Source organism: Vicia villosa, linkage group LG3 (assembly GCF_029867415.1).
Source record: "Vicia villosa cultivar HV-30 ecotype Madison, WI linkage group LG3, Vvil1.0, whole genome shotgun sequence".
Taxonomy (NCBI): domain Eukaryota; kingdom Viridiplantae; phylum Streptophyta; class Magnoliopsida; order Fabales; family Fabaceae; genus Vicia; species Vicia villosa.
Window position 1 is genome coordinate 50,510,108 of NC_081182.1, and position 72,089 is coordinate 50,582,196.

Consider the following 72,089-nt stretch of genomic DNA (forward strand, 5'->3'; position numbering starts at 1 on the left):
ATTAGATCCTTAAACCGATACCGTTGAATTCGTATGGAAAAATCGAGCGGAATAGCGGTCTTGTTTTTCATTTTTCATGCGCGTACGAAGTTTTGATGAATAGCAGGTGTAAAAGGTAAGGTTTTTTACAGCTTGTCTGCAACTAGCGCTGTAAAAAAACATGTTGCAGAAATCTAGTGAAGAAGATGATGAGGTGGCCACGCGCAATTGGTCCATTCAAATCAAGAGGGCGCGCGTCCAGTCTGGGATCTGGTGCGTCACGATCCACCATTGTACCATGTGCATCCCCCATCGCAACCGTCTGATCATCTTCTCGTTTGATCCAACGCACGCGAAGCTGCAGGTGCATCATAGTCCACACTCGCCAACCGCACCTGATCGCAAGCTAAGTTTTTTATAATTTTTTTTATTTTTTATTACACAATTCCTTTTAATTATATTTATATTTATATATATACTTATTTCTTTTGTACTTTCTTTTAACAAACTTTTTACTTAATAATAATAATTATTTTACTTATAATATTTATTATTTATTTATTTTACATAATATTTAAAATATGTATTATGTATAAAATAAATTTAAATTGATTTAAAAACCTCTAAAAATTCGTATTTATTTTATTTAAACTTCAAAAATTCACAAAAATTATTTTTATACTCGACTTTATTTTCTTATCCCGATTTAATTAATTAGGTCGTGAGACCAATAATTAATTAAATCGATTTATCATTATATTCTATTTGAATTTGAATCAGGATTTATTCTACACTGAATATTTTCTTTCTGTGCCTTGTTTTTCAGGGTTATCTTTTCAAACGCCTTCCGACTACGCGCCTGACTCAAAAGCCAAAAGTTAAGTGCTCAGTTTAATTTAATTTAAATTATATTTGATTTATATTTTAAATTAGGGTTTGTTTCGCCTTCATCTCCTTCTGCCTTGTCTCTCTTCAGGGTTAACCTTAAAGGCACCTTAGCAACCATATCAAATCAAATTCAAAAGCTAAGTATTATCTCGTATCTAATTCAAATAATCGTTCTTTTTGTCATTTTATTTTGTTTCCTTAATAAATTAGGGATAAAATTAAATATCAATGAACTGCCTATACACTCACGCCTTATTTGTTTCTTTGCTCATTCTTAATGGTCAGAGTCGATGCTTCTGGCAAACCCTTGCCCTCAACCCTGTCAGGCAAATGCCAAGCTAAGTACCTTCTCCCTATTCTATTTTTTAATTTATTATCCTATTTTCTTCTGTAGTTAATAAGGTTTGCCCTTGAATTTGATAATGCACTCACTATATGTTTTCTGTCTTGTCTCTTTCCTTTTCAGGGTTTATCAACCGCCAAAGCTCTACCGTCGGTAACCCTAGAAACTCATCTTTTAATTTTCCTATTTTTATTATTACTTATGTCAAACCCTATTAAGGGATCCGCTGGTTACAATTCCCCTCTCCTCCGCTGGTTTCATTTTCCCCCTTCCCTTTATTGTTTTATATACTGCGTGGTTAGTAAAATAGGGAGTGGCAACCTTTAACTGACTAGCATAATTAATTAAAAGATAAATATCCGAATTGAATCACGTGATTGATGCACACACGCACGCTTTTTGGGTAACCCTCTCTGTTGCCTGTTGCCTGTTGCCTGTTGCCTTGTTGCCTGTTGCCTTTGTGTTTTTTGCAGAATAAGCCACGTCCCTTCGAATTCGAAGATACCTCAGCCATGTTGCCTCGATAAAAAGGTCACGACCCTAATGATGCTGCCTTCGATACACAAATGACCTCGACCCTCAGATGTTGCCTATGAAAAAGGCTGAGGTATCTTCTGGTTGCCTACGAAAAGGCTTGTTCTGATCCTTGCCTCAGACTACCTGCCCTTCTATGGCATGGGACAGTCTTATGGCAAAGGATATTTCGATGACCCTTAAACCTCCAAATGAAAGGCTTCCTGCCCTCTTATGGCAAGGATAGACCCTTTCGCTCTGAAAGGCTGAAAGAACAGATTTCTCAAATATAAGGTAAATTGCTCTTAAATTGCTTTGCCTTGCTCTAAACATTTTCAAATATTCTTTCTCAAAATTCTTCAATATGGCTACGCTCATTTACGAGCTAAAGTCCATATCCTCTTCTTCTACCTTTCTGAAACAAAAAGAGCAAAGCAAGTTAAGAGCCCATGGATAACCATGGATGCAAAGGGTGCCTTACACCTTCCCTTTGCATAATTACCCCCCGAACCCTATTTTATTTAAAAGGTTTTTCCTGTTCTTTTAGCCTTTCTAATTAAATTTGGATAAAATAAAAGTCGGTGGCGACTCATGCTTAACCGCGACATTTCGATCAATAAAAAGTCAGTTCACCGTATTACAGAACTGGCGACTCTGCTGGGGATATTTCGATTAAGAGGGGTTACCTTAAAAGTTTAGGATTCAATTAAATGTTTTCTATTGCTTGTTTTGCTTGCTTTACTTTTGCAGGGCTGTTTTGGGTATTCTGTTGTGTGAAAGATCCTAACCCGGATCTGAGTACCTTAGGTATGTGGCATGAGACCAGGGAGGCTGTACGACATGTATCGTTACGGTTGAACTGGTGGCCACCGTTAGTGCGACGCTTTGGTTTGTCCTGATGGCCCTTGAATCTGATCGAGGAGACATTTGGCTACCGCGTGGTGTCATGAGCACTAATTCGCCCTTAGAACCTTAGTCGAACTTGACTTTGGCTTATAAGAAGTAGCGAGATGGCTGGCTTCGGATTCCTGACTGAAGCCGGTTGATACTCGATGCTACACTCATTGAGATTGGACTCAAGGGATGCTTTTGGCTGGCCGATTGAGTGCTATGTTGAGACAATGCCCACGAGAAAGATCAGGGATATGAGCACCATAGAACCTGGTTACTTTTTAGGACAGGTTGAACCAACTAAACGAAAGGAAGAAGGGTATATACCTATGAACTTCATGCAAGCCTACCCTTAAGGCAATTGTGTGACTTGTTTGTGTTTGTTAATTACTTGGCATCATAACATCATAACATCATGACATATCATATCCACTAACAAATTTCAAGGACCGAGAAATTTATATTTACACTGTTTTGTAGGACATGGCTTTCTCTACCAGAGATTATGTACGACTCAACTTTGTAGGGATACCTTCTGAACTTAAGGAGCTCGCCTTGGAAGTCCCTGGAGACTCTAAGTTTGCTGAAAGACATGGTTATCTTCTTCGACTGGTCACCTCTCAATTTGAAGAAGATATGATGAGAGTCTTATGCCAATTCTTTGATCCCGAACATCATTGCTTCACTTTTCCGGATTATCAGTTGGTACCTACTTTGGAGGAGTTCTCAAACTTACTTGGTGTACCTATATCTAAGCATCTGCCCTTTACGGGATTGGAAAGCACTCCGAAACTCGAGACTATTGCTGCTGCACTTCACCTAAAGAGATCAGACATCGCCTCCAACTGGGACACCAAGAATGGAGTAGAAGGTCTCTCAGCCAAATTCTTATTTGGAAAAGCTCGACAATTTCTGAAGGCCATGAGCTACCATGCTTTTGGAGATGTTTTGGCTTTATTAATATATAGTTTGGTTTTGTTTCCTAATCCTGACCAATTTATTGATGTGCACGCAATCAAGATTTTTCTGACTCACAACCCCGTGCCTACAATACTTGGAGATATTCTACATTCCCTTCACTCTCGTATCATGAAGAAGCGAGGGACTCTTATGTGTTGCACACCCTTGCTGGCTAGGTGGTTTATTTCGCACCTTCCACGCTCAGTAGTCAGAAACGATCAAAAGATGCAATGGTCTCGAAGAATCATGTCACTTTCTCACTCAGATATCCGTTGGCACGTTATGTCTCAAGAGTATGTCACTATCATCGATCATTGTGGGAAATTCCCTAATGTGCCTCTCCTTGGCATTAGAGGAGGAATCACCTACAATCCTTCATTAGCCCTACGACAATTTGGTTATGCTCGAAGGGATGGTCCTCATCACTTGCTCATTGAAGGGGTTGTTTTCAACTATGAAGAAGATGTTCGTAATCAACGCCAAGAGTTCATACGCGCTTGGAACAAGGTGTACAGGGTGGATAGCAAAAGTTGGGGGCAAAAGAACTCCCTTCCCTCGGAACCTTATCTTAGATGGGTACGCACTCGCGCTCAACGTTTTGTCATGCCATACCCTTATGTTAGACCTGTGATTGTTGAACCTGAATGTGAAGAAAAGGTTCCTTTGGTTGTTCTCCATCCAGACATGCCCACTGATCTAGAAGAACTACAAAAGTCATGGGTTCAATTGAAAGAAGAAAGGGATACTTTTGAAGCTCAATTCCGCGCCAAAGAGAAACAAGTATTAGAACTCACAAGGCTACTTCAAGCAGAACAGAACGTCAACAACTTCATCGGATCAAAGAGGAAGCGTCCATGGGAAGCTTGAAGAAATTCTAGTTTATTGTTATTATTATTCCTAGTTGTTTACATATTTACTTTTGTAAGCCAAAATGGCAAAGAACTATAAAATAAAGTACAATTTTATTATTATTATTATTATTATTAACAAAACTTTTTCTTTCTTTCTTGTTTAAAGTGAATTTAAATTTTAAGGTCCTTGAAAACATTGCATATGCATAATCATATCATTCATCGCATCACAGGTTTCATAAAATCAAATGCCTCATCTTTCCGCTGTTTATTTCAGTAAGAAAGATGGATCTCGAACAATCTGTCAAAAATCTTCAGGCTCAGAATAACCAGTTCCAAAAAGTAATCTTTCACTTGGCCAAGGGACAAGAAGAATTGAAGGCACTTCTGATCGAGAAGGAGAAGAATCAATATAAGTATCAAGGTGGTCAAGATAATCAGAGATCCAAGCCTAAGCGGTCATTTACTCCATTACATATGCCGCTGTCTCAAGCTCTGCAACAACTGCTCAATCAGAACTTGATAACTCTATTGCCTCCATATTCACTTCCTACTAATCCCACTCCTGGGTACAAGTACCATGCAAGATGTGCTTATCATTCAAACAGTCCTGGTCACGATACAGAGGATTGTGGACCGTTGAAACACAAGATCCAAGACCTCATTGATTGCAAGATCATTGACTTAATTCACCTGAGAAACCTCATATGGCCAATACTGGGTACAATCGGAAAGGTCGCAATGAACCTAACCAATCTGTGGGGACAATTCTAATCTCTACACCAGTTCAACAACAAAGACACAAGTCAGATACACCTAAGCGCCAATTCGCAAAGATCAATATGACTCTGGCCGAAGCGTTGCAACAATTGCTGAAGAAAGGGCTAATCACTTTGAAGGATCCTCCGAGGAACCCTAGTACTTCCTCTTCTCGTTATAATCCTAATGCAAGGTGTGCGTATCACTCTGATAGTCCTGGACATGACACTAATAACTGTTGGACACTGAAGAATAAGATCCAAGACTTAATCGATGACAAGACCATTGACTGCCACTCTCCGGAGAAACCTCACACTGTGTACGACCAGAAAGATCACAATGAACATAACCAATCTATGGGGACAGTTCTGACTTCTACACTAGCTCCGCAACAAAGACGCAAGTCAGATACATCTAAACGTCAGTTTACAAAGATCAACATGTCACTGGCTCAAGCATTACAACATTTGCTGAGAGAGAACTTGATTACTTTAAGGGATCCTCCTGTAAAGCCTAACACTTCCGCCCCTAGCTACAAGCCCAATGCGAGGTGCGCATATCACTCCGATAGCCCTGGGCATGATACGAATGATTGTTGGCCATTGAAGAACAAGATTCAAGACATGATCGATGCGGGTGAAATTGAATTCTATCATCCCAAGACCCCTGTGGTGATCACTGCTCCCATGCCTAATCACAAAAAGATTGATTAATACCTAGAAGGATGAACTTTTTAGATCATTAGATTTACTTTCATTTGCAATTTCTATTCTGTTTGTTTAAACACTCCAATTATGATAGACATTATTTGTTTTAATAATCATCATCAGTGCATTGCATATGTTTGTCTTGAATAAATTATCTCGCTATCACCCTTTTTTAAATTATGTCGTTACTCTGCATATGTTTTGTGATACTCAACTCCGGCTAAGCTGTAAGCTTTTTAAGGGAGGATGACGAAAACGATACCGCAACCTCATACAGTATGCTTTTGAGCGGACTATGCTGACGATGTACAGGCATTGTTTCAATTCCTAAACAGTGGAGATATAAGGATGTTAATCCCTCGTCAACCCCTTTGAGCCTAAGCAGTAGAAGTTTCTTTCTTGTACTAATTAAAACCCTTGATCATAACCTGGGGCAGGTTAGTTTTCAGTTAATTTGGCTGCGCATTCTATTTTAAGAGAATCATTCAGTACACCTTTCAACAAAGGTTTCAATCACAAGCGTTCATCCGCACACATCAAAGAAGTGTTGGAGATGTCAATCAAAAGCCAATGATGGTTCATCAATCATTAAGCAAGGCAGTCAATATCTTTCAAAAAAAAAATGGATGAAACATATATACAAAGAAAAGCCTGCTAAGTCAAAAAAGACTTAGGCAAAAATCAATGCGTCCCGCTGACTGTAAGCTCAAAATAGACAGTTCAGGCAAAAGTTAGGGATATAAAAAAGATGAAAGAAGAGAAGTTAATAAATTCCTGAACAACACAATATTGTGACTACCAAAAGGAAGAAGTGACCGCCATCTCAAAAAGTTCTCTCTGCTTGTGAACCATCATCATTATCAAAGGTGCAAATCCAAAAGTCTCTTGGAAATTGAATGCATAAGTTGAAATAACTGAGCTTAGGATTGAAGATCATCACGAAGAGGGGTGGGTACAATTAAATTTTGAGCCTTTATCTTTTGTTTCTTAAAACCGTGAACCAAGCCACGTTACAACCCTCGAAAGTCCTAACTGAAGCATGGTTAGTTCGAAAGCATACTGTCACAACAAAGGTATCCTGACTCCTTAAGGTTTACCAAAAATGCTGAGTTGATGTTCCGTTTTTACAAACATCACGTTTTTACAAACATCATGTTTTTATAAATATCAGTGATTTTACATCTCCAGTCCTAATGTATTTCAAAAACTCAAGACAAACATATACATTGCGTCTCATGAATTCATTATTAAACAAATCCTGCTACATAATTTCAAATGTTAGCAACAGGACGAACTTGCACAGGGTACAACTAATGACTAACAGTTATCCCGACAGACATGATCACTCCAGAAGCAATGTCTCCTGCGTATACAAGGGGCACGACATGTTCCAAGAAACTCTCAAATACTTATATCAACGATCAATCTGGGGCAATCAAGTCAAGATTCCGAGAATCTCTCAAAGATGCCAAAAACAATCAGGGGCATGCATCCAAGTAAATCTGAATCTATTTTTGACCAACATGGGGCATTGTCCTGGACCAATAATTACTAGGGGCATGCCGCCCATAGTTCATATCTCATAAAGTCCTCGCGAGGCGAATCTTTCCAAAGGTCCCTGCTAACTGGGGGCAAATCTGGGCAAGTCCAATTTGACATCTTGACCAATACTCAGTGACGTGTCCTAATCAAGTCCAGGAATGGTAGGTACTATAATACTGGGGGCAACATTCAAGATATCCACGTCTTCCCACAGAGCCGGGTTCACGAGATCATATCCCCACAGAGTAATCATTAAGAAGATATCTTCAAATGCTCTCGTCCCGACAAAGACATGGCTCCCCAACAGAGTTTACATCTTCGACACTATCAGTTCTCCAACACTTTGTTCTTCTCCAACACGGTTTATTAATATCTCTAAATCCCCCAATCTGGGTACATCAAGTTACTGATCACCCCCAAGCAAGAAATCCTAAATCCACAGCTGAGCCTCTCCAAGAAAAGATCAAAACATCAAACTCACAATGACACAGAGATTTATCTTCTCAATCAAGATGCTTCGAGAAACATAAATCATATCCATACATCATATGCATCACATGCATATTCATACCTTGCATGCATTTATAATTCATACATAACATATAAAGCGCCCTATTTATTTGTAAGAACTCCATCTCATTCATTACATACATCATGAACATTGCATGAAACTGACATTATTACCAAGTGAATATTATCTGACAGGTACATTACAAAGATTCGAATCATATTCAAAGCCTAACGCACGGCACTCCAGACATCTACGGATGCAATCGGGATTAGTCTAACGCACGACTCATTCCTTCAACCTGACGCACGGTTTTCCAGACATCTGAGGACGCAATTGAGAATAGTCTAACGCACGATTCATTCTTCGACCTAACGCACGGTCTTCCAGACATCTACGGATGCAATCGGGATTAGTCTAACGCACGACTCATTCCTTCAACCTGACGCACGGTTTTCCAGACATCTGAGGATGCAATTGAGAATAGTCTAACGCACGATTCATTCTTCGACCTAACGCACGGTCTTCCAGACATCTACGGATGCAATTTGGATTAGTCTAACGCATGACTCATCCATCAACCTAACGCACGGTTTTCCATACATCTGAGGATGCAATCAAGATTAGTCTAACGTACGACTTATCTTCAACCTAACGCACGGTTTTCCAGACATCTACGAATGCAAACAGGCTAGCATACGACACATTCTAACTCTCAATCTTATCAAGTCAGATGGCATCTTTAAGCCCATCTAAATCATACATCTTTTCCAAACACCTGGGTGGCATCTTCAAGCCCATCTCCGACAAAAGTCCCTACTCCAGCTAGGGCAAATTTCTCGGTATTCTAGTGTTCAATCATCTTCCACCTTCAGATACCGACTGGCATGCAGACCACTCTACATCTTCAGGTTTAAGATAATTGAACAGGGGCAGCTGTCATACCCCAAAATTTGCCCATGCTAATCAATACACAAAGCTCCAAAATACAGTCTCCTATACAGAAACTCTAAACTAGGGTTTGACTAATTCAAGGGAAAAACACTGAATCAATGGCTCAAGGTGGTTCAATAAGTTCCCTAATATCCCAAAGTATCTCCATATGAAATTTCAAGTCAGACAGAACAAGTTTGGTCCTTCAAATCATGTTTAGGTCAACAGTCGACCCTCAAGGACAAAACAGTCATTTCAAGTCAAAGATACAGTCAAAGTTCAAGATACTTGGCCAACAACATCCTCATAACCCTAAAATCATCATTTGATCAAGGGTTGATCATGATGATGCAAGGAAAGATCAGAGAAGTCAAAAGTCAAGAGTTACCGTTTTGGGCATGAACTGAAAAAGTCAACCAAACTTTGAAAATTCGCCAAATATTCATACTTCATCAGAAAAATTCCCACCAAAGCTCATTTTGAAGGAAATTCATTCCTCTATCCAATGGTCCAAGAATCAAAGCCCATAGGTCAATGGTGTAAGAGATATGGCTTCATACATTATAGGTCCTTTTCAAAAGTCAACAAAAGGGCATGTTTTTCAAAAGGTCATAAAATAAAAATGGAAAATGATTTTGATATGAGACCAAAGGCATTGGATAAAGGACTCTCTAAGGTTTCTAAAAAGTCCTAGAACACTTCCATACCTCAAAAATTGAGGGAGATAGGCCTTGCTAAAGCTGGACTATTTTTGAGAAAAAATGTGAAGGAAAAAGGCTGAAAAATTCAAAACTTTTCAAATGGGCTTGCATCCTTTTTGTTCTATCTTCATTATAGGCCCACCCACGTGATAAAAACAAAGACCTCCTATTTTTATATTTTTTACCAATTATTTTATGATTTTAATCCATTTTAAATCATGATTTAATTATAAAATATGGAAATAATGGAAGATTTGATTTTTTCTCAAATTTCAATCATCATTAACCATAACCATATCTCAATATTACAACCAAATTCGTGCAAGACCAATTGGTGGGAAAAAGATTGAGTTTAGGCCAAAATTGGAAACTTTAAAAACAAATTTTCAATCAAATTTTCAACAATTTTCAATCTTTGATTTCATGAGATTCTCTCCAAAATAACTGACCTAATCTCTCCTCCTATAAGTAACAAACATAATCTGAGTGCAAGGGTTACGAAATTTTTGCAGTAAAGAGCTCTAACCAAACTTGCAAAAGTTCAAGAAAAACTCAATTCGGTTTTTGATTTGCAGGGCGATTCAAAGAATTTCAGGGTTTCAAACGCACTCCAGAGACTTCATTGAACGTTTCCAGATTGGTACCAAGACTCCTCACACCAAGAACACGTCAATAGAGACCACGGTTTGCGTCTTTTTCCAAATTCTTCGATTACTATAATTTACGATGCATAAACATATTTCAATGGCATAATCTTGTTTATAATGATGCATGCAATATTTCTGGATGTTTAATTGCGTTTTCGTGTGTGTTTGCCATGGTTCCCGATTCTAGGGTTTATAATTTTTGATTTAGGGCTAATTGATTTAGAAAGAATTAGATCCTTAAACCGATACCGTTGAATTCGTATGGAAAAATCGAGCGGAATAGCGGTCTTGTTTTTCATTTTTCATGCGCGTACGAAGTTTTGATGAATAGCAGGTGTAAAAGGTAAGGTTTTTTACAGCTTGTCTGCAACTAGCGCTGTAAAAAAACATGTTGCAGAAATCTAGTGAAGAAGATGATGAGGTGGCCACGCGCAATTGGTCCATTCAAATCAAGAGGGCGCGCGTCCAGTCTGGGATCTGGTGCGTCACGATCCACCATTGTACCATGTGCATCCCCCATCGCAACCGTCTGATCATCTTCTCGTTTGATCCAACGCACGCGAAGCTGCAGGTGCATCATAGTCCACACTCGCCAACCGCACCTGATCGCAAGCTAAGTTTTTTATAATTTTTTTTATTTTTTATTACACAATTCCTTTTAATTATATTTATATTTATATATATACTTATTTCTTTTGTACTTTCTTTTAACAAACTTTTTACTTAATAATAATAATTATTTTACTTATAATATTTATTATTTATTTATTTTACATAATATTTAAAATATGTATTATGTATAAAATAAATTTAAATTGATTTAAAAACCTCTAAAAATTCGTATTTATTTTATTTAAACTTCAAAAATTCACAAAAATTATTTTTATACTCGACTTTATTTTCTTATCCCGATTTAATTAATTAGGTCGTGAGACCAATAATTAATTAAATCGATTTATCATTATATTCTATTTGAATTTGAATCAGGATTTATTCTACACTGAATATTTTCTTTCTGTGCCTTGTTTTTCAGGGTTATCTTTTCAAACGCCTTCCGACTACGCGCCTGACTCAAAAGCCAAAAGTTAAGTGCTCAGTTTAATTTAATTTAAATTATATTTGATTTATATTTTAAATTAGGGTTTGTTTCGCCTTCATCTCCTTCTGCCTTGTCTCTCTTCAGGGTTAACCTTAAAGGCACCTTAGCAACCATATCAAATCAAATTCAAAAGCTAAGTATTATCTCGTATCTAATTCAAATAATCGTTCTTTTTGTCATTTTATTTTGTTTCCTTAATAAATTAGGGATAAAATTAAATATCAATGAACTGCCTATACACTCACGCCTTATTTGTTTCTTTGCTCATTCTTAATGGTCAGAGTCGATGCTTCTGGCAAACCCTTGCCCTCAACCCTGTCAGGCAAATGCCAAGCTAAGTACCTTCTCCCTATTCTATTTTTTAATTTATTATCCTATTTTCTTCTGTAGTTAATAAGGTTTGCCCTTGAATTTGATAATGCACTCACTATATGTTTTCTGTCTTGTCTCTTTCCTTTTCAGGGTTTATCAACCGCCAAAGCTCTACCGTCGGTAACCCTAGAAACTCATCTTTTAATTTTCCTATTTTTATTATTACTTATGTCAAACCCTATTAAGGGATCCGCTGGTTACAATTCCCCTCTCCTCCGCTGGTTTCATTTTCCCCCTTCCCTTTATTGTTTTATATACTGCGTGGTTAGTAAAATAGGGAGTGGCAACCTTTAACTGACTAGCATAATTAATTAAAAGATAAATATCCGAATTGAATCACGTGATTGATGCACACACGCACGCTTTTTGGGTAACCCTCTCTGTTGCCTGTTGCCTGTTGCCTGTTGCCTTGTTGCCTGTTGCCTTTGTGTTTTTTGCAGAATAAGCCACGTCCCTTCGAATTCGAAGATACCTCAGCCATGTTGCCTCGATAAAAAGGTCACGACCCTAATGATGCTGCCTTCGATACACAAATGACCTCGACCCTCAGATGTTGCCTATGAAAAAGGCTGAGGTATCTTCTGGTTGCCTACGAAAAGGCTTGTTCTGATCCTTGCCTCAGACTACCTGCCCTTCTATGGCATGGGACAGTCTTATGGCAAAGGATATTTCGATGACCCTTAAACCTCCAAATGAAAGGCTTCCTGCCCTCTTATGGCAAGGATAGACCCTTTCGCTCTGAAAGGCTGAAAGAACAGATTTCTCAAATATAAGGTAAATTGCTCTTAAATTGCTTTGCCTTGCTCTAAACATTTTCAAATATTCTTTCTCAAAATTCTTCAATATGGCTACGCTCATTTACGAGCTAAAGTCCATATCCTCTTCTTCTACCTTTCTGAAACAAAAAGAGCAAAGCAAGTTAAGAGCCCATGGATAACCATGGATGCAAAGGGTGCCTTACACCTTCCCTTTGCATAATTACCCCCCGAACCCTATTTTATTTAAAAGGTTTTTCCTGTTCTTTTAGCCTTTCTAATTAAATTTGGATAAAATAAAAGTCGGTGGCGACTCATGCTTAACCGCGACATTTCGATCAATAAAAAGTCAGTTCACCGTATTACACCTGGTGCTTAAGTCTGGAGGAGAAGTCAAGTTTGGAGGAGATCAGAAGGGCAAGATAATTGGCTCTGGAACTATAAAGTCTGGTAACTCTCCTTCCATTTCTAATGTACTTCTTGTAGAAGGATTAACACATAACCTCTTATCTATCAGTCAATTGAGTGACAATGGTTATGATATAATCTTTAATCAAAAGTCTTGCAAGGCTGTAAATCAGAAGGATGGCTCAATCCTATTTACAGGCAAGAGGAAGAACAACATTTATAAGACAGATCTGCAAGATCTTATGAGTCAGAAGGTTACTTGTCTTATGTCTGTTTCTGAAGAGCAGTGGGTCTGGCACAGAAGATTAGGTCATGCTAGTTTGAGAAAGATTTCTCAGATTAACAAACTGGATCTTGTCAGAGGACTCCCTAATATGAAATTCAAATCAGATGCTCTTTGTGAAGCATGTCAGAAGGGCAAGTTCTCCAAACCTGCATTCAAGTCCAAGAATGTTGTTTCTACCTCAAGGCCATTAGAACTCTTGCACATTGATCTGTTTGGCCCAGTCAAAACAGCATCTGTCAGAGGGAAGAAATATGGATTAGTCATCGTAGATGATTATAGCCGCTGGACGTGGGTAAAATTCTTGAAACACAAGGATGAGTCTCATTCAGTGTTCTTTGATTTCTGCATTCAGATTCAATCTGAAAAAGAGTGTAAAATCATAAAGGTCAGAAGTGATCATGGTGGTGAATTTGAGAACAGATCCTTATAAGAATTCTTCAAAGAAAATGGTATTGCCCATGAATTCTCTTGTCCTAGAACTCCACAGCAAAATGGAGTTGTAGAACGAAAGAATAGGACTCTGCAAGAAATGGCCAGAACCATGATCAATGAAACCAATATGGCTAAGCATTTCTGGGCAGAAGCAATAAACACTGCATGCTATATTCAGAATAGAATCTCTATCAGACCTATTCTAAATAAGACTCCTTATGAATTGTGGAGGAATAAAAAGCCCAACATTTCATATTTCCATCCTTTTGGATGTGTATGCTTTATTCTGAACACTAAAGATCATCTTGGTAAGTTTGATTCCAAAGCACAAAAATGTTTCCTTCTTGGATATTCTGAACGCTCAAAAGGCTACAGAGTATACAATACTGAAACATTGATTGTGGAAGAATCAATCAATATCAGGTTTGATGATAAGCTTGGTTCTGAAAAACCAAAGCAGTTTGATAATTTTGCAGATTGTGATATTGATATATCAGAAGTTGTTGAGCCAAGAAGCAACGCATCAGAAGCAGAGCTTCTCAGAAGCAAAGAATCTGAAGATCAAGTATCAGCTTCTCTGGAGAATCTAAGCATTTCTGAAGAACCATCTGTCAGAAGATCATCCAGACTCATCTCTGGTCATTCAGAAGATGTCATTCTTGGAAAGAAGGATGATCCAATCAGAACAAGAGCATTCCTTAAGAACAATGCAGACTGTCAATTAGGCCTTGTATCTTTGATCGAGCCAACTTCTGTTGATCATGCTCTAGAAGATCCAGACTGGATAATTGCTATGCAAGAAGAACTGAATCAGTTTACAAGGAATGATGTTTGGGATCTAGTTCCTAGACCAGATGGATTCAATATAATCGGTACAAAATGGGTCTTCAGAAACAAGCTCAGTGAGAAAGGTGAAGTGGTAAGGAACAAAGCCAGACTGGTGGCTCAGGGTTATAGTCAGCAAGAAGGGATTGACTATACAGAAACCTTTGCACCAGTGGCCAGGTTAGAATCTATTCGTCTATTAATTTCATTTGCCACTCAACATAACATCACTCTCTATCAGATGGATGTTAAGAGTGCCTTCTTAAATGGTTATATAGATGAAGAAGTTTATGTCCATCAACCTCCTGGTTTTGAAGACTCTATGTCTCCTAATCATGTATTTAAACTAAAGAAATCGTTGTATGGATTGAAACAAGCTCCCAGAGCTTGGTATGAACGCTTAAGTTCTTTCCTTCTGGATACTGGTTTCACTAGAGGAAAAGTGGACACTACTCTCTTTTGTAAAACCTTTAAAAGGGATATTTTAATTTGTCAAATATATGTAGATGATATTATTTTTGGAACATCTAATGCTACACTTGGAAAGGAGTTTGCTGAGTCTATGCAGGCTGAGTTTGAAATGAGCATGATGGGAGAACTCAAGTATTTCCTTGGAATACAAATAAATCAAACATCAGAAGGAACGTATGTTCACCAAACCAAGTATGTGAAGGAAATTCTGAAGAAGTTTAATCTTCTAGACTGCAAAGAAGCCAAAACTCCTATGCATCCAACATGCATCCTAGGTAAGGATGAGGTAAGTAAGAAGGTAGATCAGAAGTTATACAGAGGTATGATTGGATCTCTTCTATATTTGACTGCTTCTAGACCTGACATTCTGTTCAGTGTTTGTTTGTGTGCTAGATTCCAATCAGATCCTAGAGAATCTCATTTAACTGCTGTTAAGAGAATTCTAAGGTATCTGAAAGGTACTACTAATGTTGGCTTAGTTTACAGAAAATCTAAAGAATACAACTTAGTAGGATTCTCTATACCTGCAAAACACTTAAACCATATAGAACTTGCAGTTCTTGTTAGTAAATGTGTGGGAGCTTTACCCAGCAACTGATAGATTAATCAAATCATTTATCATTTATCTTCTCCCCCTTTTTGTCATATCATCAAAAAGAATATTTCAAAAGATTCAGATGAATAAAACGACAAATAAAATCACTGGAATGTAAAAACAAAGAAACTTTTCATTGATAATCAAAAGATATTACATGAGAAGATGTTTGACAAGCAGATGCAACAAGGAAAGAAAACTACTAAGACCAAAGACTAAGACCCTAGCTAAGACAAAATCTGTGCCAGCATGTCTTGAACCCTGTCATTAGTTGCAGTTTTCCTTGCCATGAAGGAGTGAAACGCATCATTGACTGCTTCTTGGGCTTCCGGGCGAGGGGTCAGGGAGACTTGATTCTGATGCAGATCTTCCACAATCTTTATCAGAGACAACATTCTCAGCAGGTGAAAATGAAGAGATTTCTTTGGAATGGGTTGAGGGAGAGGAAAGGTTAGATGAGGAGGAAGTTGAGTCTTGAAAGTAAAAAGATGAGGAAGAAGATGGAGATGATGGAGGGCTTTCACCAGGGGGTTGAAACACACGTCTAGAATAGTTTCCAGATAACTTTGCTTCGAATGGATTCACCTTGAGAGGGTCATAGGTGATCTTTATCTTTTTGGGTTTGGAAGAAGAAGTTTCAACAGCTTTTCTCTTTTTGTTTTGATCATTTTCATGGTTTCCTGGGCTTGATGAAGAGTTCATGATGGATTTGCAGATAATGAACAGCTAGGGTTTGATATGAATGCAAAAAGATAGAGAAGGAAAACAAAGACAGAGTGTAATAGAGAAAATATAAGAGGGAAGGAGAAGCGTTTGAAGAGAATTTAAAAGAAAATAAAATGAAACAAATGATGGATAGCATTTAATGTTACGTGACATGAGGAGAGATAATAAAGACAAATGAGGTGACTAGCACAGTTACCTATGGTCGGCGTCCCTTCAACTGCACGCGCGCTTATCCATGAACAGTAACGACAGGTTTACCATCCCGAGATAAAACGTTACAGCTGTTTTGCTTTAAAAGAGGTTCTGAATCAACTTAGACAATGAAACGTTAGTAATAACCGAATCATAATTTCTAAAAGATTTCAATCAGAACTTCTGATTAAAAAAAAATCCACATTCATTTCAGAAGATACTCATACGTAAGAACTTCTCATCTTCTCATTCTGGGCATAAATCCATACTGATGTTCTTCAGAATGAACTTAAACCTATCTTCAGCCAGGGGTTTTGTAAAGATATCAGCCCATTGATGGTCTGTATCCACAAAGTTTAAAGATATAACACCCTTCTGAACATAGTCCCTTATGAAATGATGTTTAATCTCAATATGTTTAGCCTTTGAATGAAGAATAGGATAGCTCCCACACATTTACTAACAAGAACTGCAAGTTCTATATGGTTTAAGTGTTTTGCAGGTATAAAGAAGTGAAGAGAATCTTCAAAGCAAACACAAGAAGCAAAACCATAAGAAGTGTTATTCTGTAAAAAGAATAAGCTCATGGAAACTGAAGCAAGCTAAGTGCTGTCAAGCTTCAGAAATCAGAAGCAAGAAAGAAGAATGAATCAGAAGCACTGATAATAGAATTTGATCCATATTTGTCTATTTGCTCTGACAAAATTCTATTTGCTCTGATACATTATTTTAGCCTATATGGCTCTGATACATATCATGTGTTCTAATATACATTTTATGTTCTGACTCGTTCATGCTGACTTTTGTCGTTTAGTTTTTGTTCTGTAACATTTCAGGATGTAGAGATGCTCTGATGATGCTCTGGTACATTCAACAATGTTCTGATACAAATCTAGCATGAAGTGATGTTGGTAGAAATTCAAAGCTCTGAAGCTATTCGAGGGAAGCAGAAATCAGAAGCTGTGAATGTTCTAAAGATCCAGAAAATTCAAGTTCTGAAGCTGTCCTAGATGGAAGCAGGAATCAGAAGCTGTGAGTGTTCTAGGGATCTAAAGAAATTCTAGTTCTGAAGCTGTCCAATGGAAGCAGAAGTCAGAAGCTATGAATTCTCTGAAGACAGAAGCTTATGTGATCGTCTCTACCGAAATAATCAGGGAAGTCTTTTATTAAAGTTCTTCGAGTATTTATTTCAGGGGGAGATTATTTATCTCAGGGGGAGATTGTTAATCTCAGGGGGAGACATATTCATATGCTTATGCTATAGCTGTGTAATTTGTCTTTTGCCGTCTGCTCTTTCTGATCGCAAATTCATATCATTTATATATGTTTTTGTCATCATCAAAAAGGGGGAGATTGTTAGAACAAGATTTGTTCTGATCAATTATCTTAGTTTTGATGATAACAATAATATGAATTTTGCTTAAGATAATATGGTACTCTAATCCAATGCAATTTCCTTTTCAGGAAATATATAAAGAGTATGCATAATTCAGCGCTCAGAAGCTTTGTCTCAAGGGTTCAGCATGCAACATCAGAACATGGTCTGGCAAGACATCAGAAGATGGTCGAAGCAGAATCAGAACATGGGTCTATGGAAGCATCAGAAGAACATGAGATCAGAAGCACTGAAGTTCTGATGGTATCACGCACAGAAGCACTTCAAGGTCAGAAGATCAGAAGATGCTTTGCACCAAGCTGTTTGACTCTGATGATATTCAAACGTTGTATTCACAAACATCAGATCAGAAGGAAGTACAAGTGGCAAGCTACGCTGACTGACAAAAGGAACGTTAAAAGCTATTAAAGGCAACGTCAGTAGACACAGCGTGAACAAGGCTCGAGGTAGTTGACAAAAGCGTATAACATTAAATGCGATGCTGTACGGAACACGCAAAGCATTAAATGCACTCAACGGTCATCTTCTCCAACGCCTATAAATATGAAGTTCTGATGAGAAGCAAGGTTAACGATTCTGAACAAAACAACTCATATTAACTTGCTGAAACTCTGTTCTATTCAAAGCTCAGAATCTTCATCTTCATCAAAGCTCACTACATTGCTGTTGTAATATATTAGTGAGATTAAGCTTAAACGTTAAGAGAAATATCACAGTTTGTGATTATAGCTTTTAAGAAGCAAATTGTAATACTCTTAGAATTGATTACATTAAGTTGTAAGGAACTAGAGTGATCGTGTGGATCAGAATACTCTAGGAAGTCTTAGAGGGTATCTAAGCAGGTTGTAACTAGAGTGATCGTGTGGATCAGAATACTCTAGAAAGTCTTAGAGGGTATCTAAGCAGTTGTTCCTGGAGTGATCAGTGTGTGATCAGAAGACTCTGGAAGACTTAGTTGCTGACTAAGTGGAGAACCATTGTAATCCGTGCGATTAGTGGATTAAATCCTCAGTTGAGGTAAATCATCTCTGCGGGGGTGGACTGGAGTAGTTTAGTTAACAACGAACCAGGATAAAAATAACTGTGCAATTTATTTTTTATCTGTCAAGTTTTTAAAGCTACACTTATTCAAACCCCCCCTTTCTAAGTGTTTTTCTATCCTTCACACACAACCTTTTAACATTCCCTTTTTCACACGACTTTCCTTTACCCAAACTCCACAACCTCATCACTTGCCCCCTTTCTGAACCCCTAAATTGAAACTTGCAATGTTTGATGGTTCAAACCGTTTAGAGTAGTTATTTCAAGCTGATAATTTTTTCAATTTTTACCAATTACCCACTGAAAGTAGATTAGCTATGATGTCATTCTACATGAAAGGAGATGCATTAGGTTAATTTAAGTGGATGTATTAAAACCAGTTATTGTTGGATTGGCCCTCTTTCACTAAAGCTTTGGAAAGCCAAATGAAAGACAATAAAGTTAAGAGATAAGGGATAGAGAGAAATACATGATATTTATTCAGATTCGACCTTATTTACACTCTCGTTCTAAAAAATTATTCACGAGAGTATCTAATAAATTTGAAAGCTTTTAGAAAGGAATGCCCATAAACCTCCTTATATAAGGAAATCAAGTTTTAAGGCTAACTTCCAACCAAACAACAAACAAGACTAAACTCTCCTTTACATGAGTTGAGAGTATACTATACTCTCCTTAAGGGTATACTTCTCTCTCTTTAACATAATCAAAATGCGGGAAAAAGACGCTAGAGCATAATGATAAACAAGCACATAATTCACATAGATCAAACATGATTTAATAATCAAAGGAAAACTTTACTTTGTTAAAAGATAATTTGAAGTATACAAAGCGGGAAAATGCAGAAGTTTACACACTTAATTGCTAAAACTAAACACTTAAGTGAGACTACTCATTGTCAGTAGTATCATTTCTAGCTATGACTTTTCCCTTTAAATTCTTTGTGAGGTAAGCAACTTGAATATCTTTTCAACGGCAAAAATAGTTTACTGAGATAACACAAGGATGGCATTCAATAACTCCTTCATGAATGTTTATAATTTCCTCTTCCTCTATGAAGCCATTCTTTAATTCTCCTAAAAAAACTTGAACCTTCATCTTGCTGAGGTGTGATGATTTGATCTGATAGTGGGTCAAGTTAACATATTTTTCTGCAACATCCACTCATGCTCTAGCCAGAATCTTGGTAATAAAACTTTCATATGGTAGTCCAACTGAGTGATTCTGCTTGCAAAATGACATGTGGTTGAACATTTATTCTGTCCACTTTGTTAGGCGATGTCATGTTAACAAACATAGGGTGAAAATATCTTTTCTACCCGAACTTCAAGATTTCCTTGTTTGGGAAGAAGAATTCTAGTAAGTATATAGTGGGAACTCGGCACTTAGCCTTCAAGAATTTTGTTTTAAGAGGAATTTTTTTCCACCATTGGATATTCTATGAACCCTACTATATCAGTATTTAGGCTTAACCTCTTGAACTCTGAAGGTACATCATAGCCGCGGGACTCACCATATAAGGGTTGCTTAAAATGTTTCCCAAGCTCTCTTGTGTCAATACAAACTTCAAATCCTTTTACATGAGTTGTGAGAGTTGGGCCTTAAATTTTGGGATTTGAGTAGAACTTTCTAACAAGCCTTGAAAACACTCCATGTTGGAGCGGTATAGCGGCAAGCAACAAAAGTTTTGGAAGTATTTATCCGGGAATTTATCGTGTCCACAAAGATTAGTGCTACTGAATCGCCGTTTGACGGATTCTTAAATCTTGAGTTTGGGTTAAATGGGTTTTAAGTAAAAACGGAAAAGTAAACATATGAACAAAAAATAAATTCATTCTTGATAGAGAATAGCTTATCTGGTTTGAATCTAAACTACTCCTCACAAACTTAGATTTATCACTCCGTCGTACTCAATCTACAATACTCATCAGAATCACCACATATCCCTCACATCAATGTCCATTTCTGCAACACCGACGGGAATTCAACTATATTGCTCTTTCGACGATGTCTCAACCGATCGAACAACACAGAGACATTTAAATCAGATATTATGCGGATGTTAACCCCAATCCTATGTCTATAATCAAAAGCTAATAGATATCCCCCTAATCAAGATTTGTGATGTCTATTTCTACAACAACACAAATCCAAAACATTTAAGCAAAAAGATCAAGGAAACACCGATTAAGATTTGTAAAGCAAACTTTATACAACAAGTAAAAAGAGTAACAAACATCCATGGGTTTAGAGTATTTACATACAAACTCACCAAAAGAGAAATACAAAGAGAAGAGAAGAAGAGGAACCAAACATTTCTTGGTTTGTCAACACCAATCGATGAGAAATTCGACCTCCGATCATCCGATTACAAGCTCCAATGGTGTTTCCAAGCTAAATCTACCCAAAAATGACCTAAGATGAGTTGGAGTTCAAAAATACCCAAAACATAACCTAAAAAATCTAATTTTCGCCTATTTATGCAATTTTGGATCTGTACAGCGCGCGTCGCGCGCAGGAGCGCGCATCGCGCCCAACCTGCTGAATTGAAAAAACAGCTTTTAGTAAAAATGGCGCAACTTGAGAACCGTAACTCCGATTTGCGCCCGGTTCGAAGCGTTGGAAAGCTTATTCAATTTCCTATCTAACAATGACAACATATCAACCAAATTGGTGATTTATTATTCTTTGGTTTGGAGCTTTATTCGTTGACGAGTTGGTTTCGATGCTCAAAGACGCGCGTTTGAAGCCGTGTCTTCGACACGTTATTGCTCATGCTCCAAATACGCCTCAATACCTACAAAATGAATAGAAAACTATCAAAAAGTATAAAAGTATATGAAAATATATCTATTCACAAAGTATACGTATTTATACACAAAACGGGGTATTATTCAAACGTTATTAACAAAAAGTATCGATAAGTGCCACTATTTATAAACACAAAATAACTACATTTTGGCACTTAACAACTCTCCCCAACTTGAATTTGTTTGTCCTCAAACAAGGCCAAACACTCAAAGAATCAAAAGTAAAAATCCAAAGAATCAAGAATCAACAAGATTTGGAAAAACGAAACAATTGTACGGTTCAAACAAAAACGTACGAACAAAGTAAATACTTACCACAATCCTACAACAACAACATGAGAACGAAACGAATCCTAAGTACAAAAATCATACAAAATATTCTAAAACAAAACAAGCTCAATCACGAATCACGCCTAGCAAAAACTCATCGGTAGATGAAAAACACCGAAAGGTGAGGACTTTGAACACTCATCCAACAATCTTGCAAACAAAAGACAAAATTATGCGTTCATCTAAAAATAGTATTGAAAATGCAACGACTCGAATCACAAGGGCTTTCAAGGTTGTAATGTGGCTCGGTTAACAAACAAGTGATAAGTCCTAAAGCTAATCGAAACAAAAACTTGCCTAAACCTAAGGGAGTAATTACTTCCACAAAGTTTCAAACAATATAATTTCAATCCAACTCTCTTCTTCATCACAAGTTTCACACCAAACACAAAATTTATTAACACAAATCTTTATTCCAAACTCTTTTTTGTTATGTTCTTTTTCAAACTTTTTCTCTTTTTTCTTTCTTTTTCTTTTCTTTCTTTTTCACATTTTTTTCTTTTCTTTTCACAACCTCATAATCAATCAACCAAAAAGTAAGTAAACATTCTCTCCCCAACTTGAATTCAACCATATTATCAAAGTGTGAATACTCCCTACTTTCTAAGGCAAGGTAAAAATTCAAACCAAAAATCATGGTTGAGAGTTCAAGAAAACAAAGAATCAACATCCATACAAAAATGAGAACCAAACACTCATAAACAAGCATTTAGCAAAAACAACATGGACATTAACAAAAAGGCTCAAAAGGGATACTAATGATCACACACTCACAAGGTGAATTGAATATTTGGCTATGGTAGTTGTGCTCAAAATCAAACAAGTGTCTTGATCACTTTCGTGCATTCACAAAAACAATACAAACGAAAGATTAAACATAATAATATCCAGTTAAAACAAGAATTGTCGGTCTCTCGCATATATATACAATGGAAAGCCACCTCACGTTTATGGTAAAAAGGGGAAACTAATTGTGATTCAAGTCATGAGCAAGTTATGCAAAAAGAATGAGTAATATGAAATTTGTACAAATGAAAAGTCTCATAAACATGTTATGCTATAGAAAGCGATAAACGAGTACCTTGCTACGTACAAATTTGAACAATCATTACCGCACAACCGGCATGTTGAATCAATCAAAATCAGAGAATTACCAGATGAGACTCCAAGTAATCGGGCCAAAATTTGAGTCTAAACAACAACAAAAGAATTAAAAAAATAAAACTATAAAATACTATACTATAAAGCCTTGGTGTAAGTGGGAAAAAGACTAGCCAAGTGAACCATTAAAAAGAATTCACAGGCCAAAAGTTATAGGGCGCGCGACGCGCCCTCAAGACCGCGCGACGCGCCCTATGTTATGCCAAACCAAGCTTTTCAGCTCCCAGACCGCGCGACGCGCCCTCTTTGCGCGCGACGCGCGCTACACCAGAAAAGCAAAAACCAGTCCAGAAGACTGCACAACTGGTGTAGCCTCCACTTAACACCTACACATCTCATTTTACACAACTAACAGAATTTACAAAAGTCAAAACCGTTGGGGTGCCTCCCAACAAGCGCTTGTTTTACGTCGTAAGCTCGACGCCTTTATTATGCTCGGGTAGTAGCTTTCTCCACGACACGCCAACGCTTTTACCCCAACGCGAACCTAAAGAAAGTATCCTAACCACACACGAACAAACATTACGAAACAAGAGAATATACAACAATACGTAAACAACACGTATTAACAAACATATAACGATAAGCAAAAACACAATTTTTACAAAAGTTTGGTGAAATTAACTAAACAAGTTGAAAAGTGAAGATTTGAAATTAAAGAACTATCCGAGTTCAACTTGTTTAATAAATCCACCAAACAAAATTAAAACATGTATCTATACAATCAACTATACAAAAGTATACAAGTATAAGGAAATTCACAAATATACGATATTCACAAAACTCAAAAACAAAGAAACTATCGCAATGCGAATTCAATAAAAACACCAATCCCCGGCAACGGCGCCATTTTGTTGGAGCAGTATAGCGGCAAGCAACAAAAGTTTTGGAAGTATTTATCCGGGAATTTATCGTGTCCACAGAGATTAGTGCTACTGAATCGCCGTTCGACGAATTCTTAAATCTTTAGTTTGGGTTAAATGGGTTTTAAGTAAAAACGGAAAAGTAAACATATGAACAAAAAATAAATTCATTCTTGATAGAGAATAGCTTATCTGGTTTGAATCTAAACTACTCCTCACAAACTTAGATTTATCACTCCGCCGTACTCAATCTACAATACTCATCAGAATCACCACATATCCCTCACATCAATGTCCATTTCTGCAACACCGACGGGAATTCAACTATATTGCTCTTTCGACGATGTCTCAACCGATCGAACAACACAGAGACATTAAAATCAGATATTATGCGGATGTTAACCCCAATTCTATGTCTAGAATCAAAAGCTAATAGATATCCCCCTAAACAAGATTTGTGATGTCTATTTCTACAACAACACAAATCCAAAACATTTAAGCAAAAAGATCAAGGAAACACCGATTAAGATTTGTAAAGCAAACTTTATACAACAAGTAAAAAGAGTAACAAACATCCATGGGGTTAGAGTATTTACATACAAACTCACCAAAAGAGAAATACAAAGAGAAGAGAAGAAGAGGAACCAAACATTTCTTGGTTTGTCAACACCAATCGATGAGAAATTCGACCTCTGATCATCCGATTACAAGCTCCAATGGTGTTTCCAAGCTAAATCTACCCAAAAAATGACCTAAGATGAGTTGGGGTTCAAAAATACCCAAAACATAACCTAAAAAATCTAATTTTCGCCTATTTATGCAATTTTGGATCTGGTACAGCGCGCGTCGCGCGCAGGAGCGCGCATCGCGCCCAACCTGCTGAATTGAAAAAACAGCTTTTAGTAAAAATGGCGCAACTTGAGAACCGTAACTCCGATTTGCGCCCGGTTCGAAGTGTTGGAAAGCTTATTCAATTTCCTATCTAAAAATGACAACATATCAACCAAATTGGTGATTGATTATTCTTTGGTTTTGAGCTTTATTCGTTGACGAGTTGGTTTCGATGCTCAAAGACGCACGTTTGAAGCCGTGTCTTCGACACGTTATTGCTCATGCTCCAAATACGCCTCAATGCCTACAAAATAAATAGAAAACTATCAAAAAGTATAAAAGTATATGAAAATATATCTATTCACAAAGTATACGTATTTATACATAAAACGGGGTATTATTCAAACGTTATTAACAAAAAGTATCGATAAGTGCCACTATTTATAAACACAAAATAACTACATTTTGGCACTTAACACTCCATCAGGGATCTTGGTAAATGTTTCTCTGAGAAATCCTCTGCTAAGATTCTCATAGGGTCAGTATTCTCTTAGGAACATTGGATCCATTCAGGTTGGCCGAATCACCTTGCGATTGGATAAATATTTTTTGTTCTTTGAAAAGGATCCTTTTAAGGAAGACATTATTGAAGATGGGTTTCTAGAAGACATATTCCTTGATGGAGCCAAAGAGAGATAATAGTAGTAACAACAAATGAACACTCACGTCGAACCCTAATTTGGTTTTATCGATATTTTTCCTTTTCTTTTGGAATAAATAAAGTTCGGTGGCGACTCTGTTGTATTCTGAGTGTGTGATGCACTTGAGTATTTTCACGCCGCGACACAAACCTCTTAGAAAAGATACCATTAAAAATATTTTCAATGAAAAATTTATAAAGACTCCGGTTGGTATTCTAGTTGTAGAAACCTTTATTGATGATATTTAGTGAACACTTTAGTGATGGAGAACCTAGCGATAAGCCAAGAAAATATGGTGAAAATGTTGTTACTGTTAATAATCACAACCCTTAGAATGACTAAAAAAAATCCGTGGAAACAAATTGTGATGATGAAAATGGTAGTGAAGAAACTAGTGATGAGGAAGTCACTAAAGAAGTTAAGGAGATCCACTGGAAGAAGTGAATGGAATAGAAATTTAAACCCTCATTGAAAAAGAAGTTCAAGAGGATGATGCTAATGTAACCTAGGATCTAGATCTGGGAAATCAATATGTTAATTACCAAACTACCAGTTTGATATGTCGGAGACAAAGTCTCCAATTCAGAAGGAGGATGAACTTCTAACCCCTTAGAATGCTAAGGAAAATAATGCTGAGAACAATGTGAGTAACAACATTGATGAAAAAGTTGGTCACTCTGAATATTAATAAAGACCTTGTTCATTATAATGTTGAAGTTCATATTGATGATGCCCCTATTGATCTTATTAATAATCTTATATATCATGATTTGAGACGGTAAGACGGAAAGAGTATATATATATATATATATATATATATATATATATATATATATATATATATATATATATATATATATATATATATATATATATATATATATATATATATATATATATATATATATATATATATATATTAGAAAGCCCTCTCCAATATGTGTTATTTAACAATATATGTATAGTTTGGATATCATTAATGACAAAAGTGCATGACATGGTAAGCCATTGTATGTTTGTTTGGCATTAAGAAATATAGAAACATGTCATATGAACGAAACGAAACTATATCTAATTTCATAGTTTTTATTTTATTGAAATCAATGTCATGATGATGAATAGTACTATCATAGTTTTTAGAAAAATGTTATTCTTACGCCACTTCCATACACCTACACCGTATTTTACTGTTCACCAATACGGTGAATAGTGAAATATTATAAAAATATATTTTTTTTAATTAAAAAAATAATTTTTTATTATTTTATTATTTTTATTGAGGAGTACAAAAAACAAAATTATGTGATTAACCAAGTTCATAACTTCATTAATCAACATTTTAAACTTCATTAACAAACTTCATACCTACTAAAAATCTGGGCAGTCTATTAACCAACCTCATAACTTCATTAACCAACTTTTTACATTTTATTAACCAACTTTGTTTTACTACTAAATTATTTTTAATACGTGAGTGTCTATTAACCAACTTCATCACTCGTTAACCAATTTTTTATACTTCATTAACCAACTTTATTTTACAATTAAATATACTATTCACGGGAGTACTGTTCACCGACACTGTTCATAAAATATATATTTTTATTTTTAAAAAAACACTGTTCACCATATAAATACGGTGAACAATGTTTTGTGTAAGTATTTGGTGTAAATATTGGTGTATGAATAGCACACCTGTAGTTTTTATTTTGGAAAATGGGAAAAGCATTTCATACTATCCTTCAATTATTATTAATATATTGCTTCAAACATAAATTGGAACAGTGTGAATTTAAAGTATAGATTGTTAATTGGCAAAGTAGTCAAAATTTATTAAAGTTTGTATTTATTAAAATTTAGTATCATTGCTTAATAGATTTAGAATTTGTTAATCACCGAAGTAAGTCAAATTCATAAGATTACAATTGAATTTTGATTATGAACTTCAATCTATTATTAAATTTTGAAGTGAAAAATGTATCGTCTAATTTAAAATTATTTGTGTTATAGTTTATTAATCACCAAAGTGATCAAATTGACTAAAATTTATGATTTCAAATTCTGCAATTTGAACTTGGATTGAGATGCTATGCAAATAACATATTGGGTTCAATATATAAGACTTATTATTACAAGACATATATAGATCATCCAAAAATAGATCATGAATTGTAACTAACGAAATTAAGGTACATATTAACACACTTGTTGCTTGTATGTCCAAAGATATACATGCATGTGTTAAGTGATTTTATTGTCCAATAAAGTAGCTTCATTAGAATTTCATTGAATTGATGTAGTTAAGTTTTACCCAAAGGTGAACTTTGATACATGTTTTGAATCCATGAAATTTAACCAATGCATTAACGTATGAGCAGGGACGGACCCAAAATATTTTAAGTGTGGGGGCAATATATTTTATATTTTAATTATGTAAATATATTAATATAGATGTACTAGAGTATTATACATATGTGTAATATTAAGCACAATTATCTATTTTTTTACTTCAAGAACAATACATATTGTATATCTATATAGATATATTGGCTTTTTCTAATTGTGGATGCGTGATTGTATTTCATTGTCGCTTAAATATTTAAGTTGTAGTATTTTATCACTAATCTATTACACACATTATAGCAAATTCATGTATTAAAATTTTAATAAAGGTCGTTGTCTTGTATTTCATTCTAGCTCAAATGTTTAGGTTGTAGTGTTTTTACCTTTAATCTACTATGCACATTATAGCAAATTGTTGAATTAAAATTATAGTGGGGCCACTGCCTCCACATGGCTGTAGGTAGGTCCGTCCCTGCGTATGAGCGTGCTTTAAATCTTCGCGATTACTAGTGTGGTGTTATGGATTTAGACATGACATTAATAATAGATGAGAAACCTGCAACCATTATAAAGGACATTACAGAAGATGAAAGGTGATAACACGATTTTATATCGTATATTTAGCTTGAAATCCATAGATATTTATAGCATTTTCCGTTTATTATATTGATTTATTATGATGTTACGCGAGTTTTTGCTTTGTTTCAGGTTTTACACTCTTATTATGACTAATTGTGAAAAAGAGAAGAAATGGAGCTAAAACAACCAACATTTATGCCTAAAAGATGAAAAAGGAGTGCTGAAGTGAAAGAGGGGTGCAAATAAGACCCAAAGGCCAAAAAGAGACAATTCAGCCCACAAAGGAACCCAAGGCGCGTGGCCCAAAACCTTGCCAGCACATGGAGACGCACGTCTCCAATGTTCTACGCCACGTCACCAGAGTGGAGACGCCCTTCTCCAGCCCCCCCTACTTTTACTCCACTTGAGACGCACGTCTCAAGTCATTCAACAGAACTTCCCCAAGAATCGGAGACGCACGTCTCCAAGTCCAAGTCTGCTGAGTTCCTCTTTTCACGCAACGTCACAGCAAAACCTCCCCTATAAATAGAACCTGCTACCTCACTTCCAAGGGGTCCGATTTCCTGCTAACGAAGTGCTGCCGAAATTGTACCGCGAATCATATTTTTCATTCTGCTTTCATTCAAACACTTATTTTCTCACAACGATTTCTACACCGGAAATTGTTGTGAACTTTTTATAAATCTAGCCTTACGTTAGATTTATCGCTTTTATTTCCTTGTTTTAATTTTCTGTCCGTTTAAATTCCGAAGAACGATCCAGCCAACCTGTGGTGGAGGTTCGATACTTGAAGATTTACTTGCCATTTATTTAATTCAGGTTTAATATTTACCGCCTTATTTATATGTTTATTTGCATGATATATTGTATGCCTATTAACATGCCTATTATTATAAACCGAATCTATTTATGCATGTTTAATCGTATTAATATGTCTGGCTAAATTACTAAGGTATCGGTATGTAGAGTAAGTTAACCGTGGGATCCGAAATAAATTGGCTTAATTATGTTTTATTAAATATCACTTGTTTTTGGTTTGTATGTCTAATTTAATTAGTAAGTCTTAAAACCAATAGAGCGAAAGTTTGAGGTCTTAAGACGGTCAAAAGTTAAAATCAACAGAGCGAAAGTTTGAGATCTTTAACCAGATAGTAGACATAGGACATTAGTTTTAAGGATGGCGAAAGCGTATTAAAACTAATTGGGACTTATTTATTTTCAAGAATTGTTTTTACACCCGAGCGGGATGGCGAAAGCGTACGTTAGGGATATTAGCATGTTCCGAGTCAACAGAGCGAAAGTTTGAGATTAGGGGATTTAAATAGATAACAACTTCATAAAATAGGCATTTTATTAATTACGTTGTTTCCAAAAAGCTCTTCTAAAATCTAATGGGATGGCGAAAGCGTACATTAGGATTAGGATAGTAATCTAAATCAATAGAGCGAAAGTTTGAGACGAGGATTTTTAACCAATTGAATTAGTAAAGATTTTTAATTAAATTATGCAAAAGCCAATGGACCTTCGGATTACCTTAAGTTAAACGAAATACATACTGATACCTGTCTTTTATTATATTCTTTATTTCTCACCATCACTCTCCCTTAGGAACAATCAAAATTTTAGTAGCCCTAGCTTTACATAGTAACTTTAGATAACGGTAGGTCGATTTATAGTCCCTGTGGATACGATATCTTTTAAAACTACACGACACGACTGTGCACTTGCAGTTATCCCGACTAATAGACACGTAAAGTCGCGATCAAGTTTTTGGCGCCGTTGCCGGGGACTATTTAAGTCGATATCGTAACTCACTGTTACACCGTAGAGACTAGGACAATTCTTCCCTTTCTTTCTGAACGATTGTATGCCAAATACTCGTTCACAAGGAGGAGATTTAATACAACGAATTAACGAGATCGAACGTTTCATTAACGTCAAACGTCGAGCTCGCAATCTTCCCGAAGTAGCACCAATTCCTATTAATCAGGAATTGACTTTTACTGATCAAATTAATCAAATCACCCCAAAGTTAGAGATGGCTGCTCTTCGTCCGCTTAGAGACCATGCCGCTCCTTCGCGCGCTGAACCGCACTCAAGTATCGCACCACCTGCGATTGAGTTAAACAATTTCGAACTGAAACCTTCGCTGGTCCAAGCTGTTCAACAGAATCAATTCTCTGGAAGCCCTATAGACGACCCTAACCTCCATTTATCTGTGTTCGTGCAATACGCCGACACTGTCAAAGCTAACAACGTTAGTTCCGAAGCTATTCGATTACGTCTCTTTCCTTTCTCCTTGAGAGATAGAGCTAGAGCATGGCTTCAATCCCTGCCTTCAAACTCCATAACTACATGGGATGAATTGAAGAGAGTATTCTTAGCGAGATACTTTCCGCCTAGCAAAACTGCTATGCTTAGAGGTCAAATCAACGGATTTACCCAGAAAGATAACGAATCACTCTTCGAAGCTTGGGAACGTTACAAGGACATGCTTAGACTATGCCCTCATCATGGACTCGAACCATGGCTGATCATCCATACTTTCTATGGTGGTCTCTTATATAACACTAAAATGACTATAGATGTCGCTGCTGGCGGAGCATTAATGGACAAGCCTCATGATGAAGCATATAACCTCATAGAGAACATGGCACAAAACCATTACCAATGGGGAGGAGAACGAGCCGCTCTAGAGAAAGCCCAAACCAAAGGAGGAATGTACGAAGTAAGTGGTATAGACCGCGTTAATGCGAAAGTAGACGCTTTAACTCAAAAGATCGAGAATTTAACCATCACTCCTTCAGCCACCGCTGCTGCTGTAACACCTAACTGCGAGATCTGTGGATTGATTGGACATGTAGTTGCCGAATGTCAACTCTTGACTGGAGCCCCATCTGATCAAGTAAATTATGCTCAAGGAAACCCTTACTCTAACACGTACAACCCTGGATGGAAAAACCACCTGAACTTTTCCTATAAAAACAACAATGCATTGTACGCACCTGGACAAGCACCTGCTGTACCACCTGGCTACCAAAAAGCGCCTGTAGCTGCTCAAAACACCCCTAGGAAGTCGAATCTAGAAATCATGATGGAAAACTTTATAGCTTCCCAACAACAAACCAACAAAGACTTCCTGAATCAAAACATTCACAATAGCGAGCAACTAAAACAACTATCGAACAAAGTAGATGCTTTAGCTACGCATAACAAAATGCTAGAAACTCAAATCTCACAAGTAGCTCAACAACAAGCACCTACTGCTGCCCCTGCTGGCACGTTTCCTGCTCAACCACAACCTAATCCTAAAGGACATGCGAACGCAATAACACTACGAAGTGGAACGAATTACGATGGACCCATTGATCCTAGAACTCAAAACGTACCCATGTCACAACAAGAGCCAAAGGAAACCCAAAGGACCTCAACTGACGACCAAGCTGCTAAGACTAAAGAGAACAATAAAGAAGTGGAATCTGAAAAGGAAAAACCTTATGTTCCACCACCACCTTATAAGCCACCAATTCCTTATCCTCAGAGATTAGCTAAATCAAAAACCGAAGCGCAATTTAAAAGATTTGTAGAACTTCTGAAACAATTAAATAGAACCATACCATTCACAGAAGCCATAACTGAAATGCCTTCGTACGCTAAATTCCTAAAAGAAATCTTATCAAACAAAAAGAAACTCGAGGATAACGAAACCGTAACGCTTACCGCTGAATGTAGCGCTATCATCCAAAATAACATGCCTCCAAAACTGAAAGACCCTGGTAGTTTCTCTATACCCTGCGTAATAGGTAAAACCATTATAGAGAAGGCCCTGTGCGATTTAGGAGCTAGTGTTAGTTTGATGCCTCTTTCAACCTGTAAGAAACTAAATCTAGGTGAGCTTAAAGCAACGAGAATGTCTCTTCAACTAGCTGATCGTTCAGTAAAATACCCTGTAGGAATGTTAGAGAATATCCCTGTTCGTGTAGGTCAATTCTACATCCCAACTGACTTCATCATTATGGATATCCAAGAAGATTCTAACATCCCGATCATATTAGGAAGACCATTTTTAGCAACCGCTGGTGCAATTATAGACGTAAAGCGAGGAAAGCTTACTTTCGAAGTAGGAGAAGAGAAAATAGAATTTATCCTTTCCCAATTCCTAAAAGCACCTTCTATAATTGACACATGCTGTTCTGCTGACATAATCGACGAGTGTGTTAATGAAATACAATCCGAGCCAAATAAGGAAACCGAGATCCTAAAAATTCCTATACCGCCAATCCTTGAAGATGACAACTGGCGAGGGGAATATCAAGATAACCACTTGAGTGAATGCTTGGCACTTACTCCTGATCCTATACCTGGACCAAAGAAACCTGCTATAGAACGGAAAACACTTCCTACCGATCTTAGATACGAATTCCTAGACGAAGAACTAAACCAACCGGTTATAGTGAACGCCAACTTAGGACAAACCGAGACTGTAAAATTACTTACTGTCCTAAGAAAATACCCAACCGCCTTAGGATATAACATATCAGATTTGAAAGGAATAAGTCCTTCCCTCTGTATGCACCGCATTATGCTCGAAGACAACTGTAAAACCTCTAGAGAACATCAAAGGCGGATAAATCCTATTATGAGCGATGTGGTTAAAAAGGAAATCCAAAAACTGCTAGAAGCCGGAATAATATATCCTATATCCGATAGTAAATGGGTTAGCCCTGTTCACGTTGTACCAAAGAAAGGAGGAGTTACTGTAATCACTAACGCTAAAGGCGAATCTGTAGCACAACGTACCCAAACTGGATGGAGAATGTGCATTGACTATAGGAAGCTAAACAAAGCTACCCGAAAAGACCATTTCCCTTTACCTTTCATAGATCAAATGCTCGAACGCCTAGCTAAACACTCGCATTTCTGTTATCTGGATGGATACTCCGGATTTTTCCAAATTCCTATCCACCCTGACGACCAAGAGAAGACCACATTTACCTGTCCCTATGGTACATTCGCCTATAGACGAATGCCTTTTGGGCTTTGCAATGCACCCGCGACCTTCCAAAGATGCATGATGGCAATATTTGCCGACTTCCTAGATGGAATAATGGAGGTCTTTATGGACGACTTCTCTGTCTGTGGAGGAAGTTTCGAAACATGTTTAGAGAACCTTGAACTGGTACGTAAATGATGCGTAAGCGTAAACCTAGTCCTTAATTGGGAAAAATGCCATTTCATGGTTCGACAAGGAATTGTACTTGGACACATCGTATCCGATAGAGGGATCGAAGTAGATAAAGCCAAAATTGAAATTATCGAAAACCTTCAACCTCCCAAAACCGTTAGAGAAATAAGAAGTTTTCTAGGACACGCTGGTTTATACCGACGTTTCATTAAGGATTTCTCTAAAATTACAAAACCCTTAACTGAACTACTAATGAAAGACGCCGAATTCATTTTTACCGATAAATGCACTGAAGCATTTCATACGCTTAAACGAGCATTAATCTCTGCGTCAATTATGCAACCTCCCGACTGGAATGAGCCTTTCGAAATAATGTGTGACGCGAGTGATTATGCTGTAGGAGCCGTTCTAGGGCAAAGAAAAGATAAGAAACTACATGTCATATACTATGCGAGTAGAACCCTAGACGAAGCTCAAATGAATTACGCCACGACAGAAAAGGAATTACTAGCTGTCGTATTTGCATTAGACAAGTTCCGTTCTTACCTGGTAGGAGCCAAAATAATCATATACACTGACCACGCTGCCATTAGGTACCTCCTAACCAAGAAAGACGCCAAACCAAGACTTTTAAGATGGATTTTGTTACTACAAGAGTTTGACCTGGAAATTAAAGATAAAAAGGGCACTGAAAATGTCGTAGCAGATCACCTCTCTCGATTGGAAAATCTAAAACCCGAACAAGTACCAATTGACGATGATTTCCCTTATGAAAGACTCATCGCTCAGTTAGAAGCAAATGAATTCGAACCATAGCATCCAAACGCTGAAACCAACAACTTAGCTGAAATAGCTTTAGCCCGCTCTGACACACCTTGGTATGCAGATTTCGTAAACTACCTAGCTGCTGGTGTGCTTCCTCCTGATCTAAGTTACCAACAGAAGAAGAAATTCTTCCATGACCTAAAACATTACTATTGGGACGACCCACTCCTGTTCAAAAGAGGGCCTGATGGAATCTTTAGACGTTGTGTACCCGAGGAAGAAATAGGAAGTATAATAACACACTGCCATTCTGCACCGTGTGGAGGACACCATAGCACATCTAGAACCTGCGCCAAAATCCTTCAATCTGGACTTTTCTGGCCCAACCTGTGGAAAGACGTTTATTTTGCTGTAATAAACTGTGATAGATGCCAACAAACCGGAAACATTTCGAGACGTGATGAAATGCCTCAAAAAGGCATTCTAGAAGTAGAAATATTTGACGTTTGGGGAATAGACTTTATGGGACCGTTTCCGTCATCGTTTGGAAATCAATATATACTTGTAGCCGTCGATTACGTTTCAAAATGGATAGAGGCTATCGCCTCTCCTACAAACGATACACGAGTAGTTATCAAACTCTTCAAAAACGTCATATTTCCTAGGTTCGGTGTGCCAAGATTGGTAATTAGCGATGGTGGTTCCCATTTCATTTCAAGAATACTTGAGAAACTCCTTCGAAAATATGGAGTAAATCATCGAATAGCTACACCATACCATCCACAAACAAGCGGACAAGTAGAAGTATCTAACCGCGAAATAAAACAAATATTGGAGAAAACTGTTGCTATATCTAGGAAAGATTGGTCAACCAAGCTAAATGAAGCTTTATGGGCTTATAGAACAGCTTTCAAAACTCCAATAGGAACTACCCCATTCAAACTCGTTTATGGAAAATCATGCCACCTCCCAGTAGAGTTAGAACATAAAGCCTATTGGGCCATTAAGAACTTAAACCTAAACTACACTGCCGCTGGTGAGAAACGACTTCTAGACATAAACGAATTAGAAGAACTTAGACAAGACGCTTATGAAAACGCCAAAATCTATAAAGAGAGAACGAAAAAATGGCACGACAAGCGTATATCTAGGAAAAATTTTAGCATAGGCGATAAAGTACTTTTATTTAATTCTAGACTAAAATTATTTCCTGGTAAGTTACGATCTAGATGGTCTGGCCCTTTCGAAATAACTAACATATTTCCGAGTGGAGCGACAGAAATCAAAGGAGAAACTGTAAAACCTTTTGTCGTAAATGGGCAACGTCTAAAGTATTACCATCATCTCGAACACGATGAAAACATCGAAGTTTTTAAACTTGACGAGCTGCCCGCTCATTCGAAAAAATAGTTTTCTATTTTTAAAATCGTCGAGCTTACGACATAAAACAAAGCGCTTGGTGGGAGACAACCCACATTTATTTATTCTTTTATTTTATTTTATTTTATTTTTAACCTTTTAATTTTCATTTAAATAATCTATTCTATTTTTAATTATTTTAATTTTAATCATTTTTACCTTTTTTTTCATACATCTTATATTAATTATTATAATTATAACTGCTATCTTAATTCGAGAAAATATTTCCTTTTATAATTATATTTATTATTATAACTTGTTATTTAATTTTATTTTTATTTTTATTTTAAATAAACACTAGCCTAATTCTAACTTAATCTTAATATTTTCAACTTCTAGGTTTTTCTTAACTACTAACTAAGATGCAAGAAGTCGATAATATGGAAGTTGTGTTCCGTGGTAGAGGACAAGAAGCAAGATTTGATAAGCTAGCTGAAAGACAAATGGATTTGACTTGCTACCCTCACCAACCGACTATGGTACGACTTGGTGTCGAAGAGAGCGTTTTGCACCTGCTAGACCAAATCGGGTGGACTGGTTCTCACTTGTTCCGCAAGTTTAGTACCTACCGGAAGCTCACTCTGGAATTCTTGAGCTCCCTGACCTATCTTCCCAACTGTGGACAAGGACTGAGAAAAGGAGTCATTCTCTTTAGACTCTTTGGTATGGAATTTAATTTTTGCATCCGAGATTTTGCTGAAATGCTAGAGCTACCTCATGGATCAGATGCATACACCAAAGTAGCTGAAGACAGTCTTGCTTACTGGGAGTTGGAAAGATACTGGGGCAAGATCACTGGAAACGACAACCCTAAAGAGAACGAATTCCAATCTGAGAACATCCATAACCCCGCTTTCAGATACTTCCATAAGATCATTGCTCACTACATTTTTGGAAAACCCGATAATGTCACTGAAGTTTCTAGAGAAGAGTTATTCATCATGTTCTGCTCCTCTTAGAATCGCCCAGTCAATGCCATCGCATTCATGCTAACAAACTTCGAGCGCATCACGCAAGACGAAGTTTCACCTATTAGGATCGGCGGATTTGTCACCATGATTGCTAATGCTATAGGAATGAGAGTACCTTTGCTTAGGTTGACACCTCTTGGTTCCCACAACTCTATGGACATTCACTTCTGCTTTAACCGAGGTATCATCGGTAACCTTGGACCTGATCGGTTTGATTTGCTCATTGACAACAAAGTATTGGATCAGTTCACCTTACCGAGTCCTAGGACGAGTGTGCACAACCCTGCCAACTGGCTTTACTATGGTCAGATTCCTGAGAGAGAACCCTCACCTGAAACCCCTCAAGCTTATGAACATTTTGATGAGGAAATGCACGTATCAGAATCTGAGCCTGACACTCCTCCTGGATACTATGACCCTAATCCTGAAGATGAACCCATTCCTGATTATGAACCTCTTTCTGAAGATGAACCTATACCCGAGTATGAGCTTGAGACTCCTTCTGAAGATTCTGCTGATGATTACACTGTTGATATGACTGATGTCGAGCTCGAGCCACAACAACCCGCTGCATCCACCGCATCAGTAAATCAAAGAATGCCTAATCTGAACACGCACGAGCAAGCCATCACTGCACTACAACAAGATGTACAACACGTGCGCAACGAGCTACACACTTTGCAAATGCATTTCTTCGATTTCATCGACACCGTCAATGCTCAGTTCGACGAAGTCTTCAAACACATTTATTCTAATGTGCACAACAATAGACGTGGCTAGATGTTACCATTTAGATTTTTAGATTTTATTTCTAGTTTTAGTAATTTCCAATTCCTAGTTTAGAATTTAATTTTCTGCATTTTTTCATTCTGTTTCTGTCTACATTCAACACCAGTTTTTAATTCGAAATGCAATATTTTATTCATTACTGCTGTTGTGTTATAATATTCTGCTGTCTGACTGCTATATATTTATGAATGCATATAACTCACTCAGTCTGGTATTTAGCTGTTTATAGTAACATCACATGTCCCATCTGTGCTATTCTCATACTTTTTGTATCTGTCAGCACGTGACTATAGCACCACATGCGAAATGGGCATGTCCCTAGGATAGGAGACGCACGTCTCCACCTCTGTGGGACCAGCCTTTGCATGCAAAGGACAGGAGACGACCGTCTCCATACTCTGTTCCCCAGCAGACTGACTGCCTAAGACGCGCGTCCCCCAAGGCCAGCAGTCTGCGTCTGACCACGCAGAGGCATCTTTATTCCCTTTTGAATTTTCAATTTGAATTTCAAAATTCATCATTCAATCTTCTTCATTCTTCCCATTATTTCTTCCATTTAAACACCATTAACCTCATTCATCCCCCATCATTCACCTCTTAACTCTTCATCATTTCCCAATCTTCTATTCCATTCAAACTTCAAACACCACCATAATTCCATTTTAATTCTCCATTAACCACACCATTTTCAAACCTCACTATAAAACCACACCACCACCACTCTTATTTTTCACAACCTTCAAACCATTTTTTTTCTACCCTTCTACTATCCATTCTATTTTTCTTTCTAACCTCACCATGCCTCCACGTTCAATCATCCGTAGTGTGCGTCCAGAGAGACCACCCCCGAACCTTAACAATGTTATCTTCCGAGAAGACGACAACGATGCTCAAAGAACCAAATATCTCGCTTTCTACGAACGTTCGGTTGTTCCCACAAAATTTGTGAACATCGAATGTCTGGAAACTCTAGGCCTCATTGATGGTGTCACCCGTTTACTCACTAAATCTAGCCTACACCATCTTTGTACCGAACCCGTACCAACTTATGAGCCGCTCGTCTTAGAATTCTTGAGTTCTTTCAACTACGACACTCCTTCCGATCAACCGCTCTCAACCGGTAGCATCCAATTTCGGATGTTCAACCGTGAATATACTTTGGATCAAGAAGTAGTGGCTACGTACTTGCACTTTAATACGTCACCAAATGCTCTCTGCACTATCTTTCAAGAACTCAATGGTCGTTCATGGGAGCAACATGCTTTCGACCTGTGGTTTAATCTCACTGGCGAAGTTCCTACTGGTTGGAGGGCTCTACATGCTTCTCACATTCAAAACCCCGCTATACGTTATTTTCAACGTGTTCTGGGGCATACTATTTTTGCGAGATCCAACAACCATAAGGTAAATCAACATGAACTATTTTTCCTTTACTGTGCGCTAAACAATCACCGTTTCAACGCCGCACCTTTTATGCTCCAACACATCCAAAGCTGTGTCAACGCCCACGCTACAAACCCCTTTCTGTTTGGCGGAATAATTACTTCCTTGGCCTGTGCCTTAGGTCTTGGTGATGACCTCCTTTCACTCTCTCATCTCATGATGCCTGCTCAATCACTCGACCTCACTTATTGCCGTGACTCCCACTTGGTTTCACCCCGCCATGATGGCCGATACACTTTGGTCGTCAATAAAGTTCTGATTCCTTATGTCATCCTTCCGTGCCCCGAAAGAATCAACATCCGTTATGTTCAGCGTTGGAGGCTTATTGAAGACAATCCTCAAGATAACCAACCTGAACATCCTAATGAACCTGTGGATGCAAATGAAGAAGAACTCAACCAAGGACAAGCTGATGACAACCAACCTCCTCAAAACAACCCTCCGCCTATCACTCTTGATGCCATGTATGCTGCAATTCAACGACAAGACCACCTATTTCAAGCTATGCAGAAAAATCAAAATGAAACACTGAGGCTTATTCGAGAGATGCAACAGGAGCACCGTGACTATGCTATTAGGAACGAAGGCCAATACACTGAAATTGCTACACAATTGCATGATCTTAACATTCGTGTGAATGGCTCTCCTACTGATAGACGTCGTCGTGTTCGTACAAGAGGCGCAAGCAGTTCTCGCAACCGCAACACTGAGGAGTAGTTCTCATGCATTGAGGACACTGCATCTTTTAAGTCTGGGGGAGTCGTATTACTTGCTTTAGTTTATTTTCCTCTTTTTTTTTCTAGTTTTATTTCCCTTCCTTGTAATGTTTTTTCTAATTCAATAAAGAATATTTATGGAATTTCAAGTATTATCTTTATAATTCCGTAGTTATTTCAATTTCTTCCAGTTTCTTGAGCCATAACAAAAAAATTTTGCTCTTAAACGATAAACGCAAAAATCCCACACGTTTGAGAAATACGAAGCTACTTAAACACCAAACGCATAGCAATTGGCTAAGATTTAAGTCAATATCCTTATTGTTCCTACACTCTAAAACCCCCAAGTATGCGTAACCGATTTGAATACCCTTTATACCGAAACCATCGACTTTAATTTTGGAAGTAACCCTTAGTAGTTTATTCTAGCAGTCGGCACCGTCTTAGGTACGTACCAACTACGCAGAGAGTCGATGAATATAAGTGTATGATCCTCATAATAATAATTATGTGCTTAACCATAATAAGAAATGTGCCTACTAAGTAAGGTGATCCTCACAATATCATTTAACCTAACGGTCGCAAATCTCAAATACAAAGAATTTAAAAACTCATTGTTGATTGGTTCAGAAGTCATCTGGTACTGAACTTGGTAGAAAGGAATATTGTCCTATTCCCCACAATCCTCAAATGAGCGCTAAGGAGTATACCACGTAACTGTGCCAGAACTCCATAAGAAGGATCATAGTCACTAACCGACTACTCTGCTATGTGCGTGTCAAGATAATGGGCTTAATGTGATTGCGCGCGAATGAAAAGGGTAAAACATGATGACGAGTCAAAAAGGTCGAGCTATAATGGCATGATTCGGATTGGTATACATACTGGGAGTTGTCTAGTGTCGCTACTATAAGTTTATTGTTTGGATCTGCAACATTATTTTCAAACAAGAACACAATGTAGCTGAGTATGACCGAACGACGTGGTGGAAGCGTGTTTCATTTCGCTGTCCTCCCATTTCTATCTTGTTATTTTGCTTGAGGACAAGCAAAGGTTCAAGTCTGGGGGAATTTGATAACACGGTTTTATATCGTATATTTAGCTTGAAATCCATAGATATTTATAGCATTTTCTGTTTATTATATTGATTTATTATGATATTACGCGAGTTTTTGCTTTGTTTCAGGTTTTACACTCTTCTTATGACTAATTGTGAAAAAGAGAAGAAATGGAGCTAAAACAACCAACATTTATGCCTAAAAGATGAAAAAGGAGTGCTGAAGTGAAAGAGGGGTGCAAATAAGACCCAAAGGCCAAAAAGAGACAATTCAGCCCACAAAGGAACCCAAGGCGCGTGGCCCAAAACCTTGCCAGCACATGGAGACGCACGTCTCCAATGTTCTACGCCACGTCACCAGAGTGGAGACGCCCTTCTCCAGCTCCCCCTACTTTTACTCCACTTGAGACGCACGTCTCAAGTCATTCAACAGAACTTCCCCAAGAATCGGAGACGCACGTCTCCAAGTCCAAGTCTGCTGAGTTCCTCTTTTCACGCAACGTCACAGCAAAACCTCCCCTATAAATAGAACCTGCTACCTCACTTCCAAGGGGTCCGATTTCCTGCTAACGAAGTGCTGCCGAAATTGTACCGCGAATCATATTTTTCATTCTGCTTTCATTCAAACACTTATTTTCTCACAACGATTTCTACACCGGAAATTGTTGTGAACTTTTTATAAATCTAGCCTTACGTTAGATTTATCGCTTTTATTTCCTTGTTTTAATTTTCTGTCTGTTTAAATTCCGAAGAACGATCCAGCCAACCTGTGGTGGAGGTTCGATACTTGAAGATTTACTTGCCATTTATTTAATTCAGGTTTAATATTTACCGCCTTATTTATATGTTTATTTGCATGATATATTGTATGCCTATTAACATGCCTATTATTATAAACCGAATCTATTTATGCATGTTTAACCGTATTAATATGTCTGGCTAAATTACTAAGGTATCGGTATGTAGAGTAAGTTAACCGTGGGATCCGAAATAAATTGGCTTAATTATGTTTTATTAAATATCACTTGTTTTTGGTTTGTATGTCTAATTTAATTAGTAAGTCTTAAAACCAATAGAGCGAAAGTTTGAGGTCTTAAGACGGTCAAAGGTTAAAATCAACAGAGCGAAAGTTTGAGATCTTTAACCAGATAGTAGACATAGGACATTAGTTTTAAGGATGGCGAAAGCGTATTAAAACTAATTGGGACTTATTTATTTTCAAAAATTGTTTTTACACCCGAGCGGGATGGCGAAAGCGTATGTTAGGGATATTAGCATGTTCCGAGTCAACAGAGTGAAAGTTTGAGATTAGGGGATTTAAATAGATAACAACTTCATAAAATAGGCATTTTATTAATTACGTTGTTTCCAAAAAGCTCTTCTAAAATCTAATGGGATGACGAAAGCGTACATTAGGATTAGGATAGTAATCTGAATCAATAGAGCGAAAGTTTGAGACGAGGATTTTTAACCAATTGAATTAGTAAAGATTTTTAATTAAATTATGCAAAAGCCAATGGACCTTCGGATTACCTTAAGTTAAATGAAATACATACTGATACCTGTCTTTTATTATATTCTTTATTTCTCACCATCACTCTCCCTTAGGAACAATCAAAATTTTAGTAGCCCTAGCTTTACATAGTAACTTTAGATAACGGTAGGTCGATTTATAGTCCCTGTGGATACGATATCTTTTAAAACTACACGACACGACTGTGCACTTGCAGTTATCCCGACTAATAGACACGTAAAGTCGCGATCAAAAGGTTCAATATGTTGTCTTTGAACTTGATTAGAAAGGATAATGTCTAGGTTCATTTACAAACAGTACAAGAAAAATACCATTTTACGACACATAGGTTGCGACGGTTCATTGAAAACCGCCCTCTAATGCATATTACGGCGGTTCGAGCGGCGATTTTTTGCAACTGCCCTTTGATTTTCAAAAAAAATTGCATGGACTGCGACGGTTTAATGCCAAACTGCCTTAAAATATAGACTGCGATGATTACTGAACCGCCCTTGTTTTTTAATAGCCCAAAAATGCAAAAAAAACCCAAACGCTTCAAAAAAATCCAAAAGAGTTGCGACGGTTCAAGCCCAACTGCCCTTATGTTTTTTGTTTGGCTTTAGCGCTTCAAAAATATCCAATTGGGCTGCGTCGGTTCAAGCCCAACCGCCCTCATAGTTTTTGTTCTGTTTCGCGCTCTAATACCTTATAATTAAAAGATTGATTAAAACAAAAATACGATTTTTGATTTTGCGGCTACTCGTGTCTCTTTGATTGCTGCAACTGGTTGAAGAAGGAAAGGTGTTCTGCGACTGAAGGAAGAGGGAAAGGTGATCTACGATTGCTGCGACTGTAGGAAGAGGGAAAGAGGGAAAATTATTGTTAATAGGTTAGTTGTCTCAAACCCTAAGTTATTTTTTTCAATCTCTTCCTTCTCCATTCACTAAACCTTAATGTGCAGAAACCCTAAGTGATATGTACACAATATTGCTTCTTTTATTTTATTCATCAAAGGTTTATGTGCTGAAATGTACTGAAATTCTGGTTATTATGAAAAGACATTGATTTTTTGTTGCGACATGTTTGCTCATGTTCTCATTTTTGCAATCTTTGTTTATGATTTCTGCAATGTACTAAAATTTTGGTTTATACTGAAATTTTGATGTTGCGTTTGTTGTCATTGAATCTAATCTTTTGTTTTGTGTTACTGGCTATGTGGAGGAAGGAATTGCGATAGTTTGTGATGTTGAAGCTCTAGGTTATTTGACTACAGGTTACAAATTAAGCTCTAAGTTACAAATTGAAATCCTTGGTCCAATTAATCTTTGTGATGTTGACATCGTATTTTTTAAACGACACCTTAGTTTGTGATGTTGACACCATAATTTGGTCAAGAAAATTTGCCGAGCATGTCTCTAATTTATATATGAGATATTGTGTTTTTTGAATACTTGTTAAAGCATTTGGGATAAATTGCATGGTAGAAAATAAAAATGCCATGTGGTGGTGAATTCCTGTATCATAGTTTTTTGAAAATGATATTGAGATTTTGCAAATGATAATAAAGAAGATCACTTGTGGAAAGTTCCTGTATCATAGTTATTGTTTTTGAAGTAATAGTTGCTTCCTTCCATGTAAGTTGAGAATTGAAATGTTGTGTTTGTCTCTAAGACTTACTCAATGACATGTACTTTTTCAACTCATTAGACTAAAGCAAGAGAATTTTAAATTTGAAGTGAAAAACCAAAAGCTTATCAAATAACTACTCAAGTTTTGTGGGAAATTATTCATAAAAGTCTTGATTGTTAGTATTGAAAATCATTTATAGTTTTCAAAATAGTTTGTGATATTGACTAGCCAATTAAAACACTCGCCCAAACTTTGCATCTTACACACAAATTTTAAACTCATTGTTTTTAGCACATACATTTATATTATTGTCATTTTAATTTTCTACTGTTGAAAATCAACAATAGTTTTTAGAACAAGTGAATGCTTTTCTTAGCAATTTAAATTGATTGTTTTCTTACCATTTAGAAAAGTGTTTTAACATTTTAACTTTTATAAGATGGCCATCATTATTACTTTTCTATTTTAATTTTGCATCTTACACCTAAAGCTTACAAGGTCTGTATGTTTAAGTTTGTAGATTTTTGTCTTTTTTAAGGTTTTAATATTATATATATTATTTAAAACTTCAAAGATGGTATAGCATTATAATTTTGAAATTCGGTCATATGGTGAAGTTGATAAATTTGATTATATGTTGGGAATTAACATTGCCTTGTGTTGGAGCCAGTTTTACATATTAGTGCTCTTGAGTGTAACTGATGCAAAAAATATAGTTACAGAATTGTGTACCAATGGAACTATGCAATAGTGAATGCGAAGTACACATAAAGTACAACTGTGTAAAGACAAACTTCAAACCACAACTATAACACTAAAAAGGAAACAGACACACACTTGGAATCATTGTTTATAAATGTTTAATACTTTTAGTGTACTAACTTGTTTATTATATATACTTGTAGTTTAAGCTTGTTTTAAAAGAATGAATTCATCATATAAGGATATCGCAAGACAATAGAAGAGAATAAAAAAAAAAGAAGAAGGCTCTCAATCTGACTCAACTCTCTCAATTTATTTACAAATCTTCTTCGTCATCTTCAAAATCATTATGGGTTAGTAATAAACTCTCAACACTACTCTACACAAATTAATTGTTTTAATTGTTGACTGATATTCACTTATGCATTTATTTTTAGTCTCTAAAGAGTCGTTCGATGTTTGTACAACCTGGAGATCTTGAAATATCCAGGAAGTGCCTACGTTCAGCGGCAACTCCACCAACTACGATAAATCCTCCGACAACTACACCAACAACAACAACAACAAAACCCCTCCACCACTCCAAACTACACCAACTACCCATGTTACTACGCAAACAACAACAATAACCCCTACCCCAATCCAAACTACAGAACCATGACTTTCTTCAGAGACATTTCCTGACCAAGCCATTTCATCCCCTCATTCTGAAGATGTAGAAGAAGATGAGCCAGAAATTGATCAAGTGAATAGTTCTGAATATTGGTATGTAAATGTTATTAGTAAGTAATTTATGGTTAAAGTATCTTTAAATAATTTAAGTGTTTTACACAGTTGAGTTATGGCATTATTTTGTTTACTTTTATTATATGATGATAGATGAGGCACGTCATATTTCAAACACACGCTTATGTGTGCAAGATTTGATTGGAAGAACTCCTGATGGAACAAGGATAATTATTGATAGGGATTCAAATGGTCTTCTAGTAGGATCAGCAACTCGTTTGTTAGTAGGATATTTAGGTAGACTTGTCAGAATGTTTCAAGACCTTCCTATAATGTTCGATAGTTGGAGAAAACTTCCAGAGGAAAACAAAACAACATTTTATAATTCAAAAATAAAGGTAGCATTAATGAACAACTATATATTATTTATATATTATTTGTTTTCTCAACTAATTTTTATTTTTATGGCTAGGCTCATTTTGTTGTTGGTGAAGATGGATAGGACAAAAGATTGATTCTTCTTTCCACGGGAAAGAAATGGAGAGATGCTCGATGTCGTTTGTTTTCTAAATATTATAAATGGGATCTCACATTGGAGGAAAATCTTAAAACTTCTCCAAAAAGTATTGACAAAAACGACTGGGCTGTTTTTGTTCAATATAGGCGGAAAGAAAAAACACAGGTAATATTAGTGTTTTTTTATTGTATTTTTGATATAGAAATGAGGCTTTCCTAAGTATTTTAAAGATTGTTTTTAATTTATACCAATGTAGAAAATAGCAAGAACAAATGCTAGAAATAGAGAAAAATTGAGATTCCGCATACACTCGTATCTAAGTCGCTTGCAAGGAAGCGACATGAGTTGGTATGACTAAATCTATTTATTGGTGATTGTATGCTTAAGAGTAAAAATACTTAATATTTTTCCTATTTATAGGAATTAAGAGATGGATGGACATATAGCAGAGGAGAAATGTATGCAATTTGTCATAAAAAGATTGACATATCTTTTATCAATGAAGATGTCCACAACAACAATGTAAGTGCAACTTAACTATTATGAGATACTTGTCAGACTCTGTAAGGTTTGAGAAAAAATAAACATTTTGGCACCTCTTAAAGGTGGGGTGAATCTAATATATTTATTTGTTAATATAAACATGTTTTTCTTTGAGGACTTGCCAACAATAAGAATTGTATATTTGTATAGGATTTTGCGTTGAATTATTTTATCCTTGTTTACTTTTACATCTATGTTTGTATATATATGTTAACAATAAATAATTAACCATATTATTATTTGCAATTAGTTTAGAAAGCATCTGATGAAAACAGAAGCAACTTCATTGTATTTAAGACTAACTAAAAGTACAATTGATTATTTTGTTTCTCTATAATTGAAAATTCTTGGTGGAAAGCTAGAATTTGTGCTAGCTTTATTTGTTTCCAATACATGTATAAGTTTCAACACATACAATCACTTTATGATGAATTAAAAGATACAGAAGACTTTATATTCATTGAGATTTATACTAATCTCTAAGTGATTAATTTAGAATAAGAATTTGGTCACTCAATTTGCTCTTTTGCATGTGCAGGAGAAATTACAAGCTGCAATTCAAGACTCTCTTTCTCAAAATGAAGCATTTGAGAAAGTCTTTGGAAAAGAACATCCTGGACATGTTCGTTGTATGGGACTTGGAGTACCACATCTTGAATTAATAGATCTACGAGATCTGCGTCTTTTTCTGAAGCAAATGAAAAAATGAAGGAAATGCAAGAAGAGATTGATGCACTTAAAGAAAAGAATTCAAGAATTGATGAGTTGATGGAGCAAATTGCATTACTAAAGCAAATGGACAATGCTAGGAAGGAGGAGATTGCACTCTTAATGCAAATGCGAAATTCTAGTGGAAGTCAGGTATATTCTTATAATTACATATACTCTCAGTGAGTTTTTAAATAGTGTAAATCATGTTTAAAAAGTTAAATAAAAAGAGTATTATTTTTATACTTTTTTCAGGGATCATACTTAGAATCATCTAGAGATGGTAGACGTTCTTCTGAGTCTAGCTACCGAGTTGAAGATAATGGAACATCAAGAAAGACTAATTAGAGATTAAGATTTGATATGATTTAAGTTTTTTGTATTATAATGCTTATTATCAAGAATGACTATGGATCTTGCATTTTTTTGGCATTATGATGCTTATTAGAAGATTAAGATTTGATATGACATTATGATTAAGGAACTTGCACTTTTTCTTGTATTATGATTAAGGAATTTGTACGTTTTCTTGTGTTATGATTAAGGAACTCACTTTTTCTTGATATATTATGATGTTTAATTGACATTTGAATTTTTTATTGCAATTTCATTTCGTTAGAAAGTTATAGAAAATAAAATAAAAACTTAAAGAAAAAATAAATAAAATATTATCAAAATAAAAAAATAATAATTTAAAGAAATAAATATAAAGAGTTAGCAGGAAAAGAAATGGGGAAGAATATTATTAAAACAATTTGAGACAGTTAGAACTGCCCAATATCAAACTCACAACAGTTTGAAACTATCGCCAAAAACATTGAAAACACCACAACTAACAAAATTCACGACAGTTAGAAACCGTTGCGTATAACGGTTTATGGCAGTTCTATAACCGTCGCGAGTAGTAACGACGGTTGGAGTGGCACTTGTTACAACCGTCGCGGTTCATAGTGGCGACACATGGTTTTGCAACAGAACAAAAACTGTCGCGACCCAGGTTTTGTGACGGTTTGAACCGTCGTTACTAAAAAAACGGTCGCAACCTTCCTTTTTCCTTGTAGTGAAAGTTTCTCAAAAGTTGTGGTGAATGTGAACAATTGTCTGACGCCACAACAAAATGGTGTTGTTGAAAAAAAATAGAATGTACTCTTATGGACATGATCATGATGTATCATTACATTAAGGACGTACACATTACTGTGTTGTTGAAAGACACATTACTGTGTCCTTTGAAGTTATTTGAATTGGATTGATTCATGATAATTGAAAGGAATCAAATTGAAGAATAACTTGTGACCGCCATGATCCGATCATTTTAGTTCATTAAGATAATGACTTGGTGATTTCAATGTATGACACTTGTGAATTCAATTAAAGTTATGTTTCTACTTAGTTTTGTTATCCATATCATATTGTATACATTATTGTTAATATGTGATGATAAATGTGTTTTTATTAAAAGGACATGAAAGACACATTACTGTGTCCCTTAAAGTTATTTGAACTGGATTGATTCGTGATACTGGAAGGAATCAAGTTGATGAATAACTTGTGACCGCCACGATCCGATCATTTTAGCTCATTAAAGATAATGACTCTGGTATTTTAATGAATGGTGCACAATTATGGTATAAGATTAAAATATCAAGTTGTCACATGAGTCAAGTGGGAGATTGTTGGTTTATATTTTTAATCCATTAAATATGACTCATGTAATTAAAAGTTTGACTTTAAATAAAAGATACATTAATGTGATGATTATTTAGGTTGATGAATAATTAAGCCAATGAAGTTTTTATTTTGAAATTTAAAATAAAATTTAAATTCCTCTTCTCTCTCTTCATGACTATTGGGACATGACTCTTGAGATAGAATGTGATTGTTGGAATAAAGTGCCTACAAAAGGGCACTTTTAGTAAAGCAACACCAACTTTTCTCATTTCCTGCTCATTTTCTCACAAATAAACAAAAGTATCTTCATCGTCAAAGATACACATAAGGAAGAAGGAAGAGAGGAGAGAACAATTGAAGCAAGAATCACCGATATGGATCCGGATACATTTTACAGTTTATTATAAAAACTAGAGCACCGTGAAAATCATGATATCAAGATCTAAAACATAAAGTTTTACTAACAATAAAAGCTAAAAAAAATCACATCATTGCATAAAGGAAAAACTTATTTTTATAGAAATTTAAATTTTTGTACATCATTAGAGGAAATCAACACATACCATCAATATTGTTAGTGTTACTCCCACTTGATCTTTCCAAAGCACTAGTTTTGGTTGAAAATTTTAGAATTTGTGAAGCTTCACTTAAAGAAACTTTTATTTATGTAAAAACCAAGTCATGTATTAAAAAGTTAAAGTAAAAAAATAGAGAGAGAAAAAAAAAGCCTAATTTGATCTTCCAACTTGCACTTCCATACCAAAAGGAAAGTAGAAAAGGGGTTTAGAATTGAAACCTCAAGCAAGGTGGGTGGGGGAAGTTTGAGAAACGGGGTCTAAGACCTTCCCCTATTTGATGTAGAGAAACGGGAAGGTGAAAATAGGTTGTTGTTGGGTTTTTTGATTGGAACTGAGAGAAATGTGACAAGGCTTGAAGGACGATGATGGTCGTCGATTGGTACAACTACGGTACGGTAGAGTTAGGATTTGATTCATCTCTTCCTATTTTATTTCCTTCACAAATGCAAACCATGTTCTTCCGAAACCCAAACCCTATTCTTTACAAACCCTTTTCTTTCTCTCGTTTTTTCTCCTTCTTTTTTTCCTCTCTTTTGTCTCTTTTCTCTTTGCTTCAACGTATTTTCTTTCTTTTATTTTACTTTTTAATGTTTTTAATTACTTTAGATTATAATATTTATATTATATTTAGTTTCTAATATTTAAATATTTTTAATGTTTTTTTAATGAAACGTGATAAATAAAGTCTAAGGTTTATTATTTGCGTAATTGCCGCGATAAGTTTTTAATTGCGGCGATTAATAAATATATTTAGAAAAAAACCGCAAATATTTTAATAACCGCCGCAATTATCTACTCTATTACGGAGGAGGCCTGCACTACCCTGGTTAGTGTATCATGGGGGGTGGTTCCGACACAACCGCCATAGTTATTCTGTTATGGGGGCGGTTGTCGCACGCTCGCGAAAATAAACAGCAGAGTCGCCACTAACATATCTATCCTAAAAGGAAAGGAACGTCAGCAAACCTAAGATGAATAAGAACGAGGTCTTTCGACCAGAGAGAGGGTACGGGAGTCGGTTACGCGAGGGGAAGGTGCTAGCACCCCTCACGCCCATCGTACTCGATGGTATCCACCTATGTTTGTTCTATTCTAAGGGTGTATAAATCTAAAGCTTAATTACTAAGGGAATGCATGCAAATGAAAGAAGAAAGAAACACGGGGAAAATAAGGTTTATAAATAGTTGTGCTCGCTTAGGCCCCGCGACCCAATGCCTACGTATCCTTTTCAGGAATCAGAGCGCCGTAGTTCGGCTCAATAGTTTTTGTTTGTTTTTGTGTTTTTTAGTGGACGAAGTTACATTCGCACTCCGCTGCTCGACCTCTGGAGTCTTAAGCTGGGAATGGAGCGGAAATAACGTGTCCGATTAAAGAATGCCTCGGAGGCAAGGGAGAAAAGAGATTGGTTTGTGTCTTTTATGTGTGATTCCATGATGGACGAAAACCTACTACAAGGCATCGCATCACTTCCTCACTTTGATTAGCTCTGAGCCTTTATTAAGTATTTTGAAATGTTTTTGGTTAGGTGTCTTTTAAGGGAAATTAATTTGTGACTTGAATCATGCCATAAAAAGAGTTTTTTGAATATTTAGAGAATGCACATCGAGGCCTACGCCACAATCGTTTCTCTAAATGAAATACAATTTTTGAATATTTAGAGAATGCACATCGAGGCCTACGCCACAATCGTTTCTCTAAATAACGGTTAAGAAATACACCGAGGCCTACGCCTCAATCATTTCTCTTCCGCTAAGTGGGAAAGAACATACATCGGGGCCTACGCCCCAATCATTTCTTTCACACTAAAAAAGGGCATTAGCATGATTCGCGTCGTCCTTTATTAATGTTTTAAAGTTGAAAAGAAAAAGAAGGAAAACTAGCCTAAAAGTGAATAACTAGCCTAATATGATGGGAACTTATAATTCCTAAAGTTGTCATGGTTTCTACCTAAAGGTTAGGAGCAAAAAGCGGCATGAAAATATGAGCATAAACGGAGATCGAAATTACAAGCAAAAATACAAGTAAATAACGATACAAAAATTAGTGTAAAATGGCTAACATAAACACTTAAAAATATGGTACTAGACATGAAAGTGAACGATGCAAAAGAGTACAAAAAATCGAATTTAAGGACTATTTATTTATTGATTTTTATATGACAAAGAGCAAAAATTCTAATCAAGCAAAAGAATTAAAATACAAGCCTAAACTAATATTTTTTAGTGATTATTTTTATGTCAAAATTATGTATTAAGGTCTAAAAATAACAAGAAAAATCGGCATTTTTATTACTAAAAGAAATAGCAAAAAAACTAATTAAAATTAAATTGAAAACCATAGAACAGGGGGGTGCAGTGTGAATTTATGGTGCAGATAGTGATGGGCGCGTAGGCCCAAAGGGATGTTGGCCCAGGGTGGTTCTTTGTTATTGTTTTCTTAATGTCAAAAAAATGTTATGCTGGGCCAAAGGGGGGTGCAATATAGCAATTCGGCCACTGAGTTATTTTGTTCAGTTCTACTACTTATCATTATCCAGAAAAATAAATAATTGATAACAATAAAGTAAAAAAAACTAAAAAGAAAACTTGGAATTGGGAATTAGGGTTAAGTGGTGAGACCGTTCAAATTACTGAGGACAGCTTCTCTTCTCCCTCTTCACGCAAATACGACGGCGTAGATGGAGAACTTGTCTTCTCCGGTGAACTTCCATGGCCAGAACGGCGGCGGTTCAAGCTTCCTTCTCCGACGCAATCTCCCTCGGCTTCCGTAAACACAATGACAAAACGGCATCGTGTCATCCCTTCCCTCTCAGTCAACGGAGCGACGGCGCCACTTTCTTCTCCGTTGCGATTTTTTTCTCTTCATCTCAGTTTCGAGTCCTCATAGCTAAATCACGCAACAGAAAAGAGAAAGCGAAGAACACAGTGGAAGATTACTCGCCGGAGGACCATCCGGCGCATCTTCGTCGGCTCAGGTATGTTAGTCTTTGATCTTCGCTACCTTCTTCTTCTTACGAATTTCAAACACATTCTTGATGATGATGTTGGTTCTGCAGTATTGTTGATGGATGCTGGTGCGTCATTACTTGATGAAGATGATGATGATGCGGAGGTTTATTGTGGTGATTTCTTCAGAGGTCGAATCTTTGTTGTTGCAGTTGAAGGTTATGAAGATGAAGGCTCGTCTGATTGTGGAGGGATATTGAAAGATGGTTATGATGATGAATTCAGATAGGAAGATTGGAAAATTGTGAAGATGAAGGTTGTATAGAGGTTGAAGCCAGAGGTTCTGAGAAGGTTGGTGAGAGAATCATGAAGAGTGGAAGAGAGGTGGTGAAGATGATCTGCAGTTGATGAATGGTCTGATTTCTGAAGAAAATGGTGGAGTGGGAAGTGATGATGAATGAATGGGGAAGAGAGTGAAGGCAAGATGAACATTGATGATGGTTGAAAAGTGAAGATTGGGTGTTCAATGGTGTAGATTGATGGTTGAAGGAAGAGAGAGTGAAGTCTGAAAGATGGTGGTGATCGAATCGGAGAGTTGAAACTGAAGTGAAGCCTCAATATAAATAGGTGAGTTCTTCTGATTTTTCCTTCTGAAATTCTGTTATAGTTTGTTAGAGTTAGTTGTGAATCGGTTATGAACAGTTATGCTGAGCTGGCAGGTTAGTTTGTTTTCTGTTAGGTTAGTTAAAAGTTGGGAAGGTTGGTTACAACTGTTAGATTAGTTACACAGTTAGTTTAAACTGTTAACTGAAATTGGTTATAAGGCTGTTAGTTATAGGATTGGTTTAGGTTAAAAAGAAGAATAGTTGGTTGGTTAAAGGAAATGAAAGGGCTGTTGTTTGAGGTTTGTTGGTTATTTAGAAAAGGTTAAGAAAGGTTTGAACTTGGTTTTGGAAGGGTATTTTCTGTTATAAGAAACTGTGGTGCTGAACTGATTAAATTTGCTGGATATGTTTGAACCGTCCTCATCAAGATTGAATTTGTAATGAAGCTTGTCTTACTCTTCTTTTTTTCTTTTGCTATGCATTGCTTGAATCTGCTCTTCTTTTTGAATGTTCGGAATTGAAATCTGGGACTGATGCGTTGTTTATGTGTATGCAGGATGAGCTGGTCATATGATTATGCAAGTTTGCTATGAAGAAATGAAGGGGAATGATCCCGAGGATGGAACAAGGATGGGACCGATACTTGGCTGCAAGAATGTTTAGGATAATTTTGTATTTAGGTGGTGTTATACGCAATTAGATATGGATATATAAAAATGCATTCTTGTATGTAATTTGTAATGGATGTAATGGATGAAAATTATATGTATTTGTATTTTTGTAATGAAGTTTTATTTTGTATGGGAATTATGCATGAGGCTTGAAATATGCAAGTTTATGGTTTGAATTATGACTGCATGAAAGACAAATATGGATGATTGGAACAATGATAAGAAGTTGTTTGGGAATTCGAATAATATTTAAAACTTGGGTTTTAAATAATGGATGTCATTCGATGTGTAGCGTTTGATGAGTGGATGATGAACTTGTATGATATGAATTAACTCCACCATGAATCTCGAACCGTATTCAGACAAAACCTTGGTCTAAATTCGTACACATACTCTTTAAATTACACCCTTGCGTGCACCTCAATCCGTCATAACAACTCAAACATTAATTTGCCCAACGTTTATTCTTTTTCAACTTGATTGAAGACGAAAGTGACAGTACAGCCCTAGATCTTCATCATCCTTGATCATAATACCAAATTTATTGATTTAATGATGTATGAAGTGTTAGATGACCTAATTGGTATATGCAGATGAAACGAGGAACATAAGCCAGTCAGGAATTAAATTAGATGGGCAAATTTTTGGGGTGCAACAGCTGCCCCTATTTAATCGTCTTAAACCTGAAAGTGAGATTGGCGCTAGCCTTTCGAGAATTCAAGGTAGAAGATGATTAAATATCAAGTGAACCTGAAAATTTGCCTAAAGAAAGGTAGTATCCACTGGGGAAAAGATGTCAGCTCCACTGGGGAAAATTGTATCAACTCTGGATTGATCAAATTAACTCTGGGTTCGAAATGAAATAGGACTCAACTCTGAGTTGAAGAAAAAAAGTGGGCCAACTCTGGGTTGAAGAATGGAGGGAAGTCAACTCTGGGTTGGATAAGAGGTAAACATCAATTCTGGATCGGGAAGGGAAACAAGAACATCAACTCTGGGTTGAAAATAAGAGATAGATATCCATTCTGGTTTGAGAGAAGGAAGGATGAACAATTAGGAATGACCGTCAACTCTAAGTTGAGAAAAAAATAAGGAAAGAAAACGGTCAACTCTGGGTTGAGTAGGAAAGATAAAAGATAAATGTCAACTCTGGGTTGAATGGGAAAAGAAATAAGACAACCATCAACTCTGGGTTGAGTGGAAAAAAGGTAAGGATCAACTCTGGGTTGAATAAAAGATAAACATCAACTCTGGGTTGAATAAAAGGTGACCGTCAACTCTGGGTGAGTGGGGAAGAAATAAGACAACCATCAACTCTGGGTTGAGTGGAAAAAAGGTAAGGATCAACTCTGGGTTGAATAAAAGATAACCGTCAACTCTGGGTTGAGTGGGAAAGAAGGCAAGGATCAACTCTGGGTTGAATAAAAGATAACCGTCAACTCTGGGTTGAGTGGGAAAGAAGACAAGAATCAACTCTGGGTTGAATAAAAGATAACCGTCAACTCTGGGTTGAGTGGGGGAGATAATTAACTCGGGGTTAAAAGATGAAAGGAGAATCAACTCTGGGTCGAACATAAAAACATCAACTCTGAGTTAAAGAAAGATGAACATGATTGACTTTGGGAGATGACACCACAATGGTAACTCTGAGTGCCCCAGTGGAATATCAATTGATTGCTTGTAGAGAACCCATCTGATGAGTAACTTGGCTTATGCTTCACATGCAAATGTTTGATTTATTTGTGCACTTCTGGAGATGCAATGCAATGGATTCTATATGCAGTGTACTGAATGATCGTTCAGGGTTTCTGCTTCGATGTGGAATAGATTAGGTGGAGTTCTGAACTCTGCTTGATTCAAGATGGGGTGGATGGCCCTGCTTTGTTGATGATTGGATCATGCGGGAGAAATGATAATGAGAATGCAATGATATGCATGATAATTGTATGATTATGAATGGGATGATTGTCTCCAAGATACCAGGAGTGGATGGAGAATGCCTTTGTGGAAGGTTGTTGCTTGAAGAATAGAACTTGTGAAGGTGAGGTGTTGACTTGACTCCTCGACACTTGTATCCATATCTGACACTTGCTTGGGGATAAAAAAAAAAAAAAAAAAATGACTTGTTACTAGCTTGCCCCAGCTTGTATGACCTTTTGAGATAGAATTTTGACATGCTTGAATCATGGAGATGTGCAATGGTCTGCCCCAGTGTGGATGAAGGGATGAATGCCCCAGATTGAAGGGAACTCTTCCACCAGATGGGTGCTTCAGAGATTTGCTTTGTGGATGACCAACCTTTGCCTTTGTAAGATTACTTGACTGACTTTCGATGTTAAACTTTCCTTGGTATCAAGTACTTACTTTCTGATTAGAGACAATTCTGTTTGTAACAAGATAATGAGAATGCAATGCACATGTTAATCTCAAAGAAAAAGTTTTATTTGTCAAAATGTTGTATTGATACTAACACAAGTGACACAGCAACATTAGGAGTCAGTTTTGACATGATTTTACAGTTTGTATGCTTTCGGAACGAACCCTGCTTCAATTAGGACTTTTGAGGGTTGTAACGTGGCCGGGTTCACGGTTTGAGAAACAAAGGATAAAGGCTCAAGTTCTACTTAACCCACCCCTCTTCGTGATGTTCTCCAGTCCTACGTTCAGTTAGTCTGACACAAGTGTTCACCTTTCAGGAAGGATTGCGATGGATGAGGATCCTTTGTAGCTTTGATGGAGGTGACAGTCACCCTTTCGTGCTTTCGTTGATGATCACAACAACTTGTTCCTCAGAGGATTTTTGTTCTTTTGCTCTTGTCTTTTGCTTTTCCTAACTTTTGCCTGGACATAAAGTTTCTTTGATTTTGGTTTTCGTTGTCCAGCGGGATATGCCCTAATTTTTGCCTAAGTCAATTGCTTCAAAGCTTTTCTTTTTTCTTTTGACTTAGCGGGCTATTGTTTCTTTCTTTTTTTTGATCATGATTCTTTTATTCTTTTTTGTCTCGTTCGGGAACAAGTTGCATGACTTTTGTGATTGACTTGATGAAAAGGTTGTGACTGCCTTCTTCTTAATGAATGGGAGACATCCATTGTGGATTGTGCTCTTCCCTTTTTTGTTGTGAGATCTGAGATATGGTTGATCCTCTGATGGAATACCTGAAAGTTGAGTGCTCGGTCGCATTAACTGAAGACTACCCTGCCCCTGGTTAAGATTGAGGGTTTAGTATTTTTTGAAAAGAAACTACTACTCCATAGGCTCAAAGGGGTTTACGAAGGTTTCACTCCCTTATAACTCCGGTGTTTAGGAATTGAAACAATGCCTGTACATCCTCAGCAGGATCTTGGTTCCAAAAGCATACAGTTAGTAGTTCATGTGTTTTTGATTTTTCATCATTCTCCTTTTTTAGTTGCTTAAGAAAAATGAGTTGAATATCAATGAACATAATGACAAGGATGGAATGATTTGAGAAAAACATGTATATTGCATTATTTTTATTTATTCAAACAGAATGAGTTTCTTACAAAGAGAAGTACTTGATAACAACAAAAGTAATACAATTGAAAATACTAAAGAAATCTATACAATGGCAAGCTTGGCCTTATTCTAATGCAAATGAAATATTCTCTGACAAACATAAAGTCTTTAGGATCCTTTGGTGGAAGGTGCCCCTTCAGGAGGCATGGAGTTTTCTGATAGCAGCTTGATCTGATTTGTAATTCCCCATGATTCTTTGTCTGTTGTCATGTCAGATAACGGTGTTGAGGAATCGTCTTGACTGATCTGATGGAGAGGAAGAGTGGTAAGAGTCTTGATAACCATGGATGCACATGCATGAATGCAAAAATGTTAATGAAGATGCAAATGTATCATAAATCAGGATCAAGGATCAAGGCCTCTTGGATAACAACTTCTCATGGTCAATAAGATATGGTCGAATCCTCCAGATTCAGAGGTTCGACGTTGCTTTCTGGATAAATAGCTTGCGCATAAGTCAAATATGGTCGAATCCTCCAGATTCAGAGGTTCGACGTTGATTCTGATAGATAGCTTTTGCATAAGTCATATAAGGTCAAACCTCCATATTCAGAGGTTCGACGTTGATTCTGATAGATAACTGATGTAGAACTTCTGTATAAGTCAAATGTCCCAGGATCAAAGGTTCGACGCCTTTTTTAAATACCAGGAGAACCAATAGTCACCAACAGAACATGTACCTGTATCTGTAAAGGATATGATTCCCTCCCCACTCACGGGTGTAGTCTAGGTCAGGGTAGGTCAAAATGGCAACCAGCGTTATCAGTTCTCCTGAGATACCACCATTGTTGCATCTACATGCCAACGATGATACCCCATTTGAACCTCGACTGGGCGTGGGTCTCATGATCGCACTAGACAAGACCTGACATCTCATCGGCGTCATGACTATCCACTCTATCCTAGGTATCCTATGTGTCAACTCTGGCCTGGGTATTGGGCCTTTTACCTCAAATCAGTAACATCCCATCCCAACAGACAGCAGAATAATAATCATAGTATATGAAAATAAAATGCGATGCATAAAGAAATAAAGCAATAAAGCAATAAAGCAATAAAGCAATAAATCAATAAATGAACACCCAAAGAACAGAAAGCAAACACAAGCTAGGATCGACTAAGCTAGTCCCCAGCAGAGTCGCCAGCTGTCGCACGCTCGCGAAAATAAACAGCAGAGTCGCCACTAACATATCTATCCTAAAAGGAAAGGAACGTCAGCAAACCTAAGATGAATAAGAACGAGGTCTTTCGACCAGAGAGAGGGTACGGGAGTCGGTTACGCGAGGGGAAGGTGCTAGCACCCCTCACGCCCATCGTACTCGATGGTATCCACCTATGTTTGTTCTATTCTAAGGGTGTATAAATCTAAAGCTTAATTACTAAGGGAATGCATGCAAATGAAAGAAGAAAGAAACACGGGGAAAATAAGGTTTATAAATAGTTGTGCTCGCTTAGGCCCCGCGACCCAATGCCTACGTATCCTTTTCAGGAATCAGAGCGCCGTAGTTCGGCTCAATAGTTTTTGTTTGTTTTTGTGTTTTTTAGTGGACGAAGTTACATTCGCACTCCGCTGCTCGACCTCTGGAGTCTTAAGCTGGGAATGGAGCGGAAATAACGTGTCCGATTAAAGAATGCCTCGGAGGCAAGGGAGAAAAGAGATTGGTTTGTGTCTTTTATGTGTGATTCCATGATGGACGAAAACCTACTACAAGGCATCGCATCACTTCCTCACTTTGATTAGCTCTGAGCCTTTATTAAGTATTTTGAAATGTTTTTGGTTAGGTGTCTTTTAAGGGAAATTAATTTGTGACTTGAATCATGCCATAAAAAGAGTTTTTTGAATATTTAGAGAATGCACATCGAGGCCTACGCCACAATCGTTTCTCTAAATGAAATACAATTTTTGAATATTTAGAGAATGCACATCGAGGCCTACGCCACAATCGTTTCTCTAAATAACGGTTAAGAAATACACCGAGGCCTACGCCTCAATCATTTCTCTTCCGCTAAGTGGGAAAGAACATACATCGGGGCCTACGCCCCAATCATTTCTTTCACACTAAAAAAGGGCATTAGCATGATTCGCGTCGTCCTTTATTAATGTTTTAAAGTTGAAAAGAAAAAGAAGGAAAACTAGCCTAAAAGTGAATAACTAGCCTAATATGATGGGAACTTATAATTCCTAAAGTTGTCATGGTTTCTACCTAAAGGTTAGGAGCAAAAAGCGGCATGAAAATATGAGCATAAACGGAGATCGAAATTACAAGCAAAAATACAAGTAAATAACGATACAAAAATTAGTGTAAAATGGCTAACATAAACACTTAAAAATATGGTACTAGACATGAAAGTGAACGATGCAAAAGAGTACAAAAAATCGAATTTAAGGACTATTTATTTATTGATTTTTATATGACAAAGAGCAAAAATTCTAATCAAGCAAAAGAATTAAAATACAAGCCTAAACTAATATTTTTTAGTGATTATTTTTATGTCAAAATTATGTATTAAGGTCTAAAAATAACAAGAAAAATCGGCATTTTTATTACTAAAAGAAATAGCAAAAAAACTAATTAAAATTAAATTGAAAACCATAGAACAGGGGGGTGCAGTGTGAATTTATGGTGCAGATAGTGATGGGCGCGTAGGCCCAAAGGGATGTTGGCCCAGGGTGGTTCTTTGTTATTGTTTTCTTAATGTCAAAAAAATGTTATGCTGGGCCAAAGGGGGGTGCAATATAGCAATTCGGCCACTGAGTTATTTTGTTCAGTTCTACTACTTATCATTATCCAGAAAAATAAATAATTGATAACAATAAAGTAAAAAAAACTAAAAAGAAAACTTGGAATTGGGAATTAGGGTTAAGTGGTGAGACCGTTCAAATTACTGAGGACAGCTTCTCTTCTCCCTCTTCACGCAAATACGACGGCGTAGATGGAGAACTTGTCTTCTCCGGTGAACTTCCATGGCCAGAACGGCGGCGGTTCAAGCTTCCTTCTCCGACGCAATCTCCCTCGGCTTCCGTAAACACAATGACAAAACGGCATCGTGTCATCCCTTCCCTCTCAGTCAACGGAGCGACGGCGCCACTTTCTTCTCCGTTGCGATTTTTTTCTCTTCATCTCAGTTTCGAGTCCTCATAGCTAAATCACGCAACAGAAAAGAGAAAGCGAAGAACACAGTGGAAGATTACTCGCCGGAGGACCATCCGGCGCATCTTCGTCGGCTCAGGTATGTTAGTCTTTGATCTTCGCTACCTTCTTCTTCTTACGAATTTCAAACACATTCTTGATGATGATGTTGGTTCTGCAGTATTGTTGATGGATGCTGGTGCGTCATTACTTGATGAAGATGATGATGATGCGGAGGTTTATTGTGGTGATTTCTTCAGAGGTCGAATCTTTGTTGTTGCAGTTGAAGGTTATGAAGATGAAGGCTCGTCTGATTGTGGAGGGATATTGAAAGATGGTTATGATGATGAATTCAGATAGGAAGATTGGAAAATTGTGAAGATGAAGGTTGTATAGAGGTTGAAGCCAGAGGTTCTGAGAAGGTTGGTGAGAGAATCATGAAGAGTGGAAGAGAGGTGGTGAAGATGATCTGCAGTTGATGAATGGTCTGATTTCTGAAGAAAATGGTGGAGTGGGAAGTGATGATGAATGAATGGGGAAGAGAGTGAAGGCAAGATGAACATTGATGATGGTTGAAAAGTGAAGATTGGGTGTTCAATGGTGTAGATTGATGGTTGAAGGAAGAGAGAGTGAAGTCTGAAAGATGGTGGTGATCGAATCGGAGAGTTGAAACTGAAGTGAAGCCTCAATATAAATAGGTGAGTTCTTCTGATTTTTCCTTCTGAAATTCTGTTATAGTTTGTTAGAGTTAGTTGTGAATCGGTTATGAACAGTTATGCTGAGCTGGCAGGTTAGTTTGTTTTCTGTTAGGTTAGTTAAAAGTTGGGAAGGTTGGTTACAACTGTTAGATTAGTTACACAGTTAGTTTAAACTGTTAACTGAAATTGGTTATAAGGCTGTTAGTTATAGGATTGGTTTAGGTTAAAAAGAAGAATAGTTGGTTGGTTAAAGGAAATGAAAGGGCTGTTGTTTGAGGTTTGTTGGTTATTTAGAAAAGGTTAAGAAAGGTTTGAACTTGGTTTTGGAAGGGTATTTTCTGTTATAAGAAACTGTGGTGCTGAACTGATTAAATTTGCTGGATATGTTTGAACCGTCCTCATCAAGATTGAATTTGTAATGAAGCTTGTCTTACTCTTCTTTTTTTCTTTTGCTATGCATTGCTTGAATCTGCTCTTCTTTTTGAATGTTCGGAATTGAAATCTGGGACTGATGCGTTGTTTATGTGTATGCAGGATGAGCTGGTCATATGATTATGCAAGTTTGCTATGAAGAAATGAAGGGGAATGATCCGAGGATGGAACAAGGATGGGACCGATACTTGGCTGCAAGAATGTTTAGGATAATTTTGTATTTAGGTGGTGTTATACGCAATTAGATATGGATATATAAAAATGCATTCTTGTATGTAATTTGTAATGGATGTAATGGATGAAAATTATATGTATTTGTATTTTTGTAATGAAGTTTTATTTTGTATGGGAATTATGCATGAGGCTTGAAATATGCAAGTTTATGGTTTGAATTATGACTGCATGAAAGACAAATATGGATGATTGGAACAATGATAAGAAGTTGTTTGGGAATTCGAATAATATTTAAAACTTGGGTTTTAAATAATGGATGTCATTCGATGTGTAGCGTTTGATGAGTGGATGATGAACTTGTATGATATGAATTAACTCCACCATGAATCTCGAACCGTATTCAGACAAAACCTTGGTCTAAATTCGTACACATACTCTTTAAATTACACCCTTGCGTGCACCTCAATCCGTCATAACAACTCAAACATTAATTTGCCCAACGTTTATTCTTTTTCAACTTGATTGAAGACGAAAGTGACAGTACAGCCCTAGATCTTCATCATCCTTGATCATAATACCAAATTTATTGATTTAATGATGTATGAAGTGTTAGATGACCTAATTGGTATATGCAGATGAAACGAGGAACATAAGCCAGTCAGGAATTAAATTAGATGGGCAAATTTTTGGGGTGCAACAGCGGTTCTAACATAATTGCCGCATGTTAGTACATTATGCAAGCGGTTCCGACACAACCGCCACAACTAGTGCATTATGGGAGCGGTTCCAACATAATCGCCGCAGTTAGTGCATTATGAGGGCGGTTCCAACAAAACCGCCGCAATATGTCTGCCGCCAGGTAGTGGGGATATGATCAAATGACACTAAAGTGTCAAAGTTTAATTTTGACACAAAATCTCAACCGTTAATATTATTTGATCAAACGGTCTTATAAATAGTCTATATTTTTGGAGAAAAATAGACCATATATATTTTTTATTATTTTATTTCATTTAGTAATACTATTTGATTAATTCTTTTAACGGTTGAAATTTGATGTCAAATTAAACTTTAATACTTTGGTGTCATTTGATCATATATATATATATATATATATATATATATATATATATATATATATATATATATATATATATATATATATATATATATATATATATATAAAGCACAATCACACAAATATGAAGTGTACAATTTGGACAATTAAATACATAAAATCTTTTACTCAATTCAGAACAACTACTTCAGTAATATGTGTTCATCTAACATGTGTACTTCTCCAAAAGTTTAATCATTTAAATGTAAATACATAAAATCTTTTGCTCAATTCAAAATAACTACTTTAGTAGTATGTGCTATTCTAACAGGTGTACTTCTCCGGCAATTTTATCATTTTAAATGTTAGACATTATAGTTAACTTTTTCATGGTTTATTTTAGTCATATGTTAGGTAAAACCAAAGTTTAGAAAGTAATATTGATGTGACGTGACTGATTCACCGGTCAAACTAGTGAATCAATAGATTTATTTGAAGTAATATGTCGCATTTGTTTTTACGAAAATATTTTAATTAGAGTAAAAAATGTCCGAAATTGAAACAACATCTTCTCTCTCATATTTCAATTCAAATTATGAAAATTTCAAAATCTTAAGAAATTTATCTGTCATTAATATATCTATCTCAAACACTTTCTCAATCGATCTCATTCTTTGTTGTAGAATTAGTTTTTGTTGTTTAATTTTGTTGTTATTGTTAAATTACTACTTTCATTTACATTATTGTTATTATTCAATTTTAATGCTATACTTTTGCTTTGTATTTAACAATTTTTATTTGATTTGAGTGACTTTGTTAAAGATTTAAGGAAGACTTTAAGGGTGTGTTTGGAAGAGAGAAGAAGTTGAAAAGAGAGAAAGATGTAAGAAAGAGTGTGAAAAGAGAGAAAAAGAAGAGAAGTAGAGTAGATTTGATGTAGTGTTTGGTATAAAAAAAAGAAGAGAGAAATAGAAGAGAAATAAGTGTTTTATTTTATGACAAAAACATAAATGTCCCTGGTTGAAATAAATAAATTTATTAATTTTATTAATTAATTTTTAAATAATAATCCGTGCTAAATAAATTACTTGATTTTATTTTTAACTTTTATTATTATTTTAATATTTCTTAGTTAAAATTTTATTATTTTCATTATAAATAAATTTATATTAGTTTATATAATGGATTTTGTAAATTGATTTAAATTTTGTTACGTAATAATTGGTCTACCAATTTGTTTTAGGTAAAAAGAAAAAAAACTAGTAGTATTATATATTATTATTATTATTATTATTATTATTATTATTAATTTATTATTGTTGTGCATATTTTTTGTTTAACTCTAACATTCATAATACGTATTGTTTCCCACTTGTGAGATATTGGATCGAACTCTAGTATGGTCGAAGGGTAGCTTCTTAGTTCGACAGTTCGACAGAGTTAAGCATGAAGTCGAAGGATTGTTCACATGCTGGTGTCGAAGTGTGCATGCTGTAGTCGAAGATGGGTCTAGCATGCAGATGTCGAAGATGCTAGGGTTGTTAGCATGTTAAATTAGGTTTTAGTGTTTAAACCTAATTTGTTAAGTTAGCTTGTTTATTAAGTTGGCTTGTGTAATGGGCCTTGCTGATAAAGCCCATTAGTTAGTATGTAAGGTGTTATTATAAATAGCATACTAGTCTCTCATCATTGCTAATCTGCAAATCCTAATTTGGGGTGAGAGGGGTTATTTGTTATTCTTGTAAACTTGTAATCTTGTTTTAAGAGAAAGTAAAAGAATAGCAGTTATAACCAATTCGTGTGTTCTTCTTTTCTTCCCTAATTCCCTATTATATTTTGTTCTTGACATCGTTTTTCACAACAAATTGGTGCGGTGAGCGTGGAGAAGATGCCTTCAACAAAGTATGAGATTGAAAAGTTCACCGGAGTGAATGATTTCGGTCTGTGGCGCTTGAAGATGAAAGCCCTACTGGTTTAGCAGGGTTGTTTGGAAGCGTTGAAGGGAGAGGCAGCCATGAATGCTGCATTAACGGCAACAGAGAAGACGAATATGATCGAGAAAGCACACAGTGCAATTTTGTTGAGCCTTGGTGATAAGGTTCTTCGGCAGGTATCAAAGGAGACGACAACATCAGGGTTATGGGTGAAACTTGAAAGTTTGTACATGACCAAATCGCTAGTAAATCGACTCTACCTGAAGCAAGCTTTGTATTCATTCAAGATGATTGAAGATAAAGTGTTGGCTGAGCAGTTGGATATGTTCAACAAGCTGATTCTTGATCTTGAAAATATTGATGTGAAGATCGATGATGAAGATCAAGCGCTGTTACTATTGTGTTCTTTGCCTCGATCACATGCTCACTTCAAAGAAACTCTCTTGTATGGAAGGGAGTCCCTGACGCTTGAAGAAGTTCAATCAGCCTTGTATTCAAAGGACCTGAACGAACGAAAGGAGCATAAACCTTCGACTGTTGGCGAAGGTTTGGCCGCTAAAGGAAAACTCTTACGAAAGGATGGTAAGTTTGACAAGAAGAAGGACACAAGCCAGTCGAAGTCTTACAGTGGCGAAGCATCTAGAATTCGATGCTATCATTGTAAGAAGGATGGTCACACAAGAAAGGTGTGCCCTGAACGCCTGAAAGATCATGGAGGTAAGGATAATGGCAATGCAGCCATTGTTCAAGATGATTTCGAATTATCTGATGTTCTTGTGGTTTCAAGCAGTGACTCGAGAAGAGAGTGGATTATGGATTCAGGTTGCACTTGGCACATGACTCCAAACAAAGACTTGTTCGAGGAATTATGTGATCAAGATGGTGGATCAGTATTGCTGGGAAACAACAAGGCTTGCAAGATTGCAGGTGTTGGATCTGTGAGGTTCAAACTCCATGTTGAGTCAATAAGGTTGTTGACTGAAGTCAGGTATGTTCCTGATTTGAAGAGAAATCTACTTTCTCTTGGTGAATTCGACAAGAAAGGATATGTTTTCCAAGGAGAGAAAAGTATCCTAAGAGTCATGAAGGGTTCGAAGGAAGTCTTGAGAGGCGTGAAGAAACAAGGCCTGTATACCCTTGAGGCTGAAGTTGTAAGTGGTTCGACAAATGTTGCATCCACGAAACCTTTGTCGAAGACAGAAATCTGGCACATGAGATTGGGCCATGTCAGTGAAAGGGGTCTGGTCGAATTAGGGAAACAAAATCTGCTTGGTGGAGACAAAGTCGAAAAGCTGAAGTTTTGTGAACCCTGTGTACTTGGAAAATCTTGCAGAGTGAAGTTCAACAAAGGCAAACAAAGAACACATGGATCTCTCGACTACATCCATGCTGATCTTTGGGGGCCTGCAAGGTGTCCATCACATTCAGGAGCAAGGTATTTTCTATCCCTAGTTGATGATTATTCCAGGAAGTTATGGGTATTCATCCAGAAGACTAAGGATGAAACTTTTGAGAATTTCAAAAGTTGGAAGACTCTGGTTGAAAATCAGACTGGCAGAAAGGTCAAGAGGTTGAGAACCGACAATGGCCTTGAATTTTGCAATGAGGCATTCGACAGTTTTTGTGCTGCCTTTGGTATTGCAAGGCATAGAACTACTGCAGGTACTCCACAGCAAAATGGTTTGGCTGAAAGGTTTAATCGAACTATTTTGGAGAGAGTCAGATGCATGTTGACTAGTGCGGGGTTAAAGAAGGTGTTCTGGGCTGAGGCTGTTTCGACAGCAACATATCTGATAAACAGATATCCTTCGACATCGTTAGATATGAAGACACCTGAAGAAGTTTGGTCGGGACATCCACCAGATCTCGACAAACTGAGAGTATTTGGCTGCGTAGCCTATGCTCACATTAGGCAAGACAAGGACGAACCTAGAGCTCTGAAATGCATGTTCATGGGATACCCTGAAGGAGTCAAAGCTTATAGGCTATGGTGCCTAGAGACAGGTCACAGGAGGTGTATCACCAGTCGAGATGTAGTTTTCAATGAAGCTGAAATGGCTTTTAAGAAAATTGATGATGTTGGTCGAAGTACAGAAACATCTGACGAAGAGCTGGAACAGGTAGAGATTCCTGTTGAGGTGGAGCATGTTGATGCTGAATTGCATATCCCTGATGAAGTCGAAGAAGAAGTAGAAGATGCTGAGGAAGTTGAGGAAACTGACGATGACTACCTATTGTCGAGAAATAGGTCGAGAAGAGTCATCAAGGCACCTCATAGACTTGGGTATGCAGATCTTATAGCTTATGCCTTAATCTCTGCAAGTGAGGTTCTAGACGAAGAACCTAGAGACTACAAGGAAGTTATGAGGAGTCCAAATAAGACTGAATGGCTGAAAGCCATGGATGATGAGATGAAATCTCTTCATGATAATCATACTTGGGAACTGATCAAGAAACCTGTTAGGGCAAGGTTAGTCAGCTGTAAATGGATTTTCAAAGTTAAGGAAGGAATTGAAGGAGTGACGTCGAAAAGATACAAGGCAAGGTTAGTTGCAAGGGGTTTCACTCAGAAAGAAGGTGTCGACTTCAATGATGTGTTTTCTCCTGTTGTGAAGCATAGGTCCATTCGAATGTTGCTTGCCATGGTGGCACAGTTCGATCTTGAACTGGAACAGATGGATGTGAAGACTGCGTTCTTGTATGGTGATCTAGATGAAACGATCCTGATGAGGCAACCTGAAGGGTATGTCGAAAAGGGGAAGGAAGATTGTGTGTGCAAGTTAAAGAGATCTTTGTATGGGATGAAACAATCTCCTCGACAGTGGAATAGGAGATTCGACAAGTTCATGGCACGCATAAGTTTCATTAGAAGTCAGTTCGACCACTGCGTTTACTTCAGATTTCGACCTGGTAATTCACTTATTATTTTGTTGCTTTATGTGGATGATATTCTCATAGCAAGCAACAATGTTGAAGATGTGACGAGGGTGAAGGTTGAACTCAATAAGGAGTTCGATATGAAGGATCTGGGAGCTGCTTCCAGGATTCTTGGAATTGACATTCAAAGAGATAGAAAGAAGTCGAAGTTATGCTTATCTCAAGAGGCATATCTACGAAAGATTCTCGAAAAGTTTGGTATGTCGAATTCGAAGCCAGTTGTGACTCCAACAAACCCTCAATTCAAGCTGAGCATTAATCAGTGTCCCAGTACTGATGTTGAAAGAGCCTATATGAATAGCATTCCGTATGCTAATATAGTTGGTTCTTTGATATTTACTATGGTCTGTACTAGACCCGACATAGCATACGCACTAAGTCTTGTAAGCAGGTACATGGCGAATCCTGGAAAGACTCAATGGCAAGCATTGAAGTGGATTTTAAGGTACATAAATGGGTCTCTGAATAGAGTCCTAATTTATGGTGGAGCCTTGGGTGAAGATAGTAAAGCAGTAATAGAAGGATATGTCGACTCTGATTATGCAGGATGTATGGATTCCAGAAAATCTATTTCTGGATATGTTTTCACTATGTTTGGCACTGCAATTAGTTGGAAAGCAACACTTCAGAAGGTTGTTGCTCTATCAACCACTGAAGCGGAGTATATTGCCCTAACTGAAGCTGTGAAAGAAGCATTGTGGCTTGAAGGTTTTGCGAAGGAGCTGAAACTTCAAGGCCGATGTATCACTATTAAATGTGATAGTCAAAGTGCAATACACCTGTCGAAGAATTCAGCCTATCATGAGCAAACTAAGCACATTGATGTGAGGCTACATTTTGTCAGAGGAGTAATCGAGCATGGAGAAGTCCAAGTGCTGAAGGTTTCGACTGAAGACAATGCTGCTGATATGATCACCAAGACATTGCCGAGTTGCAAGTTTTTCCACTGTATGCAGTTGATAAAACTGCATGAAGAAAGCTAGTTTGTTCCTTGACGTTGTAGAGTTAGGTCCAAGGTGGAGATTTGTGAGATATTGGATCGAACTCTAGTATGGTCGAAGGGTAGCTTCTTAGTTCGACAGTTCGACAGAGTTAAGCATGAAGTCGAAGGATTGTTCACATGCTGGTGTCGAAGTGTGCATGTTGTAGTCGAAGATGGGTCTAGCATGCAGATGTCGAAGATGCTAGGGTTGTTAGCATGTTAAATTAGGTTTTAGTGTTTAAACCTAATTTGTTAAGTTAGCTTGTTTATTAAGTTGGCTTGTGTAATGGGCCTTGCTGAAAAAGCCCATTAGTTAGTATGTTAGGTGTTATTATAAATAGCATACTAGTCTCTCATCATTGCTAAGCTGCAAATCCTAATTTGGGGTGAGAGGGGTTATTTGTTATTCTTGTAAACTTGTAATCTTGTTTTAAGAGAAAGTAAAAGAATAGCAGTTATAACCAATTCGTGTGTTCTTCTTTTCTTCCCTAATTCCCTATTATATTTTGTTCTTGACATCGTTTTTCACAACACCACCTATATTATAAAGTGACATTTATTATAATTAATTTGGACAAAGAGAATGAGGGTATATATGAAAAGTTAAAAAGATAATATGTATCCTTTCTGTTTCTTCGCTCAAGAGAGAAGATTGGAAATATTGGTGGGACCCACTATATTTGGATCTCTCCCACCAAACGAGAGAAATAGTGCATTTCTTTCCAACCTCTTTCTCTGCTAACTCTCTCTTAGCAACTTCTCTCAAACCAAGTATACCCTAACTTAAGATGATTTTGGATATGAAATCATGATTATATAGTAATAATTTTGTTTTCCAGCGAATTAGAAATAAAATTTATCTTTACTTTACATATATTTTGAATATTGAATTTTAGAAAATTTAGAAGTATTTTAAAAAAATTTATAATCATAATTTTATGTCAATTAAAATTTATTATTTTATTTATATATTAAAAATTTATTATTTTACTTTAATAAAATTTATCTTAACTTTACATATATTTCCATCCAATTTGATTAATGATCCATCGATCTAATTAGAGACACAATAACCTAATATGTTGATCGGACAGATAGATGTCCCAGTTTTAAAATATTGTCCTATCTTTTAAGATTTTTTCTTTACCCACCTCCCTATGGGGGGTCACCCCCAGCGAAAAACCCAAACTACCCCTGCTTCGGAAATGAACTTCCGAAGCGCTTTTTTTTATAAAAAAATTTCCTTTATTCGGAAGTTCATCTCCGAAAACACCTCAAGGGGGGTGCGTTCGGAGATGAACATCCGAAAACACCTCATGGGGGGTGAATTCGGAAGCTCATTTCCGAATTATGCTGTGTTTTTTTTTTATGTTTTTTCTTAAACAGTCTCGCATTTTAATTAAACGCAAACGCCAAATAAAATATGCGACATATAATTTGGTTGCCATTTTTTTTCAATCACATCCGAATCATTTTCCATCTTTACTCTTTTTCTATACTCACACATTTTATTTCTGTTCTCTTTGAGTTCGGCCCTGATCTTCATCGAGAGCCTTACTGCCGAAGTTACGAATTGGGAAGGAAAATTCAAGTTCGTGCTAATCATTTTCAGTTACGGTCAATTGGGAAGATAAAAGTGGTGTAGATCCTTATCAGCCACTCGCAACTGAATATGATTAGCACAAACTTGAATTTCCCTGTCTGATTCGTGCTGGTTGGTTGCCATTTTTTTTCAATCACATCCGAATCATTCTCCATCTTTACTCTTTTTCTATACTCACACATTTTATTTCTGTTCTCTTTGAGTTCGGCTCTGATCTTCATCGAGAGCCTTACTGCCGAAGTTACGAATTGGGAAGGAAAATTCAAGTTCGTGCTAATCATTTTCAGTTACGGTCAATTGGGAAGATAAAAGTGGTGTAGATCCTTATCAGCCACTCGCAACTGAATATGATTAGCACAAACTTGAATTTCCCTGTCTGATTCGTGCTGGTTGGTTGCCTGACATGTTCCTGTAAACAATTGAAATCGATTAATATGCGAGACAAAATAAAAAACAAAAAAATTTGAACTTCTGATACATTTCGGAAGTTCATTTCCGAAAACTGGGATGGAGGTGTTTTCGGAAATGAACTTCCGAAACACCCCTTCGCAGAACTTCTCTGCAGCCTCCAATGGCAGACCCCTAAACCAAACATCAAACTTATTTCTACACATTCTAAACATCCTAAATATCAGTATAAACCTAACCTAATACAATTTTTGCTATTTGTAAACACCCTAATATACATTTTAATCATAGATCTAAAAATCAAAATGCTTACCAATTGAATGGATTGGAGGACTTTTGAATGTAATAGAGCAAGTAGATGGAGGCTTTGAGGTAGCTTGGAACTGTTTTGCACAAAAATCTCTTGGGGTGTGAGTTTGGAAGAAGTTTAGGGTAAATGATTTGGGGGAGGGGGCTGTTTTGCTTAATCTGAAAAACGCAGAATATTTCGGAACTGAACTTCCGAAATGGTGTTTTCGGAAGTGTATTTCCGAAATAAGTCAAATTTTAAAAAAAAAGACGCTTTCGGAGATGCATCTCCGAAAACACCTTTTCCTTGCATTTCGGAAGTTCATTTCCGAAGTCAGGGGTATTCTGGGTTTTTCACCAGAGGTGAGCTAGAAGGTTGGGAGGTGGCCAAAGAATTTTCCTCTTTTAAACTAACTATGAATATAAAAAATTAAAAAAATTAAAAAAGAGTATGAAGTGTGGGGGCAGGAAAAACACTAGAATAAAATAGAGAGTAAAATGAGTTACGTTTTTTCTTTTTCTTCTTTGGGTCAAAGATGTGTTAGGTTTTCTTGGACTAGAATAATCAAATTAATTAAGATTTAAAATGATATCTCATCTTATAATTGATTGTTGGATAGATTCTTAACTAAAATCCAAAATTGATAACAAGTTTATTTTTAAATGCTATATTATTTTCAAAACATAATAAATAATTATATTTGATTTTTTTTAGAAGTTAATATATAAAAAATGTAAGTTAAAAAATTGGAAACTTCACCAATTTTCAATTGAAACAGCAATAATGTGGTGGCAGCATACACACACTAGAAGAAAATAAGAAGTAATGTTTTGATTTATCTTGTTGGGAGCACGTGATGAGAAAACTAGTCAAAACTGGAGTCTCAATGGTATGAATGGAAAACAAGAATTTGGAAACACTATAAAAAATATAAAAAAAATAAGAAGTGGTATATGTTAGGTTTGGATAGCAATGTTTTGATTTATCTTGTTTGGAGCACGTGATGGCGAACTAACCCCTTATAGACTTTTAGTAACTATTATTTCTCTATAAATAGGATACTAATTAGACAATAGATTCATCAATTACATTTTCTATTATTCTCTATCAATAATCTTCACACCTCTACGTTTCCAATCAAAATGGCACACTTAGATGAAATAAGAGAGTCCCAAAGAGCCGGTGGCACTGCAACCATTTTAGCTATTGGAACCGCAACTCCACCGAATTGTATTTACCAATCTGATTTTACAGAATATTACTTCCGAGTTACCGACAGCAACCACATGCCTCAACTCAAAGACAAATTGAAGCGTAT

General features: G+C 36.7%; 1 protein-coding gene, 1 long non-coding RNA gene and 1 other non-coding gene across 4 annotated transcripts in view; 2 read left to right on the plus strand and 1 right to left on the minus strand.

Annotated features, from left to right (window-relative positions):
- Positions 1 to 30,851: 30,851 nt before the first annotated feature.
- Positions 30,852 to 30,958, minus strand: LOC131593689 (small nucleolar RNA R71). Its single transcript, XR_009281074.1, has one exon. It is a non-coding gene; the product is annotated as a small nucleolar RNA R71 (small nucleolar RNA).
- Positions 30,959 to 43,046: 12,088 nt separating this feature from the next.
- LOC131655690 (uncharacterized) lies at positions 43,047 to 47,629 on the plus strand. Of its 2 annotated transcripts, XR_009299845.1 has the most exons (9): positions 43,047 to 43,185; positions 44,831 to 44,980; positions 45,065 to 45,392; positions 45,507 to 45,751; positions 45,826 to 46,035; positions 46,127 to 46,218; positions 46,291 to 46,392; positions 46,952 to 47,274; positions 47,377 to 47,629. It is a non-coding gene; the product is annotated as an uncharacterized LOC131655690 (long non-coding RNA). The 2 variants fall into 2 exon arrangements; XR_009299846.1 differs by lacking the exon at positions 46,127 to 46,218.
- Positions 47,630 to 71,866: 24,237 nt separating this feature from the next.
- Positions 71,867 to 72,089, plus strand: part of LOC131661367 (chalcone synthase 2-like) — a 1,816-nt gene continuing 1,593 nt past the window's right edge. The window contains exon 1 of the mRNA XM_058930896.1: positions 71,867 to 72,089. This exon is cut by the window's right edge and continues 2 nt beyond it. Within this exon, the coding sequence (XP_058786879.1) occupies positions 71,914 to 72,089 (176 nt within the window). The 5' untranslated portion in view covers positions 71,867 to 71,913.